Source organism: Ceratotherium simum, chromosome X (genome assembly GCF_057802395.1).
Source record: "Ceratotherium simum simum isolate JZ-2026a chromosome X, ASM5780239v1, whole genome shotgun sequence".
Classification (NCBI taxonomy): Eukaryota; Metazoa; Chordata; class Mammalia; order Perissodactyla; family Rhinocerotidae; genus Ceratotherium; species Ceratotherium simum.
The window spans coordinates 28371938-28444026 of NC_141940.1; positions in this window are offsets into that span (position 1 = coordinate 28371938).

Genomic DNA, 72089 nt, shown 5'->3' on the forward strand with positions numbered 1-72089 from the left:
CCGTGCTTCCTGTACCTGGACGTTTGTTTCCTTCCATAGGTTAGGAAAGTTTTCAGCTATTATTTCTTCAAATAGATTCTCTGCCCCTTTGTCTCTCTCTTCTCCTTCTGGGACAGCAGAAGTTAGTGTGCTTGATGTTGTCCCAGGGGTCCCTTCGACTATCCTCATTCTTTTTAATTCTTCTTTCTTTTATCTTTTCAGCTATGTTGATTTCCTCTAGTCTTTTCCAGCTTGCTGATCCATTCTTCTGTATCATCTACTCTGCTATTGATTCTTTCTAGTGAATTGTTCATTTCCAGTATTGTATTCTTTATTTCTGATTGGCTCTTTTTTGCATTTTCCAATTCCTTGTTGATGTTCTCACTGAGTTCATCCACTCTTCTCCTAAGATCAGTGAACATCCTTATGACTCTTTTTTTGAACTCTTTGTCAGGTAGACTGTTTATTTCTGTGTTGTTTGGTTCTTTTTATGGGGTTCTGCCCTGTTCCCTTTCTTGGAACATATTCTTTTATCATCTCATTTTGCCTTTTCCTCTGTGCTTGTATCTATGTATTAGGAAGGTCAGCTATGTCTTCTGATCTTGGAGAGGTGGCCTTATGTAAGAGATGCCTTATAGGGCCTAGCAGTGTGCTTCCCTCTTGTTACAAGTTCCAAATGTTCCAGGAGTGTCCCCTGTGTGGGATTTTTGTGTCCTTCTCTTATGCCACTGTTGCTCTTGATGAAGGTGCATGGGAAGCCTAGGCTGTCCCTCTGGCCAGCTGGTTGTAATGGTCAGCTGCGTGTGGCTGCCATGGTCCTTTCAGTCACTTTATTGGGCATGGGAATCCCCAGCACAGTAGGCTACAAGGTCTAATATCACATCCTCCTGCAGTTTTTCTGTTAAGTGAGTATGCCCCATGATGGCTGGTTGCTAAGCTTAGGGGCTTACAATTGCTGTATGCCTCCAGCCTGCCATGCTGTTGTCAGCTCTCTCAGGGTTGAAGCTGAGTGGGGCTGGCCCAGGCATGGGAGCACCCAATTGTTTCAGGCTTTTGAAGGTGGGTATTATCCTTTATGTGGCTGTCTGAGAAGCACAAGTCTGCTGCAGCTGACAAGCCCCACTGCCCAGAGGGCCACACACTCTGTCAACACAATCCTGCCCCATGCACATGCCCTGACTCCTTGAAGTGGACCCAGTCACCCACTTCAGAGGCCCCACACACTCCACCAATGCACGCCTGCCCCTTGTGCATGCCCTGCCCTCCAGAGGTGGACCCACTTGCCCAGTTGCAGAGGTTCCAGGCACCCTGCTCATATGAGCACACAAGTTGCCTGAGGGCTTGCTATTTGGTGGGACCAGTCCCTAGGGTGGGCTTCCTGACCTGGCTGAGCTGGATTAAATTCGTGCTCTAGTGGGTAGGGCAGACCCCTGCACCAACAGGCCAGAGGAAGAACTCCAATGGTGTAGGCCAGTGTCTGTGTCAGCACGCCTGCATTAGATCACAACAGTGGCTGCCACCAATGTCTCAATCCCTGGAGAGGTCTCACATCTCACCAAGATGCACTCAGAGCCTATCAGGTGAGTCTGTTTTCACCAAAGGACTCTGTACCTTTCTTTCTAGTGATTTTAGATTGTTTTTCAAAATGTATGATTTTGTGTGTGGGCCCTTTAAGAGCAGGCTTGTTTTCCCCTTATGCCTGAAAGCTTTTCTGGGGATATTCCCTGTTGTAGTTAATAGCTGGCAAAGCTAGGTATTATGAAACTTGTCTTAGTTGTGCTGAGTCCAAAAGCTGCTTCTTGTAGTAATGCTCCCCTGCTCGGAATCCCCACTCCTCCAGGGAAGGCTTTGTACCTTAAGGTTGCTCTAGGCCGGTCATGAAGTCTCATGGCTAGAAAGTAGCTTTTTTCTCTCCAGAAAGGAATTTCTGCTTCTTCCACCTCAGTCAGCAGTGTCCCTTGTTTTTGTGGTTGTTTTGATCTGGTTTTTAATTCTCTCTTAGGGGTAATTGTTCCACGAGTAGTTGTAAATTTGTTGTGTCCATGGGAGGAGCTGAGTTCAGTGCCCACCTAAGCTGCCATCTTGACACCATCTCAGGACCTTTATTTTCTTAAGCTAAACTGAAGCCCTGTTTAGAATAATGTTATCCATAAATCTTCCTTCCTTCCTTCCTTCCTTCCTTCCTTCCTTCCTTCCTTCCTTCCTTCCTTCCTTCCTTCTTTCTTTCCTTCCTTCCTCTCTCTCCCCCTCCCTCCATCCTTTTCTTTCCTTCCTTCCATTCTCTTTTTTTCCTTAAAAAATATTTAGCATGCTGCTTAGTATTTGTAACTTAAAATGACAAACAAAATAAACATGGCCCATGTTTTCATGTAAACTGCACTCTAGGTTCCTTGGTTCTTGTTCATCTTAGAGGGATCACTTTCAGGTTTTAAAGCCTGTCATTTAGTTCTCATTAGCCTCTCGATATCAACTGTAATTACTCTCCACTTATAGTCCGGTATATTCAGCTTAAAAGTCCTGTTGCCAGGTGAGTCTAACATATTCCTCTAATATTTCTGCATATCCTAGGAATTTAAGTTTTTGCTAATCTTCTCTGGCTCTGATTTATGATTTTTGCTGAATTTTTTTTCCACTATGCATTCTGCTGCTGCTGCTTTATCACTGCCCTGTCTCCAACCAATTACCAGATATCAGTCCTTCTCCTTCATCCTAATCCAGCTTCCCCTTTCCCCACCTCACCCAGTAGCATTCATGTAAGGCAAGTGAGTAGAATAGACTTTAACTGGAGATCTAGAGGCAGTGGTATTTGAACTTCTGATAATCAAACAAACAAATAAGCAAAATATAGCTCCTATCCTCATGGATCACATAGTCTTTTTGAGCTTTTTTTTTGAGGAAATTAAATATGTTTCAATTCATCTGAAATAGCTTATTTTGGAGATTACCAAAACAATTATTCAAACAACAGAACCAGATTTTGAAATGGGGAGATAAAGAATCTTGCTTATGTGCATCTGGAAGGGTTTTTTCATGAGCAAAATAGGAGGTTAATTTGCAGATTTATAGTGAAGATTTATCCTTACAGGACACAGATTTATACTGAAGAATCCTCTGTAAAATTACAAAATGGTAAAAATAAATTTCCATCATTTAAGAATTGGTTTAAAAATTATGCTACACCCATAAAACAAAATAATAAAGCAGTCATTTAAAAAATTAGGTATGTGTTGGTCGGGTGGGTGAATGTGTGTATATCATGAAAAGATGGCCCATGACAGATTATTTCTGTATACTTATAACAATATTCTAAAAGTTATACACCAAACTGTTGTCAGAGATTATTTCAGGAGAGTGGGATTGGACAGAGGAGTAGAGAAAAATAAGAGCCTTTCACTTTTTATATTTACACATTTCTGTATTTAATATGTATAACGAACAAAATTTTGTAATTAAAATATAAATAAAACTGGACCAAAGGGCCATCTAGTTGATATATACTGATTGTAAAAGTGCATTTCATTTATTAAATTTTCACGTAGTGGTTATATTTGTGCACAACAGGGCATTTTTGCAGTTTAGGGATGGTTTTAGCATATTAGAGAAAATTTCAGATATTTTGGTAAAGTTTTTATAAGGAATTTCAGAAAAGTCCCATCCTCCATGGTACATGATTATTACCAATAGGTGAAAAAACAGTGAATGAAAAGAAACATCCATTTTCAAGCAGTACTTCCTTTGGACCAATTGGTCATTTCTACTCATTTGTCTTCAACCAGTTTGGTTTTGACCAGTTCACTTGAGGGTATTTGGTAGGAGTGATTTCAGGATTTGCTAAAAAGTAACACAGATATATATCTTTATTTTATCAAGGGCTATCTTCTGATGTGTCAAGATGTTGAATGGAATGGATATAAATAAGAGCATAAGTTTGAAAAGAATGGTGATTGCAGTGCTGTTATAACAGAAAAGAACTGGAATCAATCTAGGCATCCATAAGTATGAATTCACTATGGTACGTTCATGTTATGTAGCTATAAAAAATGAGGTAAGTCTATATGTACTACCAGAGAAAAATGTCCAAGATATATTAGAGCTAGAAATGCAAAAGAGGACATATATTATGATGGTATTCACATAAAAATAGATTGATAGATAGACTTCTATGCATATAGTAGATATCAAATTTGGTCTTAATAAAGTTCTTCAAAATACTACATATAAGAGACAAAATATTGTGAAGAAGAAAAGATAAACAAAAGTCGAAGAAAAGATAACCAAACTCTAAGAAAAGAGATTGGGTGGGCCAGGTTGAGAGAGTGTGAGGAGAAAGAACAAAAACTTTACTTTTTACCTTATACTCCTTTGTACTGTTTGAATTCTTTACACAATGTATGGATTGCTTTGATGGCAGTGAAAGGAAGAAAGGTAGTCCAGGAAGAGAAAACAACACATGACAATGTTTATTATTAATATCACAGGTCTGTCACCTTTACTTTCTTTTCCAATCCTCTCACCGACAGCTTGTCAAAACTTCCTCTGAGTTTTAGCCACATGCAAATTGTCTATCAGTGTAGTCCCTTTAAAAATATTTCAGGCAAGTGTGAGCGTACAGAAAAGTTTGGGGCAGAGATCTTCCCGGTTGTCCTACAATGATATCAAATGAGGGCAGCGATGATTAATAACATCTACTAAGCTGAAGTGAGAAATATTTGGAATGGATATGATAAGCTGAACAGTGATGAAGACTAAATTTTGGTCACCCAGGCAACAATGTCAGTAAGAAAATCCTTAATCTTTTTTTAATTGGCAACCAAAATATCTACAGAGAAAGAACAGCCTATCCTCTGCCCTTTTAGTCCCTTTCCCCTAAGTCTGGAGTTGTCATGGTAGGAAATAGTGGTATTGAGAAAATAAATAGGCTTTGGTTTGGAGTTAGATGGATCTAGAATTTAATCTATGTATGTGACCAGCTGTGTGGTGTTGGGCAAGCTACTAAACCTCTATGAACCTCATTTTCTTCATCTATACAATGGAGTGAGTAATACCTAACTAATAGGGTTGCCATGTGGATGAGAAATAATGTGAATTGGAATAAAAGTATTAGGTGTTGGATCAGTGGTGGCCATTATTATTTACCATAATTTCATATGAATCCTATTCAGGCATCTGGGGCTGTTTAACTCAATTGAATAAGTAGAAGGGCACTGTGTGCCAATGAGAGCCAAGTCCTGTTGCAGCATGTGCATAGTGCTTTACATACATCATTTTAACAGTCACAATAACCCTATATGAGGTAGGTATTATTACCATTCGCTGTTTTGTGAGATCAGGGAAGAGATATTTGGAGACGTTAATTTACTTGTTAGTAACAAAGTAGCAAAGAAAGATTGGAACCAAAATCTGGTTTATACCAAAGCTAAGCATATACTATTAAGCACTACACTATGTTTCAATTTTATCTCTACTGCTGCTGAGACAAGTCACAGTGATGCCATTCCCACTACTTTGTAACTTCAACTCATCCTCCAAATTTCACATTACCTATTAAAAATTACAGATTTGGAAACTTTTATTAGATATTTCAAGATGGCAAATTAATCCAGAAATCAAATACTTAAGTTTCAGGACAAATTTGGTCTTAATAAAGTTCTTCAAAATCCTCCATATAAGAGACAAAGTATTGTGAAAAGTAATAGCATTGAGTTGAAAAAGAAGTCTCGACTGTTCTGTCAACAAAGGATAAGGGACTAATAATAGCCTACTTGTTATGAAATAAGAATGCTAGAATGTTGCTTAGCTAATGTTTAGGACAAATAGAACAAAAGGTTATAAATAGTTTAGGCCAATAAATCCTCATGTCAGTAAAAATGTTTTTGAGTTAGGAAAGGTAATGCTGTTTTGCAATATTAGGGATGGTCCCCTGCCGTCCATGAGAAGTTATTAAAATGAGTAATTGCAGAAATCAATGGAAGAGGACAGTTTGGGATAATTGCTTGAATTCTAAAAACCTAGCTTACAAACAAATATGGAAAACACGTCACGTAATATTTTCAGCTCCCTTGGATGAAATGGTTGAAAAGTTACAGAAAAGAAACCTCCAAGAACTGGAGAGATTCAAGAAAAAATTACATTAGGTTAGTAGTGTCACTGGAGGCAGCTGTCTTATTTTCCATTTTTATTCTCTGTAAGAGCAAACAGAAATAAATTCTAACAAAACTCAGAAAATCAACACACACACACAGAAACACACTCACATGCACAGAGGTTATATTGGACAGCTAAGCTGGGGCACCAAGTAAACAGAAAACCCCATCAAAAATATATTTGAATAGCAATTACCTTTGTATCTATTTAGAACTTTTTCTAGACCATCTGAAAATACCGAAAAGTCAGAAACTCCTCCAAGGATTTGAAGGTAGTCCCTGAATACCTATCCTGACCTAAGGAGCATATGGATTTCATCATCACATTATTGTCTGACTACTATGACCACAGGAAAGTGTAAGCAATAGTTTTAATTTTTATAGGAGGGAAAGAAGGGATGGTACAACTTTGGAAATATGAGGTGGAGAGGACAACAATAACATAGTATTGTAAGCCTATTTACATCTGGGAAATATAGCCTCAGTGCAGTATTTATTGTAACGCTCAACTATTTTCTTTCCATCAGTCCCTTCAATCAGTGGTTCTTAACTAGCTGATTTTGCCCCTCTTCCCAAAGAGACATTTAGCAATGTCTGGAGACATTTTTGATTCATAGGAACTCACAATAGGGAGGGTGCTATTGGCATCTAGTGGGTAGAGGCCAGGGATGCTGCTAAACATCCCACAGTGCACAGGACAGCCCACTACAAGAAAGAATTATTCAGTCCAAAATGACAATAGTGCTGAGGTTGAGAAACTCTGCTTTCAATTATCCTCAGCGTGACTATGTCAGTAGTCTTTAGAACAAAATTAACAATTGCCATATCTATCTAGGCCTCATGTCATAAATTACTCCTCCATATTTTAACTGCTTTGTACCTCCTTACTTTTCCACTCCAGTTAGTCCCTGTCTTATTTGACTTTGCATCTCAGCTCTCAATTTCTATAACTCCATTCTGATTTGAGACCTGATTTCAAACTGCTTCTTCTGGTAGAGCAAATACTTAGAATGCTTCTGCTGATACCTATCCTTGTGTTCTATATTTCAATCTCAGGCAGGAGATATTCTGCTTCCATATTCCAGGCCTCCAGACCAGTCTATCCCAGCCAGAGCTGCAATCAACAATAGAATCTGGAATATTGTCTGTTAACTAGAAGGACATTATAAACAATCAACATTTCATTGCAACTCAAAAGGTTGCATTTCATTGCAGTGGAAAGGAAAGAGGGCAAGAATTAATGTACATATCCTTAATCAGCATAACAAATCAATTAAACCAAAATTCCTTTATAATGCTAGTGTTGGGATATAGGAGTAATACACACCTCCTGCCAAGTTAGCCATTATATCAGGCTTTTCAAAGTCATCTTATTTTGGGAATAGGTCTTGACACATGATATAGCTAATAGTCTGTAATGATAACTGTTAAAATAGGTTTTCATTATATTACTAGACTACAGGGTATACTACTGCTGAAGCCCAAACAAAGATAGTCATGATTCATGTGGGTGTCAGCAAAATACCACACCAGAGAAGAAACAAGCTGAGTCTTTTGGAAAGAAGGAGAAAAAGACACTAAGTTTACTCTGTATTGATGAATCTTGCTATGTTTTCAGAAATGTTTTAAGTTCTATGGGAAAGTTATTGGCAAAGTTGTACTAAGAAAGATAATAGGTGTTTTAGGGGGAAAATTTGTCTCCTACAGTTACGATTTTTCTTAACTCCTAGTTGGTAATCAAAGCTTAATTGAGGGTTGCTATGGGGAATCTTTATATGTAGATGTCAATTCACATTAGACTGGACAAAGATATTGATCATGCCTCTATTATAGAACATATCACATTGTATTATGTAACTTTGATGTCAGCTTCTCAACACCTTCCAGCCTTCTAAGATTACTTCCCCAGTGTATTTCTAGTACAAGGCAAGAGTTTGTCAAATGGCCACTTTTTAGTCTAAACAGGTTAAAACTGCTTTTTGTCTGCATTACTCAGATTAGCATCTTTGGCCTCTGCTCCCTTCGTTGTTGGTCACCTCTTGGAACTCCTAGACCACTCTCCCTCCCGATTCAATGTTCCAATCTCCACAAAGCATCAGCAGAGTTAGTATAGGGCAAAGCAACACTTCCCTTTAGACCTACATCAATTCATTGCTAGCAACCTGAATTCACAAGATTACATGGGTATATCAGACTTTACTGGACGTTTGAGAAGAGGTAAGAATTTTATATTATAGCTATATAAATAACTAAACATTGGATATTATTGACTTTTGCTTTTAAAAGTCCTTCAACCTTCCTATCACTATTGTGTCACCGGACACATCCTACCACAGGCTCCGGCCTTCTCCCATATCGCCTAACTTCTTCCTCTCTCCTTCCTGTCCTATCATTTCTGTTCCCCTCACCTCCAGCCCTATATTCCTGCTACAGTTTCTTATACAAAGCAGTTTAGCAATCTTTTGATGGCAAGTTTGCTCCCAACTCGCATTCTCAGAGATTCAACCCTCAACTCCCAAAGATACCTATCAAGGAATTTCCCCCAAAAAACATATTTTCCCCTAAGTGGAATCTGGAGTCAGCTGTTTAATTATAGACTATGTCTAATTCCTTCCCTAGAATTCATTTTACACAAAACGCTTATGCATTAAAGCATAATACCTTGCACATAGCAGTTACATAATAGAGAGATTTCTATACAATGGAATCTTATACAACAATTAAAACTTATACAGAAGAATAATTATTGATATGAATAGATATTCATAATAAATTATTGAGGGAAAAAGCAAATTGCAGAATTAAAGATTATAGAATTATACCACTATTACTCCACTTCAAAAACTAAAGTAATATATCAAAAAGTTGGGTAGTTATTTCTGGGTATGTATTATCATGAGTGATTCTTATTTCCTTCCTTATATATTCTGTAGCTTTAAAATTTACAAGAATTAACTTAAAATATTTTCTATACATAAAAATATTCTTGATAAAATGAAAAGAGAGCACTCTTTAGAGGAAGTTTTCCTAAAGATGAGGCAAATAGTTAGGTGAAGAGAACCCTTATTAGAAAGAAATAAAACACAGGGAAAAGTTAAGCTAATGTCTCAGATATGCAAATCTTTATGCAACTGAATGCAGCAAAGTAAGTAACGTATATAGAATAAAAGGCAAACTTACTGTAAGAAGGAATTCTTAACTTACCAGGCTTTACTAACTGTATTTCCTCTCCTAGGATTAGAACAGGAGCAAGGAAAAACTTTTTAGCATTAGGGAATCAGCAGGTACCAGGATCCTGAGTGAGGTAGGGTTGATCCCCATAGACTCAACAAAGCATTTTTTTTTAAAAGAAAAGAGCACTAAACGGTGCATGACCAGGTCTACCCTAGGCCTCATGATTTTAAACAAGTGAACTTATCTCTTTGAGTTTCAGTTTTCTCATTCTATAATTCCCCTCAAACACAATTACTGTCTTATCTGTCTTTGGGTCTTCTATGGATAGAGTATCTGGTACAGATTAGTCACATTATAAATGTCTGTTGAATTAATTAACTATAAAATGTACAAGTTGAATCAAATGATTCCTAGGGTCACTTCCAGTGCCTAATTTCTGTTATTCGAGGAAATATTTGTTGAGGACTTAACTATTTATAATGTACTGCAATGCGTATAATAAAAGTACAAGTTATGACCATTACTTTCAAGGAACTGATCATTTTCTTGAAGAGTCAAGATACCTTGATGGTTCTCTAGCATTTACTGATAGTGCACCTGTCTTACTGTCTTTGGTAAAATTACATCTAGAAAGAGCAGCCTACAGAGCTTCTGCTGTACCTGCTGTCTCCTCCCCTACTTGGAGAATCTAGGCTAAACACTTAGAGGGAAACTGGCAAATTCCCAACTTTACTCACCTCTCTCTAAAGCCTAAGATGGACTCTGAAACAAAACCTCTGCTTCTAAGGTATCTGCTAAACAAAAGTCACCTCAGTCCTAAACTGCTCATCTCTAACTCTAACAGCTCAAACTGCTGCTCTTAGGAAAGAAAGAGAAAGAAGAGAAATAAAGAGAGTTTTTTTTTTTTTCCTTTGGTATGGAAGATTAGCCTTGAGCTAACATCTGTTGCAAATCCTCCTCTTTTTCTGAGGAAGATTGGCCCTGGGCTAACATCTGTGCCCAATTTGCTCTACTTTATATGTGGGACGCCTGCCACAGCATGGTTTGACAAGCAGTGCATAGGTCGGAACCCGGGATCCGAACCCATGAATCCCGGGCTGCTGAAGCGGAGTGCATGAACTTAACCACTACACCACTGGGCTGGCCCAAAGAGAGTTTTTACAGTGACCATGTATGTCACCAAAAGATTCCACTATATATTATTCATTGTCTTGACATTGTGTGGGTAGAAGAAGAGAGGGGCTATATATGATATCTCCTCTGCCCCGCGGCCAGGGCACTTTTTTAACCTCCTTTTAGTTATGTAATGCTTATAGTGGCTTGTTATTTTCCCCTTTAAAGTATTTCTCAACTTTTAAAATGAATTTTTACTTTTCCTAAACTTAAAAATCCCATAAACTCTCTGTACTTTGCATAACGATACAAGTATATTTTGAGTTTGTATACATAAATTTATTGATATGGTTTTTTCAAAGCATACTTCTCCCCATGTCCCCACTCTCCCAAATCACTGATAGTGAGGGATAAGACTGGGCAAGGTATGAAGACAACAACAGATTCTCACATGATCAAATTACTGTCAAACTAGGTAGTAGCCAAGTGATAAGAGTATTTTATGGGATACACAGTAAGTGTTCTAGGAGTTTAAAGGAGAAAGATTACCTTGAATGGTCATGAAAGGATTCAGGAAGAGGGAGGGGTATGAATTGCGCTTTGAAAGACGGATGGGATATCAATAAATAGAAGACAGGAGCATGAGCAAGGATGCAGATAGAAAGAAGTCCAACATGTATGTGGAGAACAGCAAGCAGACTGGTTCAGCTTGTGTAAAAGTTTCATCTAAAAGCATAGTGGGCCATAATGTTGGCTGTGAAGTAGGAGTCAGAAGTTAGAGTAGTTGTGTTCAATCTTTTTGTTTATTTGTTTTGATGCAAAATTTATGAGGGAGATGATAGACATCCATCAATAATGGAAACATAGAACAGTAATGCTGACTTGGGAAGGTATAAGGGGTGGGAGAGTGTATACTACCCTAGGGTACATAAGAGAATCTATTGTGAACAAGCTGCATTACTTGTACAAAAAAGTCCCCCTCGCTGATGATAAAGCATACCTGCCCCTCCACACATAGTATTATTGTTCTAGTCTAGAGTATCTTGAATACTTGTTTCGAGAGTTTATATATGATCCTTGAAATTGGTATTCAGGTGATATTCATTTATTCAACAAATGTTTATGGGGCAACTGCTAAATGACAGACATTTTGCTAGATACTAGGGACACAGAGGTAAAGAAATAAGTTGGATTTTGACTTCACTGAGCTTATGGTTTAGTGAGGGAGATAAAAATTAATTAGATAACTCCACACATAAGTATTTTAGGTTAGACCATATGAAACTACCAATACTTGACCATTTTTGACCTACATAATCAGTCATTTCATATGGATCAACTTAGTATAATGACATAATGTGATAACCACTATGAAGGAAAAGTAGAGGGAACAATCAGAGCTTATACTAAGGGAACCTCATCTATTCTGGGTATCAGAGAAAGTTTCCTTGAGAAAATGATGCTTAAACTGAGATCTGAATGATGAGTGGCTCTTAACTAGTCAAAATGCAGTGGGGTATGAGTGTTCCAGACCAAGTGAAGAAATCAGCATGGTAGGAGGGACATTCATTCCTCAGCTCTCTTCCTTTTCCTTTAGACATGATGACTGATAAGTCAACAGTCCTCTCGGTAGAGTCAAGAAAGCAAGCCAGGTTGATAGGCTCAAAGACTCTGAGGATAAACATCTGATGGCAAAAGATAGTTAGCAATGGTCCTGAAGATCAAGAGCAATGAGGACTTTGATTCAAAACAACGTGTAATTCCAGTTTTAAGCAGCAAAAAATGTTGAAACCATGGAGTGTCAGGAAAAGATATGCTCCAGGATAAACAGTTAGGTCATTCTAATGGCTTTGAAAGTGGGAGGTTCCTTCTTTGCAGCGACTATACAAAAAATCTGGGGGGCCTGCCCCATGGCTTAGCGGTTAAGTGCGCGTGCTCCGCTACTGGTGGCCCGGTTTCAGATCCCGGGCACGCACCAAGGCACTGCTTGTCTGGCCATGCTGAGGCGGCATCACATATACAGCACCTAGAAGGATGTGCAACTATGACATACAACTATCTACTGGGGCTTTGGAGAGAAAAGAGGGGGAAAAAAAAAGGAAGAGGATTGGCAATAGATGTTAGCTCAGGGCCAGTCTTCCTCAGCAAAAACAGGAGGATTGGCATGGATGTTAGCTCAGGGCTGATCTTCCTCACACACACAAAAAAAATCTGGGGGCCGGCCCGGTGGTGTAGTGGTTAAGTTCACGTGCTCCACTTTGGTGGGCCGGGGTTTGCAGATTCAGATCCCAGCACAGACCTACGCACCGCTCATCAAGTCACACTGTGGTGGCATCCCACATACAAAAAAATAGAGGAATATTGGCACAGATGTTAGCTCAACAACAATCTTCCTCAAGCAAAAAGAGGAAGATTGGCAACAGAGGTTAGCTCAGGGCCACTCTACCCCACCAAAGAGAAAAAAAAAAAATCTCATTAAATTCCAGCTAATCCCACATACAACATGCTGTTCACATGAGAAGAGTCTAAAGCTAGTTTGTTTTTCGGGGTTTTTTGTTTTGTTTTGTTTTTAGCTCACATTAGATTCATTTGTCATCTTGACAGACTGTTTTGTATTAAAGATCCACCACTGAAAAAAGGTGTCAACATTTAATTGTCAAGCATTCTCTGGAAGATGCTTGATTGGGAAAGTATGCAGGGGCTGCATTTTCATGAGAAAGAAACTATTATTTTGGCGTGACCCTTTTTTCTCCTCCATCTCCTTCTCAAGCTATTTGATTTTATTTTCTCTGGTAAAGAGAACCACTTTACTTGTTACAAAGAAGAATTCGGCATTAGACCTATCCAATGCCAACTTAGGTATCACAGACAAGATTTAGAAGTTGAAATACCAAAAAATCTTGCTACAAAGCAGTCTACACCACGATGTAGTTCCACAACAGAGCTACAGTGTGGTCCCAGCGCCAATGATTCCACAAAGACAGACCGGTCAAGCGAGCATTTCTTAACATATCCATGTTGAGTTAATTCCTCAATAGGTATTAGAGCAGTCATGTCTAAGCTCTTGATGGTTTATAACTTCTAGTGGCACATATACTCAAATGTGGATTGTATATTACTTTGGACCATGTTTCCACATATTTCCTTCAACCAAGAATTTTTAAAACATACACATACACATATAAACAATTATAGAAACACTTATTATGTATATTGTATACCAGGGACTTTAGTTTTGTATTACATTTAATCCTCAAAATAACCTTATGAGGTAGATGCTTTTATCCCCATTTCACAGATGATAATAATGAGGTTCAGAGATGTTAAGACACTTGCCCAAGATCACACAGCCAGTAAGTGTCTGAGCCAGGACATGAATCCAGGTCTGGTTTTTTCTAATATGCCATACTGGTGTTTAAACAACACCAGTCCAATATAGAGAGGTATATTTTAAATCCAAGCAACTCTTGTAAAGCTTCAGGGCACAGAAATTTAAATGGTCAAAAGTCACCATAGAAGGCCATAAACTAAACTTCTGTCAGCACATTCCTCCAAAACTAAAAGGCCTTCTCCTAGTGTCTGATCAGAGATCTTAAAGGCACCATCAAACAATGCAATTACTTAGAATAATATATGCTAAAGCTTCATCCTCTGCCTGTTGAGGATAATAATAATTGCACCACTGGAGAAGTCCTATTGCTCTTAGTAACAGAATCCCTTCTCTAGCAAGAGACCTGCTTATTAGATGGAAGGAGGGGAGAATAGAAGTTGGGAGGTGGGGATGGAAGGTCCAGATAAGCAGCACAAGGTGAAAGGTCAAAACTCTACAAGGGTCACACTCGAAGTATTATTGAATGTTTACTAACCTGATTTATAAGAAGGTCAGAGTAGGCAACTACGGGGCCTTTATTTTGCTAACTGGGAAAGCACATTTGGAGAGAATTGCATTACTCAGCAAGAGGAAAGATTTAAGATTCTGTCTGAGGGAAGAAGGCAAAAAAGGGAAGTGAGGCAGGGGACTGTCAGAACGTTTAAAAAGAGAACAGAAAGCTCACATGGGTAATTTTGGATTAAATTTGCTGAGTGGCATAAAATATAATTTTCTTCATCAATCCATGGAACAATAGCAGTAATATTTAATGATAATAATAACAACAGCTGCTAACATTTACTGATAGCTTACTGTGTGTCCAGCTCTCAACATGCATTATATCATTTGATCTTTATTACAATCCTACAAGATGAGCACTTTGATTATCCTCACTTGCCTGTGAGAAAACTGAGGCTTAAAGAGATTAAATAACTTTGCCCAAAGTCACAGCTAGGAAGTAGCTGAATCAGGATGCATATTCTAATCTGTTTGCTTCCAAAGCCCATGCTACTAGGGGAAAAAAGCCAAGAATAATGGAAAGCAGGAGGAGGCAGGAGGAAATCAATAACTTTCTGCTTTCTCCTCTTTCCCCATAGTCTCTAATTCTGTTCAAGAAAACCTTGCATTGCACTGTACTAGAGATCAATCTGTCGTGCATTCAACAACAAAAAAAAAGGGATTGAAAGTAATCCCATTTCTGAAAAATTTGCTGTGGGGCCCCTTCTCAATCCTCACATCTTGTGAAAATTCTCCACAAATGAAGCAAGTTCACTTGAAGGAAAACCATAAATAAAAGGAAACTAAACCAAAATTCAAAATATACTCTAACCTGCCATATATAGAATTCATTAGCACATTTGTTTTTCTTCTGTACAAAAACAACTAGTTATTGAGGTCCTGTTGCTTCTACAATAGTGATTTGGAAAACACTGACTCTGAAAGAACAGGAAACTTACCCCAGCTCTTCAGAGTCAATTAATGTTTACATATGTCAAAGCTGCAAGACTTTCAAGTTAGCTAACAGAAAAGGATCACAGGAATGAACAGTTTAGCTGAAGATGGTATTGAAAACGATCATGGAAATTTGTTAACAAACCATCCAAACTTTGTGGCTTCTGAACTTTAAATTGAATTCTAATCTTTGATTTTAGGGTTTGCTGACTCTGTATATAGCTTAGTTTTTTTTTTTTTTTTTTTAAAGCTTATACGATTGGTGAGATCACACATAGTTCCGATATAAGAGCATTTAAATATAGTGTACAAAAGAGATTTATTCATTAAATTTCTCTTGAAATTCTTTATTAGTCTCAAAACACAAAAAAATTCTTAACACATTTTCCCCCTCCAAGGCCATAGCAAAAATTTATATTCAGGAGCACTTACTGTGGACACATACGAAGGATCCAGAAAACTAAATATATCACAATGGGGGAGTTGGTAAGCAAAGAATAAGGATCATAGATTTTATAAGGGCTGGGAAGGTACATAGAGCTATTCTAGTCTAATCTCATCCTTTTTACTCACATAAGAGAGTAAGATGATTCTCCAAAAATCTTATAGCTAGACAGTGCAGGTGATACGTGAAATATAAGTGGAAAAGTGGCAAGAGGTGTGTATGAAACATCAGGTAAAAGTGTGGGAGTGGCAAGAGTACCAGAAAAATTACAAAAAGGCCAGTTCATGTAGGGCTTTTTAGGCCATATTAAAGAGTTCAGATTTTAATTTAAAAACTTAGGGAAACTATTTAATGTTTTTAATCAGGGAAGCAAAATTATTAGATTTATATTTTAGAAAAATTGCCCTGGAGGAAGTTAGAAAAATGTCTCAAAGGACTAAACTCAAGGAAAGAAGATTATTTAAAATACTATAATAATTTGCCATGTGAAAAAAGAAAAAAAACAACTCATGAAGAAGGAACCACGGATGGAGGAATGGAATGACAACAGTGGATGGAGAGATGGAAAAGAGGGAATATAGCTGCAATTTATTAATGAGACAGAAGTTACACTCAACAGCATTTTGTGACCAAATTAGATGGAGCACGGGGAGGGTGTCAAAGAGTGAGCATAATGTATGGCATGAAATGGTTAAGCACATGGATACTGGGTCCAGACAGCCTAGGTTCAAATCTTGGGATTTTCTACTAATTGACTATGTGGCCATGTACAAGTTACTCAACCTCTCTATGCTTCAGTTTCCTCATCTGCAAAATATGCATAATTATAGTACCTACCTCATAGGTTGTTATAAGGATTAATTAATTAAAATTTGTCAAATACTGAAAACAGTGTCTGGAACATAGTAGCTACTACGTAAGTGTTCAATAAAATTTTGATAAGACTCTGATTTCTATCATGAGTACTGCCATTGACTAAGTTTTAAAAAAGTCTTTTTAAGGCAGAAATATGAAAAATATTATATAAAACATAGTATCATATGTATAGTAAATATGTTAATTTTGTCTGGCAGCATTCTTTCCTTGGAAGAGCTATTTCACCCACATTATAAATAGTTCTAGTGGTACTATTAATCATGGTGCCTGACCCTTCCCTAAACGTATTGTTGGGCACGTGACCCAGATCCTACCAATCATGACATCTTATTCCCTTATTCAAGAAATAGTCTCATAACTCAAGCATGAGTAATTAGAGATCATACATAAAATTTGCTATATGCACACTGGGAGTGAGAGAAACTATTTCTTTATGAGTTACAAGCTGTAAAGGTGTAGGCTTAGGGCTGGCTGTAGCCATCTTCCTTGCCACATGGAGAGCCTCTCAGAAAATGATATTGATGTGCAAAGAGAAATAGAGCCCCAGATACAGATGTAACTAATATCTACCTTTAGGCTTCCCAATTATGTGGCCCAATTAATTCTTTTTTTGCTTAAACTAGCTTGAATTGAGTTATTGTTTCTTTAACCACGGAGTAATGATAAGTACAATATGCTTAAAGTAAATGTTCAGGGGGATTTCTTACAGGAATCTTGACTTTAATTAGCATAATTTTACATATGATAGATATCCATGGAGTTCACAGAAGAGAGGGAAAAGATATCAAAACAGGATGATCATTCAAAATGTTTTGGTAGCAGAAAAATTAGAAAAATTTCATAATATACAAAAGCTATCCAAACTTAGATATAAAAGAAAGAGAACAAACAACAGAGGACTAAATGGAGAGAAAGGGACAGATATATCTCAAGCAGAAGAAAAGAAGTTAATGAACTATTCAATTTAGCAATAGTTTCTGGACACAATCTTGTCTTAGGGATTGTTGAAAAGAATAGAGTGAGGTAGAGATTTATGCATTATTACACAGTGTTAAGGAACCAGAGTTATCCAAGGCTTGATTGGTCCACTTAATGATTCACTGGAGCTTAAGTGAAAGAGAAGTGAGAATAGTTGGGGTATCATCACAGTATGGCACTAAACTAGACACTACAGAAAAGAGCTAAACATTATCTAAGATGGACACATAGATGTACTTTTGAGAACATCAGAAATGCCTCCTAGGATTATATAAAATGATTATCCACCTCGGATTCTCTTTCTAACAGCGGCACCAAGGGAAAGAGATATGCAGAAACAAGTAGTAGTTGATAAAATGTCACCTGCAAAAGGTGACAGAGCTGCCAATGCATTTAATGTCCATTCACAGGCCTGCTATGAATCTAGTACTTGAAAATGGTCCGTTAAGTACTTGCTCAGTTGAGGGCAAAAAAAAGAACCTTCAGAAAAGGTTTCAAAATGGTATCTGGCTAGCAGCTCCTGATGCAAACTCGCACAGCGTAGTCAGACAAAAAGAAAAAATCTGACAATGCCACGTAATGTTAAGACTAAAATACAACTATTTCTGTATTTTGGGAGGCAAATGTTTCTCTTCAACCACAGATTTAAGAAAACATGTATGGACCTTGAGGACGTTATGCTAAGTGAGATAAGTCAGACAGAGAAAAACAAATAGTGTATGATATCACTTATATGTCAAATCTAAAAAAACCAAACTTGTAAAAATGGAGTGGAATGGTGGTTACCAAGGGCTGGGGGTGGGGGCATAGGAGAGATGTTGCTTAAGGGTACAAACTTATAACTAGGAGATAAATAAGTCCTGGAGATCTAATGCACATTATAATGAATATAGACAATAATATTGCATTATAAACATCAAACCAAGAGACTAGACCTTAATTATTCTCACTACAAAAAAGAAATAATTATGCGATGTGATAGAGGTGTTATCACTACAATGGCAATCATATTACAATATACAAATGTATCAAATCAACATGTTGTACACCTTAAATTTACACAATGTTATATATCAAATATATTTCTGTTAAAAAAATAAAAATAAGACAATTCAAGACGTTATCAAGTTGAAAAAGAGTAGGGCCAAAGACAGGATTGTCCTAGGCTTCCACTTTCTCTCACTCTCCCTCTTTCTATTTCTATCTCTTATTACTGACCCAACTACACTACCATTCAGTCTCAGTAGGTTAACTTGCTTCCCATTTCACAGAATAGAGAAACCAATAGTAACAGGATAGGGACTGTTATTTTGCAATCACTGTGCAATTATTCTTGCATTCACACCCATCATTTTCTTCTACTTTTCTGTTATAACAAAAGAGGTATATCTTCTGCTGAAGGCTAATGTCTTCATTTATTCTTTGTATCCCATCTTCTCTCAGAAAATATATTAAGTTGATTGTCTCCTTTCTCTTTTTGGATCTTCAACCTCTATCTACTAGATCTTTTCCATCAGCATTTAAGAAAGTTCAATTTCTCTTATCTTAAAAATATAACTCCTAACCCTCTCCAGCTGCTTTCTTATTTCTCTCTTCCAGGTCACAATCAAACTTCTTGTAAGAACTATTTACAATCGCTATTTCCATTTCTAATCTACACTCAGTACCCATTTCAACATAATATTGTTTCTACCTCCAGTAATTCACCAAAGCATCTCTCACCAAGGACACAAAGGAGCCCCTTATATTAAATCTAATGGATATTTCTTAGTCATTATCATACTTGTCCCATCAAAAGCATTTGATATTGTTGAAAAATCCTCATTCCTAGAAATATTCTCTTCGTTTTGTTTTCCTGCTATCCTTCTCACCATGGATTCTCTTCCTCTTTCATTTCCTGGTGTTTCTCAGGATTCTGTGCTGGGTCCTCTTTTTTTTTTCACTACATTTTCAGCTGGTGGGAAATTTTGTCCACTTGCATGGTTTCAATTGCCATGCATATGCTGAAGACTCCAAAATCTATATCTCTATCCAAGTTCTTTCTCCTTAGTTTCAAACACATATATTCAACTTCTTACTAGACATCACCATTTGGATATAGAATAGGTATCTCATTCACCACATATCCAGAAATGCATGTACCTTATTTTTAATCTCCTGCCAAAATCTCATCCCTGAACTCATCTTATATTCTTAACTGCTCACTTAGAACTTCCACAGGTTAGAGTATACAACAGGCATCTCAAACTCAACATATCCAAAACAGAACTTTTGATTCTCTCTCTCAAGCTTGTTACTCTCTGAGTCTTATGTAGCTTCAAAAGTGGTTTTATCTACTCAGTTGCCCAAACCAAAAACATAGATTTCATCTTTAAGGCCTTGCTTTCCCACATCCCCTCATGGAAGTCTGTTTAACCTTACAATTATTCTTTTGGCAAATATTTTGTTTAAAATCACACTTCTATATTTTGTAATTAAAATATCTACCCTAAACTTGCCAATCAAACTGATTGCCAGTGATGGCTAATCATAAACAATTTCCTGACAACTTAGCCAAAAAAGTCCCCCAACTTCATTTAATCAAGGAAATGGTCTTTGCAGCAAAATATCTATAATATTCCACTAATTCATGGGATATATGACATTGAGAAAGCTGAAGTTTGAATAAAACAGTGCACTGCACAGATCAAAGACAAAAGACTTAGCATCAGGTTCAACCAATCATCTGTGCTACTATAGTAATGAAGATTTTATTTACAGACTCATTGTTAGCTAATCCTATCATTTCTATTTCCAACCTTTCCCAAACTTGCCCTATCCTCTTCATCCCCTCGGCCACTACTCTAACCCAAACCATCATAATTTTTTTTGCTTGGACCACTGTGAAAGTCTCTCAGTGGTCTGTTTCCTGCCTTTAATTTTTCCTCCTAAAGTTTATTCTCTACAAAATAGCCAGAGTCAATCTTTCCAAAGAGCAAATCCCTGCTTCAAACCTTTCAATAGTTTACCATTGTATTTGGAAAAATATTCAAATTCCTTGCTATGGCCTACATAATCTCTGCCTACCCTTAAACTTTATCTCTTGTCACTGCCCTCTACCTCCTACATATAAACTGTGAAGGCAGTCAAGATATATTTAGGAATTATAACCAAAGTACTCTCTATGATAAGGATACCAAACATCCTGATATCTGTCACAACGTTTTGGTACAGCTGTAATACATAATAAATGCACATTACTTTAGAGGTTATAAAGTATTTTCACATATATTAACTTATTTGAACCTCACAATGTATGAAATAGGTGGGACAAGTTTCATTATCCTCATTTTACACTTTATAAAACTGAGACAGTAGAGACAAAACCAGAACTAGCTTTCCTGACTCCCAGCCAAGTCCTATACTATACTGCATTACAGGTCCAGGGAGATGTGAAAAGTGGCACTATCACATATCACTCTCATTTAGAAGTGTCTTCTGTTAACAAATCATGTATTCTGTCTTTCTTCTTGAGATTTTCATTGCTATGGATACTTGCAAGAAAATAGAAGCATTATTGCTAAAAAAGAAAAAAAATGTATCAGCTCTTCTAAGGACAATGGGAAATTTGAAAACTTATTTAGCTAGAATCGCATACCAACAGTAGGAATTTCTCCCCCTTCCCCTCCTAAAAAAAGTTTTCTGTATTATTTCACTATCTTACTTTTGGAAACAGGAAAAAAATGCCCATGTCTAATATTCTGGAATTATCCACCACCATATATATTCACTATACTGTGACCTTCTCCAGGGCAGTAGCCATGTGTTACTCATCATAGCATCTCCAATACTTAGTACACTGCCTGATACAAAGAAAGGTCCTAATGCATTAGTGTTGAATAAATATAAACATGCACCAGCAGTTCATTCAAGTTAAGTGGCTAGCAATATAAATGAGAAAGATAAATCATGCTGTCTTGCCTATTCAGTAAAAATATTTGACTATATCTATAACATTGTGCTCATCAAATGACCAAATAGTTTCTTTTTTCTATAGACATTCACTGAATTTTAACTGAACTACTTACCTAGAATTTTTCTCTCCTACATTTTAATATGTTGTACTATGGCCATAAATGTTTCCTAGGTATGACAGAGGTTGTTAAGTGTCCCCTAGTACCCATTCTTTCCTTCTTCTCAGTTTTCGCTGGGAACATGGCTACTCACCTAGAGACTACATTTCCCAGCCTCCCTGCATGGAGGCATGCCCATATTACAAAGTTCTGGACAATGGGATGTGGGCAGAAGTACAGTGCGGGGCTCCTAGGCCATCTTTTTAAAGACAAAGCTACCTTCCCTGGACAGCCTTGGACTATTCTGTGAGAGAGAAAATTACTTCTCTTGTATTGGAACCACTGTTTTGGACTCTTTATTATAATAGCTTAGCCTGTTCCTTAACCAATGGACTAGATCACTTTAGCTGATGAGAAATATTACAAAGCCAAAAAGTGTCACCTTATATGAGGACTAATTTCAACTTGAAAGCCTCTATTATGAATTGGCTTTGAGATACATAAGGATTGACAGCCCAAAAGTTTAGTGTTTCAGAATATGGATTGTCAGAGATCAAGAGCCTATTATATAGCATCTAAGAGAACAGACTTTATTAAATTGTTGACAGTTGAACTTTTTGTGATTGTTTTAAGTAGGTTTCCTTAAGAATAGTATTTACTAAACTGCTTGCCATAGATCACTAAAATCCCACAAGAAACCAACAGGCATTGTGTGTTTGGCAAACAGCCACATTTGGATGCACACGTATAAGGGGGTGGGATAGTGATATTGAGAAAGAAGGGTCCTGTTCTCACATTTGAGAAACTGGGGTTAAGCAGCTTTATTGATTACAGCATTTCTCAGAGCCTTTAACATGCTTTAATATTCTACCAGCTTGGTTCTTTATTATCCTAGTGTAACAAGCTGCCATGCGAGGACAGATATGATTTAAAATCCATTAAAACGGTGTCACAAGCTCACTCAATTTATTTAAAAGTAGGATACATTCTCCAGTTCACTACAGATCCTCATATTACTTAAAATTCACTTCTAGACTCTTTACAAATTTATGTTACCTTCTTAGTTCAAAAAGGCATTTAAATTTTGAATATCTGGTTTAAACCAGAAATTCTAGACTTAAGTCTGGACTCCTTGACCTGGTTTGAGCCCCAGGCCAACTTACTTCCTAGGAAAGTTTCCATTAGAGCTTAGGAAACCAGTATGGGTGCTCCTCTTTGAATGCCACCTGATAAAATTTGGAGAACGCTAGCTTTGGACACTAAATATTCCCTTGTTTGGTCATTCCACTGACTAAAACAAAAAGAGTATACTCTGAATAAAGTTCCCTGTCATGGAAAAATAATAACTCTACTTTGTTTTGTTATCAAGGGATAAAGGGAAGAGCTTCTTGCTATAGTTTTCCATATCAACAAATGTGCTTCAGATTGCTATTGCTTCAAAATCATAAACTCCAATGAAACAAGCTAGCTAGAATTTGCTAATACAATGAAGCGGCCTTTGGGGAATTATGGAAGGAAGCTGAGGGGAAAAAAGTGCTCAGCCTAGTCATTGAAGCACCAAGGATCTTAGATATTTGTGATTTCCATCCCACTTAATAAACTTTAAACAAAGATATGATGGTATTGGTTATCATTTACATTAAGCATGCTAGAGAATTACATGTTCCAATTATATGCCTTGGAGCAGAGTGATTGCTATAAATCTGTGATCTTAGCCAATATTGATCAGCAACACTTTGCAAAAACACAAGACAATCAAAAACGCTCCATCAATGAGGCAGTTTCCGTGAGGCGAGAAAATGATACCACTTGTGTCACTCTCTTTATATCAATGAGGATGTTCCTACTTCTTCCCTGCCTTTCACCTCCACATTTTATAAAAATAAAAATGAAATGAGTTTTCAAACTAGTTGAGAGAAAAAAGCCTTCGGGGGTAGAGTCCTTAAGTGTATTTTGGAGCTCTTTATGGTTGATAATGAAATGAAAAGGCACTGTAATAAATCCATGATCCACTGCTGTGAACTTCCTAGCGTTCAGAGAACCACAGGGTGATTGCTCACCAAACCTACTGATTTGTTCTTTGAAACTAATCTCTGCATTTTGGAAACTTCATTTGGTGCAACTTAACAAATAGTGACCCACTTTTAGGAAATGTCTGGATTTCTCCCAAAACACTTAATTGTAAAAGCACAGTATTTGACCAATATGATGCATGAATAGTGTGCTTTCTCATGGCAATGCTGACAGTATTCCTCTTTATTTTCTTTTTAAATAATTTTCAAAATGACCATATAGACAGAGACTGAACACAATTTTCAATGTGCAAATAGAAGATAAACTATCCACTGTGGTCCACTCCTTTTAGTCAACAAGTTTAACTGAAATTATAGAAAGAATCTAGTTTCTTTTCAGGTTCTATTCTTAGACCCTCTGAAAAACCATTCCCAATACAGTATATGTATTTAAATTATCAAAGACAGAACTAGTCTAGATTTGTTTTACTTGTCTGATCGTATAAATGCAAAATAGCCCTCTTGCTGAAATTAATGCAATGAGAAAAATAAATATTGTGAGCTACCAAGGCTGCATATGTGTATATATGCTCTCAAATGAATAGAGCGAAAATTATAACTTTGACAACTAGCTATTTCACTTACCCTTGAGTTTTGAGATTTTGTTGTTCTAACAACTTGATTTTTTCTGTGCAATTTTGATGTTTAAAAATGATCGCATTTGTAATCATTGGCAGTACTATTTAAACAGCAGGCATTAATAGGTGGTCCAAGAAGGCAGAAAATTGAAGTCAGGGAGGTCTTGCAATAAAGACTAGGAAAATTTCCATGACATAGGTGGAGCAAGGTGTTATAAAAGGCAGATAGGGAGGGTAGTCGGTCAGCACATAATAGGTAAATACCTAGTTAGGGCCGCCTCGTTGCACAAATCCAGGGGCACCATTCACATTACAGTCTTCACAATGGTGTCCTCTAGAGTTGTGCTGTGTACAGCTTACATGGTGATATGCGACAGTCCTGAGGTCTAGGCAGATAAACAAGCAGTGTCAGAGAAATCAGGTAGCACTCATCAACTGTCAAGACATGGGAAATGAAACTCTGGGTCTGGATTCTAGTATTTGGGAATATAAAATGATAAAAAATATAAGAACAGGATTTTAAAGGAACTAGAATATTTGGCAAAGGGTAAAGCACAGGAGGAGATAGGGGCCTAGTTATGGGTATTGGAGAAGGCAAAGACCTAACTGATCATAGGAAATAAGGCTAGAAGAGGCTCAGTTAAAGGTACAAAGTCAGAATGGCATCCTCAGCAAGAGTACCCTGATGTTAAACTAGTGGCCAATGGCTACCTAAATTTCCTTTACTAAAGAATAGGACTATTATCATAATTTGTCATAATTTTAAAACTACTGATAGTAGGTAAACAACATTGGTTTTGGAGTTTGAGGTATTCAAGGGCAGAATGGAGTCAAACTTCTTGTAACATACTAACTCCTCTATTTGATGTCTTGCCTTGAAAACAATGCTAAAATATAAAAGTTGTCAAAATATAAAGGTTGTCTATTTGAATCAAACTATCTGCACAAAAATGAAAAGTGAAAAGTCATCCAACTACAGAGATTGCTGATCTGCCCTATGCCAAAGACCTCTGTGTTTCCAAATGTGACGAGAGAGAGAGAAATGGAAGATGATTAAAAGAACATTTCCCATATGAATTATTTTAAGTTTCTTAGCTGTACCAACCCTCCTGACCCACAGTTAACTGCTATCTAGTTCACCCTAGAGATACCTTAAGTTGAAGCACTATTCAATCATATAACTTTTTATGTGAAAAATAAGATGTTTGGGGCCTTTTTCTTCTACAAGTTACTAGAGTGTTTACATGTCTGATGAAGCTCTAGGGAGTCACTAAAAGAGAGCATAGGCAAAGACATTTTTGCCAAATATTACACACTCTGGCTAAGTATTTAAAACTCAAGTTTATTTTCAGGAAAGCATTAAAATAAATCTATAATGCTTAAGAACTACAAATTCATGTTCACAGACCTGTGTATACATTGTTATATCAAAGTAACCACATTCAGCATTAAAAATTATGAAGTTTTTGATGAACATTCTCATGCATTGGTAAATTAGAACCCTGAAAACTCCCTATTTTACATTATCCATGAGTAAAGAGGATGATGTTGAGATTCGGGAAAATTGTGATTTCATTAAAGAAGTGGAGAAAGTGAAGACCCTTGCTTAGGGTTAGGGATACAGATTTAGGAGTTTAATTTTAGATATGCTGAATTTGAAGTGGTGTTACCACACAAAATTGGGATTCTCTTGCCTGATGTACACAAAGAGCCAATTGTTACAGCATCAGCTTTTGAGAAAAGAAAAAAGCTTTATTGCAAGATCGATCTGCAAGAAGACAGGAGGCATAAGTTCTCAGATCTGTTTACCCAATCCAGGGCTTGGGGCAAAATTTATGGGATGAAGGGCAGGGTAGTCTGAAGTATGGAGACAGATAATTGGACGTAAGGAGAAGTGAGGTAATTGATGATCTGCACAAGCATAGTCAAGCTTCACGGCTCTTCATAGAACACATGTTCACAAAATGGTGGTGTTAGTATGATTTGAGGGTGGAGTTTTCAGCCCCCTGACATCAAAAGAGTCACTTATGGGGTGTTTGCACAGGCCCAGTTGATGGTTTGGTGGTCTTAACTGGCCTGAACTGGACAAGGAGTCATTTCTCAGTACCTGAAAAACCACTATTAATCACTCTGTTGATAAGATGGGGTCAGTTGAACTGGTCCTAGAGGGCCTGTGGTTACAGTGGCATGGCATACAGAAAGCTAGCTTGCAGCAAGTGGTCAAGCACTTAAAAGTCAGAGTACCTAAATTCAAATCCTTGCTCCACAACTTACTAGTTTATGTGAACTTGAAGTTATGAATCCTTTTCAAACTTGTTACTTCATCTTTACAATGAAGATAATGAAAGTACCTACTTCATAGAGTCACTGAGAGAAGCAAATGAGTTAGTACATGCAAAGCACTTGAAACAATGCCTGCAGTGCTCAATAAGTAATTTGGCTGTTACTGGTGTTGCCTTTGCTGTTTTTATTTTTATTGTTTCTGTTGTTGCTGCTATATTTAGGGAGAAATTCCAGAAGATATTTATAAAAGGAGAACCAGACTGGGAAAGAGATTTGGACCCAGAAATACAGGTTTAATATGGCACTGATGAGTTTTAGGAGTTTAGAGTTAGTAGAATGATGGTAAGAAATTTCAGATGAAATGTATTTAAGTTGGGGGTTAAGGAGGGACTGGGTGTGAGGATAGAAAGTCAACTTGTAAAGAGAAGTTTAGTTTTAAAAGGAAGAAAAGAAATAAGGAGGAATCTAGGAAAGGCAGCATGGTCAAGTAAAGATGATTTTCAGGAGAAGTGAAACACGTGGGAAAAGCCATGACCTGTTAGTCACTATTTCAGTGAGTTCCATCTGTTCTCTTAGCTCAGGTAACAGATCTTCTCTCTCTTTCCCTTTCCTCAGCTTATACAAATAGTCCTAATGACTCAGCAGTTTTCATACTCAAATTATTTTCCTAACTCCTCCTCCTGATTTTGTGCTCCAATATCTCCCTTACTTGTTTTGTTAATGGGGTTCTCTCCCCCTCAAACAGTGTAAGGAGGGGCTATGTAATTTTCACAGAGGGCACAATTGTCCTCAAACAAACAAAGGTTCTAATTTCCTCTGCATCTGGACCCAGCATGCTCTTTTTGATGACCTACTCTCAGAAGTAAATTTTCCACTGTGACCTCTAATTTTGTGCATAAGATTCTTCTCAAGGTTACAATCTGGTTGCAAGTGCAAAAAAAATTGCATGTGAGGGAAAATATTCTAAATGGAATCTACGGCTCATCAAGCTGTCTCTGACTTTTCTTATTTACTTAAACACTAATTTTCTTTTTCCTTTACAACATAAAATATATAATATGACAGCATGGCAGCTGTATTCATGACAAGGGCAAAGCTGGCTGATAGTTTCAGGGTGGCTTTCATGAGATCAATATACTTTAGTGGAATCTTTTTTGGTTCATGGTATGGCCCTTAACTATGTAGGTTATAAAACTATGATTCACCAAAATGTAAATAACAGGAGAATGATTTGTGAATAAAAATGTGGCTATATATTAAAACAGTGTATATACTTAGTTCCAGTAACATCCCTATCTCAGCATCAAAGCACCTTGAATATCAAATTTGTAAATTCTAGTAAACATGGATCAAGGAAAACATGTCTTTTCACTGGGAATGTGATAGAAACTAATGAACTTCCCTTTCCCAAAATAGAATCATGCTAGTACTTAATGGGATCATCTGTATATACTGATTCAGGGTCAACACTGCACAACTCTAGGGGGTGCCATTCACATTGTAATCTATGTGAATGATGCCACATGGAGTTGTGCAGTACCTAATTTGTGAGGCTGTACGCAGTAACTCTGAGGATGCTATACGTCTCCTTCTATGTGTGGGGTTGGCTAACTCCTGATAATCTGTGCCTTTATATTCTAAGTCATTACAACAAGCTTTCCATATTAAAATACAGTTTCTATTTTGTATATTACTTTCCATTCATCTCATTTTAGTGTGACATTCTGATAACATAAAATAGTGGTTCCCAAAAGTTATTACATAAAAGGAAAGAAAAACAGCCCTTGTTTAAAATGCAGATTCCATGTGCCCACATCCAGGAACTCTGTTTCAGTAGGTATGGGATAGTATTGGAAGTCCTAGCCAGAGCAATCAGGCAAGAGAAAGAAATAAAAGGGATCCAAATTGGAAAGGAAGAAGTGAAACTGTCACTATTTGCAGATGACATGATTCTATATATAGAAAACCCTAAAGAATCCACCAGAAAACTTTTAGAAGTAATAAACGAATATGGTAAAGTTGCAGGATACAAAATCAACATACAAAAATCAGTTGCATTTCTGTACACTAACAACGAAGTAGCAGAAAGAGAAATTAAGAATACCATCCCATTTACAATTGCAACAAAAAGAATAAAATACCTAGGAATAAACTTAACCAAAGAGGTGAAAGATCTGTACACCGAAAACTATAAAACATTGCTGAAAGAAATTGAAGAAGACACAAAGAAATGGAAAGATATTCCATGCTCTTGGATTGGAAGAATTAACATAGTTAAGATGTCCATACTTCCTAAAGCCATCTATAGATTCAATGCAATCCCTATCAAAGTTCCAACAACATTTTTCACAGAAATAGAACAAAGAATCCTAAAATTCATATGGAACAACAAAAGACCCGAATAGCTAAAGGAATCCTGAGAAAAAAGAACAAAGCTGGAGGTATCACACTCCCTGATTTCAAAATATACTACAAAGCTATAATAACCAAAACAGCATGGTACTGGCACAAAAACAGACACACAGATCAATGGAATAGAATCGAAAGCCCAGAAATAAACCCACACATCTATGGACAGCTAATCTTTGACAAAGGAGCCAAGAACATACAATGGGGAAAAGAAAGTCTCTTCAACAAATGGTGTTGGGAAAACTGGATAGCCATATGCAAAAAAATGAAAGTAGATCCTTACCTTACACCATACACAAAAATTAACTCCAAATGGATTAAAGACTTGAATGTAAGACCTGAAACTGTGAAAGTTCTAGAAGAAAACATAGGCAGTACACTCTTCCACATCGGTCTTAGCAACATCTTTTCAAACACCACATCTGACTGGGCAAGAGAAACAATAGAAAAAATAAACAAATGGGACTACATCAAACTAAAAAGCTTCTGCACAGCAAAGGAAACCATCAACAAAACGAAAAGACAACCTAACAATTGGGAGAAGATATTCGCAAACCATACATCTGATAAGGGCTTAATCTCCAAAATATATAAAGAACTCATGCATCTCAACAACAAAAAAACTACCAACCCAATTAAAAAATGGGCAAAAGACCTGAACAGACATTTCTCCAAAGAAGATATACAGATGGCAAACAGACACATGAAAAGATGTTCAAAATCACTAACTATCAGGGAAATGCAAATCAAAACTACAATGAGATATCACCTCACGCCCGTCAGAATGGCTATAATTAACAAGACAGGAAACAACATGTGTTGGAGAGGTTGTGGAGAGAAGGGAACTCTCATACACTGCTGGTGGGAGTGCAAACTGGTGCAGCCACTATGGAAAACAGTATGGAGATTCCTCAAAAAATCAACCATAGAACTACCATATGATCCAGCTATTCCACTGTTGGGTATTTATCCAAAGAACTTGAAAACACCAATTTGCAAAGGTACATGCACCCCTGTGTTCATTGCAGCCTTATTCACGATAGCTAAGACTTGGAAGCAACCTAAGTGCCCATCAAGGGACGAATGGATAAAGAAGCTGTGGTATATATACACAATGGAATACTACTCAGCCATAAGAAACGACGAAATCCAGCCATTTGTGACAACATGGATGGACATTGAGGGTATAATGCAAAGTGAAATAAGTCAGAGGGAGAAGGCCAAATACCGTATGATTTCCTTCATTAAGTAGTAGATAATAACAACAATAAACAAACACATAGGGACAGAGATTGGATTGGTGGTTACCAGAGGGGAAGGGGGGAGGGAGGAGGGTGAAAGGGATAATTTGGTACATGTGTGTGGTGATGGGTTGTAATTAGTATTTTGGTGGTGAACATGATGTAGTCCATGCGGAAATAGAAGTACAATGATGTACACCTGAAATTTTTGCAATGTTATAAACCAATGTTTCTGCAATAAACAAGGAAAGAATTATAAAAAAAAAATAAAATAAAATAAAATAAAATGCAGATTCCATGTGCCCACATCCAGGAACTCTGTTTCAGTAGGTATGGGATAGAGCCCAGAAATCCGCATTTTAAAAAGCAGTCCTGGTGGTTCTGAAGCAAGTGATCTTTGAGAAAAACCCACTAAAATGCAGATTAATCTCATTTACCCTTTTCCAAAGCACTCTCTAAGATGTGGAACTGCTGGTCAGGTTTTCTTTACATAACTAATTTCATCCATGTCCACTTCAGTAACAGATATGGAACTCTGATCACTAGATCTTTCTCTAGAGTCTGTGACCCATTGTCCATAGGCTACACCAATACTTGTACAACACTTCAAAGTAAAATGTGGGTTTTTTTTTTAGAGAGAAGTTAGAAATTCAGTGTGAAACTTTTCATTCCTTGCTTGAGAATTTTATTTAGCCTAATTCTATTCTGGTGACTGCCAAATGCTCACAGCATGGCTGATTTCCAGTTGGTACTCTCCTTAGACTAAAATATCTTATTTTTGATCATTTTCCCTGCATGATTGCTTCTACTTGATAGGTTAAATCTGGCTTTCTTGTCTGCTTACATCCTTAACCTCTCCCAGAGAGGTTATTGTTTGGATTCTTAATAATGTTCACAACACTTTCTCCTTTACTATCACTTCAAATTTAATTAACATGCCATTTAAATACTTTTCAAAGTCATTAATGGAGACATTAGCCAAACACAGACATAACACCATTCCTCTGCAACTGGAAATAATGTTACCTAGCAAACAAGGCCCATGTTTCAATTGCTTCAGCTCTATTTCAAGGCTTCTACAAATTATTGGTAACAAATATTTACAGAAAAATATTTAATCAAACCAAGACTCCATACGTATGGAGAACACTCAACCAATAATCAAAAAAGCAAAAATTCAATCAAACGCCTAACACAAAACCAAATAATTAAGTTTTGTGGTAGTTTTGGAGAGATATGGCACTGTCGGGGGAAGAGGGAGAATCTCCCTCTGCCCTTTTCCTTAAGGTTCTTATGGCTGGCCAAATAATTAACAAGATAGGTTAGCAGGAGAAAATAATACCAAGTTTAATAACATGTATACATGGGAGAAACTCAGAAACGAGCAACTCGTCCCTCTGTCTAAGCTGCTTGCTTAAGTATTGCAGCTAAAGGCGAGGAGCGTGTTGGGGGTGGGTAGTGGCCTGGGACTTCAGAGGGCAGGAAGACAATTCTTTTCAAGGTCATCTATAGCTAATGTGGTTAGGGAGAGACAGAGTTTTTGATAAAAGAGGCTTGGTGCCTTTCCTATTGTAACCTCTATCCTACATTATCTTTACAGTCATCATGATAACAACTCTTTCTTGAAACAGATCTTTTGTTTTAAATTCTTTAGGCAGTTTGGGAGGGGAAACTCAAATATTCTTCCTGAGTTCTCTGAGTCCTTATTGTCTTCAGCTCGAAATAATCCGCATACCAGAGTGGTGCCTCCTGGGGTAGCTTGCCCTGAGCACCATCAGCACAATGATTCAACTTGCTCCTTTCCACTGGGTTGTACAATTCCCATAATTAGTGATGTTTGAATATAGAGGTTAAGTCTTCTGCAGGCTCTAAGAAAAATGTTGTTCTGTCTTATGAATTTAAGGAGCCCTATTTTAGTCAGTGGACTCAATATCAAGTAATCTTTGTTAGGCATTCTCAGATTTTATGCTCCAGTTTAACTAGTCACCTTTTTTCCCCCGTGATCAAGATTTATAATAATTGGAATCTGCATTATTTTCACATCTCTCAATCTTCGGAGTAACCCAATTTCACCAAGACTGGGACTCTGACTTCCTCTTTCTTAACAGTCCTCCAAGGGCTACAGTCCAACACTTGAAATTAAGCCTCAGTAACTGCTAGAAGATCTCCCCAATACTTACCACCTTCTCATGTCCTTGATCTCAGACTTCTGTTGTGCATTTCACACAGTACTCGCAAGGAGAACTAGTAAATTACAGAAGAGTGTAATGAGATATATAACAGAACCAGCTTAGGCTGGCACGGTCAGGGAAGGTTTCCGTGAAAAAGTGAAAGTTAAGCTAATTTCTAAAGTTAGCTGAAAGAAACAGGGAGGGGGAAGAGCATTTCAGGAAGAATCCCAGCATTAATTAAAATCTACTCAACATCTTCCTTGCATGTCTAATAGGTGCATCACATTTTAAATTAGCCCAAACCAGAACTTTTTGTTCTTCACCTTCTACCACTACCATTACCAAAACTGTGCCTCCTCCAAGTCTATAATCTTTAATATCCTTTGGTTCAGAAGTTCATCTTTTTAATTTTTTTTTATAGTTGTTTTTAAACTTTAATTTTTGGAGATCTTTACATTGTCATATATGTTGCATATACTTTCCCCAATATTGTGGCTCTCACTCAACTTTGATTATGGTAATTTTTACTACACAGAACTTTTTTATACATCAAATGTACCATCTTTTCTTTTATAATTTCCAATTTCCTCATCATATTTGTAAATATCTTCCTTAAAACATGATCATAGTTGTATTCGCCTATATTTTTATTCCTATTCTCTTTACTTTTACACATGTAAATCTTTGATCTATCTGCAATTTATTTTGATGCAAGGATTGAGAAGGGGATCAAGACTACCATTTATTGAGAATTTACTATGTGCCAGGCACATACATTATTTCATTATGATTTAAGTATTACTGTCCCATTACACAGGTGATGAAACTAATATTCAGAGAGGTTGAGTAACTTGCTGAAGGTCACCACAGCTAGTAAACAGCAAAGCTGGGGTTTTAACTCAAGACTATCTGACTCGAAAACCCATGCTTAATCATTCTTCCAAACTGTTGAATTGTGATGGTAAATTTCACTGGATACTGAATTTTGTATGTACTTAATAACATGTCTGAAGTCTCTAAACTGTTCCATTTCTAGGCCAGCACCACACTGTTTTAATTTCTGGTAGCTTTATAAAATGTTTTAAAATCTGGTAAGGCAATGCCCTTCATTGCTTCCCCTTTTCAGAAGTTGTCTCGCTATTGTAATATATTTACTCTTTCAGGTAAATATTAAATCATTTTCCTAGTTACATAAACACCCCATCAGAATTTTGATTGAGATTGCATTTATGTATTAATTAATTTAGGGGGAATTGATATATTTACAATCTGAAAATAGGACACATATCCCCATTTATTCAAGTCTTTTATGTGTCCCTCAGCTAAATTTTATAGTTCACTCTTATAGCTTCTATTTACTTGTATATTCCACATTTTGTTAATGTTTTTGATGTTGTGACTTCTGGAATCTGGTTGTGTGTGTGTGTGTACATATAGAACTCTTTCCTTTTAGATTTACTTCTACATAATCTCTATATAATTGTAATTAAAAATTATAATAATTTATAATCTGATTTTATTCAATAGTTTCATAAGTATTTGTCCAATCGACATTGTCTATTTAAAAAATGTTTAATAAATTACTTTAGAGATACAAAATCATATATACTATACATATAAAGGATGAAGACAAATATAACATATGAGCAGGTACTTACAACATGAGAATCTTACCAATTTTGTCTACTGAAACTGGTAGCTATATCCGTCAGCTCAGTCTGCCATAACAGATACCATAGATTGGGTGGTTTAAACAACAGAAATTCATTTCTCACAGTTCTGGAGACTGAGAAGTCCAAGATCAAGGTTCTAACAAGGTAAGTTTCACTCTGAGACCTCTTCTCTTGGCTTGCAGGTGGCCATCATCTCACTGTGTGTTCATATGACCTCCTCTTTGTGCACAGGCACAAAGAGAGAGAGACACAGAGAGTGGACACAAGCTCTGTAGTGTCTCTTCTTTATAAGACTAATCTTGTCACATCAGGGCCCCACCCTTATGACCTCATTTAACCCTAATTACCTCTCTATGAGCCCTAAATCCAAATACAGTCACAGTAGTGGTTAGGGGGACACAATTCACTCTATAGCAGTAGCCAAGTATTTTAATGAATTCTCATATTGCTCATATTAAATTCCTTTTTTTATTTTTACCAGCTCCTTCTGGTTTTTCTAGACACACAATCATCAGAAAATAATGGTAATTTTGCCACTTTATTTTAAATATTTATACTTCAGTGGTTTAGACATAATTGGTGATTTCTGGGATTATTGTCTTGTCCTTGATTATAATAGAAATGATTATAGTGTCTGACCATTAAATATGATGCTGGCTGCTACTTTAATGAAGTATCTTTCTATCTCTATTTTATTTGTTATATTTTTTTTTACCAGTAATAGATGTTGAATTTTATGATTTGGGGCACCTGCCTACATGATCATGTGCTTTACTTTTCTTTTTGGAGCTGTTATTACTGTTGCAAATATCATCAGATTTCCTAATATTGAACTATCTTGCATCCCTGGAAGAAAACCTACTTGTTCATGTTCTATTATTCTTTTATTATACTCTTGGATTCTATTTATTATCATACTTCAGATGTTCACATCTGTATTCAGAATTGAAAATTGTTACTATTTTTTCATTTTTGAACTTTGTCAGGTTTTGTTATTAAGCTAATGCTGGCTCCATAAATGAACTTGCCTTCTTTCTCTATTGCCTGATACAATACAAATAACATCAGAACTATTTTCTGATTGAATTTATGAAAGAATTTTCCAGTGAAATTTGCTGGGCTCAATATTTTTAATGGCTTTCTCATTTTGCCCCATGGGTAAGGTTTTTCTCTCTTACTGAGTCAATTTTGGAAATTGATATTTGCGGTGTAGAATCAGTTCACCCAGGTTTTAAAATTTATTAGCAAAATGATAGATAATATACTATCTTAAAATTTTTATCTGTGGTTATTTCCTCTTTTTTATTCTTAACGTTGTATATTTGTTTTCTTTTGCCCTTCCTCATTTATTAACAAAACTATTGCTTTATCTCTTGTGTTGTTTATTAAATTACTTAACAACAACTTCTTCATATCTACTGTTTATTTTTCTGCTTTCAAATTCATTTATTCATTTTATTTTTATTAACATCTTCCTTCTCTGTAGATTAGATTTACTTTTATATTCTTTCCACTTTCTTGAGTTACGACGCTGAGTCATTTTTTGATCCCCTCATGAAGATGTTTAGGGATTGTAATTTGCCTTTCAATACGGCTTTTTCCTATCCCCAATGTTTTAGCATGTAACATTCTCATTGTTCGTGAGCCTCCCTCCTCCAATATTCTTAAGTAGGGTTTAGCTTTTCTCTTTGAACAACTTTATTTAAGGAGAGAGTTTTGAATATTATTATTAACATTTTCAAGTAATTGGGAGTTTTGTATCTTCATTTAAATTTATTTGTAGTTTTATTGCATTGTGTTACACAACCTGATTTATGACATTTATCCTCTGGGAAATTCATTGAAGTTTGCTTTGTGATCTATTCAATTTTGATAAAACTAACATGGTGCCATATTAATTTTCTTTTACTGTGTAACAAATTATCACAGATTTAGCAGTTTAAAACACCAATTTATTATCTGACAGTTTCCATGGGTCAGGATCTAAGCACAGTGTGGCTTAGCTAGTTCTCTGTTTAGGGTCGCACAGGGCCAAAATTAAGCTGTTAGGCTGGGCCCTTACTGGGAGGTCCCAGTAAGAATCTGCTTCCAGGCTCATTTAGATTTTTGGCAGAATTTCAGTTCCTTGCAGTGGTGGGATTGAGGTCTCTATTTGCTTGCTGACTGTCAGGCTTGTCACATGGCCCCCTCTATCTCTAAACTAGCAATGGCACTGTCAAGTCCTTCTCATACTTCAAATCTTTCTAACTTCTGCTGCATCTCTCTGGCTCTTCTACCACATCTCTCTGACTCAAGCCAGAGAGTGTTCTCTGCTTTTAAGGACTCATGTGATCGTATTGGGCCTGCCTGGATAATCCAGGGTAATTTTCCTATATCAAGATCCATACCTTAATTACAACCGCAGTCTCTTTCACCATATAACATACCATACTCACAGGTTACAAGAAGTAGAGTATGGACATCTTTGGGAGTCCACTTTGTCTGCGAAAGGTGCTTACATTAAAAAAAAAAAAAAAAAACTTACCAAAAATATGTTGTAGAATACAAAATTGAATATTTCTAATTATATCAAACTTATTGTGTTATTCAGAACATATATATTCTTATTTATTACCCACTTGCTCTCTCATGGGCTGAGATTTATTGGCAGAAGAGTTTCTGTTTCTATTTTGCTGCGTATTTCTAACAGTGTATAATTGTAGTCAGCTCTGAGTCCTTGCAATATTTCAGGCATCTTTCTTTTTTTTTTTTTTAAAGATTTTATTTATTTATTTTCCCCCCAAAGCCCCAGTGGATAGTTGTATGTCATAGCTGCACATCCTTCTAGTTGCTGTATGTGGGACGCGGCCTCAGCATGGCCGGAGAAGCAGTGTGTTGGTGCGCACCCAGGATCCGAACCCAGGCTGCCAGCAGTGGAGCACAAACACTTAACCGCTAAGCCACGGGGCCGGCCCTCAGGCATCTTTCTAACTGCGTTACATGATACAACTCTTTTAATCCTTACAATACCATGAGGTAGGTATTTTTACTTCCCCCATTTTACAGATGTGAAATTGGTGGACACAGAGGTTAAATAATTTGTCTAAGGTCATACAGCTAACTGCTAGTGGAACCAGGATTTAAACCCAGGATGTCTAGTTTCAGAGTCCATGCTCTTAACTACTACATTATTCTGCCTGTGTTTTATATATTTCATATTTCATTATTATATTATCTTTTGATTCAAGTTTCATGAAGATGTTTATCATCATTGTGGAATGTACCCTTTCTTCATTTCAAAGTGATGGTTCTTCCCATGCTTAATGTCTTTACTTTGAAATCAGCTTGGCTTGAAGCAAGAGCACAATCATTGCTTTTTTGCAATAGGATAAGACATATCAGGAGTTGCTGAGCTTAGAAACTAAGACATACCTCCTCTATAGAACAAGTATACAGGATAAGCATTTCTGGAATCAGTTTCTTCAACTATAAAAAGGGCTAATTATAGGTACTACTTTACAGTTATTTTTTAAAATGTTAAATGAGAACTCATGCAAACCTTTCAGTAGTAGCTGGCATGTAGTAAACATTCAATAAATATTAGCAATTATGATAATGATATGATCATGCTGTTGATAATAATAACACAAACAATATCCCAGAACACACTCAGACAGAAAGTATAGTACAGGAATATTAAATAAAGATAAAATAAAACTTTGTGCAAAGGACTGAAAATTTGTATATCCAGCATTAGATGTTCCTAATCAGCAATGAGAATACCAATACAGTAATGTGTTTGTCAAATAAAAAACTCTACATATTCTTAAGTAAGTTAAAATTCAGCTTACAAAACAGCACATATCTTGTGATATAATTTCTGTCTATGTACATACACAAAAAAACAGGAAAGTATACACACACACACATACACCTATAAAATAGCAATTTAACATGATTCAGCTTTCACTGGGTTAGAGGAATTATGTGGGTTTTCTTGGACAGGGCATTCTTTAGTTTGTTTTTTTCTGACTTTCATGTAATACTTTTACAAGGCTTTTATAATAAGAAAAATATATAAAAGGTGCTTTATTTTTTAAAGTTACACATGGGTTGCAAATCATATATCCGATAAGGGGTTAGTATCCAAAATATATAAAGAACTCATACAACTCAATAACAAAAAAAAATCTGATTAAAAATGGGCAGAGGATCTGAATAGACGTTTTTCCAAAGAAGACTTACAAATGGCCAACAGGTATGTGAAAAGGTGCTCAACATCACCAATCATCAGGGAACCGCAAATCAAAACCACATGAGATATCACCTCATACTGTTAGAATGGCTATTATCAAAAAGACAGATAACAAGTATTGGTGAGGAAGTGGAGAAAAGGAAACCCTTGTGCACTGTTGGAGGGAATGCAAAGTCATACAGCCACTACAGAAAACAGTATGAATGATCCTCAAAAAATTAAAAATAGAACTACCATATGATCCAGCAATTCCACTTCTGGCTATTCATCCAAAGGAAATGAAGTCACTATCTCAAAAAGATATCTATACCCCCAAGTTCAATGCAGCATCATTTACAATAGCCAAGACATGGAAACAAGTTAAGTGTCCATCAACAAGTGAATGGATAAAGAGAATGTGGTATATATATATAACGGAATATTACTCAGCCATAAAAAGAAGGAAATCCTGCCATTTACAACAACATGGATGGACCTTGAGGGCTAAGGGAAATAAGTGAGACAAAGAAAGACAAATACTGCATGGTATGACTTATATGTGGAATCTAAAAAACAAAAAACAAAACAAAACAACGAACTCATAGATACCGAGAACAGATTGGTGGTTGCCAGAAGGGTGGGCCTTATACCTGTTTAAGACACTGTAAGATCCAACATACCATTGATAAATAGTTTAAAACAATCTCTCCATACCATAGCACCAAGTTAAAAATCTCCCTCCCTCACCCCCCTCCCATTATGCATCCTGTTATGTCATCTTCATGAAAATTTTCTCTCTCAGTAGATTTCAGGAAAAGGATCACATCCCACTCCTCTTTGAACTGACCAGTAGCACCAAAACAAAGTTTAGTACTTAGCACTAGGTCAATATATTATAAAATTTTACAAATATAACTAATTTAGTCAACCATCCTGTTTAGTGATAAAACTGTATGGGAATATCAACTCTGTCATAGACAAGAAACTTGTCATTGGATAGAGAATTATACTTGATATCTACCTCCAGAGACAGTTTTACTCTAAGTCAGACGTTCTATAGAAGCCATACTTGGTATTTTTTCTATTCATAAAGAGGCCCAATTTTCAAAAGCAACCCATATATCGGTTCAACTGCATCTCTTCCATTATTTATAGCACATAACTCTAATTTCATCTGAGCACTTGTCCAATAGTTTATGTGAATTCAAAGTCTTTTTGAGTAAAATATTTTGCTCTGCCTAGAGGTACCACTGTGCTCTACCTCCATGCAAGGGTGGAATGACCCTATGGGCAAGAATATAAACAATGCTTTTTCTTTTCCATAAACACATGTCAATTTTATTACCACATGTATGTTACCTAAGGGATATGGATTTTTTTTTAATCAACAGCAAAGATACTGGATCTTCAGGCATTCATCTGGGAGTTTAATCAAGGACTATAGGCAAGTCTTTGACTTAAGCTTATTAGAGACATTTGAAAAACCATGTAAGGAAAGATATTAACTATATTCTATATTCTAATGATATTAGTTTCCATACTATAAATTAATGATTATTTAATATTATAACACCATAAATCAGAGTATATGGACATGCTTAATTAAGATACAATTTAATGTATTCATATTATTAACATGAATTTAGTTACTATTATGAGTTCAGTGTTGGGGGATTTTAAAAAATGAACTGACATAGATCCTAACCTTAAGGAACTGGAAAGACAAGTGAGATCATACACATACTTGTGTCCTTATAAGGTAGAAAATAATACGCAAAATAAGGAAATGGTCATGGCAATTAGAGAAAGGAAAGATTGCATCTTGCTGTGAAAATCAAAAACGGCTCCATGGAGGAGGTGGCATTTAAACTGGACCTTGATAAATAGGGAGAATTTAGATATACTATGATGGGAGATAAGAGCATTCCAAATAGAGAGAAGAGCAAATGCATAGAGGCAGAGAAGTACAGGGAATTTATGGAAAAATGTGAATAGTTCAGTTTTGCTGAAGTGTAGAACTTGTGAAGGAGGATACTCATAAGAATTAAAACCTATATTCGAGCCTCATTGAGGTGAACCATAGATATAAGGATCAGGAGTATGGACTTCGCTCTATAAGCCACTGGGAGACACTATTGCTTTCTAAGCAATGAAGTGGCACGATCAGATGATTAATCTGGCAGCAGAATATAGTATACACTGGAAATAAGGAGATCTCTATTTAGGGGTAAATTGCTATTTTTAAGGGAATGAGGAATGAGGGTCAGAACTGGTACAGTGGCTGTGGGACAGGAGAAAAAGAAAGATAAGTAATAGATATTCCAGAAATGCAACCAATAGGATTTGGCAACTGATATTATGTTGGAAATCAAATACAGGAAAGAATTAATTATTATGACAGAGGTTTTAAGCCTGGTTGACTGGAAAGGTACTGGTCATTAAACAACAGGGCATTCAAAAGACAGAAAAGTTCTGAGAAGAAAAAAGATGGGCTCCATCATTATCTGATCTTGTTCCTTGTTTTTTATTGTTATTTGAATGATATTCATATTAAGTGTTACCATGTATTGAGTGTCTATAATTGCCAAACTAAGCACTTTACAAATATCACACATTACCTCATTTGGGCCTCACAACAACCCAGTGAGGAAGGAAACCTTTGCTGCCAGCGTGGTGGTGCTAAAGTGAGCCTTCTCCCCTCAAAAACTAAGCAATGGGGGAAATAAAATTGACCTCTGCGAATTAAACAAAAGGATACACACCTAATGGAGCCAAGAGAATATACAGTCTCCTTAGGAGACAGAAGACTTCCAAGCCAGCAAGAGTTTATAAATTGTTGGAATGTATTAACATATGTAATGGATGACTGTCAAAAGAGTTTAGCAGGTGGGAAGCATAGAAAACATTTAGTGATAGAGGAAAATATTGGCTTTCTAGAGAAGAAACCTTTGTCATTGAAATTTGAAAACTCCTATTCAATTGGCAAGGGTATTTGTGTGATAAAATGAATATTTTAATCTATCCCATCTTGATACATTGAACATTTCAGTTCAATTAAATTTCCTCATCATTATTCCAGGCTGACCAAGCAAGTCTGTGAATATAACTTGATTGTAATTGATAGCTAACAGTTTTTTCTTCTGACCTGAATCTCTAGCTTTTGGTGAAGCACCTTCTCCACCACACCTCACCCCACCTCATCATTCTCAATCCAGGTAGTTCAGAAGAACTGATTCTAGCCCCTTCTTCCATGGATGGACACTTGATCCATGCCTGGCTAATGAAAGCATTTCCTTACCTTGGCTGCAGTGATTGGTTCAGGGATGGGCACATAATACAAGTTTGACGAACAAAAGCTATGTTCAGGAATTTGGCTAGACACTTAGGAAAGAGATTATCTTTTCTGGAATCATTGACTGTATGGTGAATGTGAGCCTAGAGTTGCCAGTGGCCACCTTTGCCTGAGAATGAAGCCAACACAGATGGAGGGAGAAAGATTGAGTGCTGAGAATATTATTTGAGGCCGTGGATACACCACTAAACTTTTAATGCATGTTAACCAATACATTCTCCATCTTAGACAAGAATTTTACTACATCTAGATCTATCTTTATATCTATTGATTCCTAGATAATTATTGTTAACTTGAAGATGAGTAAACTTATTTATATATTTTACAAAACTTTTTGAAGAGATTGTCCACTATCTAATGTTATTGATGGTCCTTTATGTAAGGATCCAGGCAGTGAATTCCTTGTACAATTTTAATTTTAGGGCTAAAAATGTTTCTTTCTCAAGACAACATTTTGTATTTCATTTTATGCAATAATGAGATAAATATAACCCAATTTATTTCACTTTTTCCCTTGGCTTCCAGGATGCTCAGAACTAAATTTCATATTCAAACTGTGGTATTAATTCATTCAAGAGTTCTGAAACATGTATCTCTATTTCTTCTGATGGTTTCTCTGCATTCCTTTTTAAAATTTTAATTGACCTATTTTAAAGATATTGTAATATTGAAAATTTCTGAATATTTTTTAAAGTCAATGATACATGATATATTTATTAAAGATGTACTCCAGGGTTCTTTTAAGCTCTGTGAGTCTCAATAATGTATTGCAAATGCATACAGAATCTCATTGTGACCCATAATTTCTTTGACTAATAGACAACCACAGAATGCTATATGTAAGAGAGAATTTAGAGGCCATTTGTTCTAGATAAATCCCTTTATTTTGCATATAAAGATTAAAGCATTTGCTCAAAGTTGTATAGCTAGCCATGAGCAGATTAGGGATTAGCACCCAGATTATCTGAATACCAATTTCTAATCTATTATTCTTTTTTTGTGTGTGTGAGGAAGATTAGCCCTGAGCTAACATCCAATGCCAATCCTCCTCTGTTTTGCTGAGGAAGATGGGCACTGGGCTAACATCCGTGCCCATCTTCCTCTACTTTATATGGGATGCTGCCACAGCATGGCTTAACAAACGGTTCATCAGCGCATGCCCGGGATCCGAACCAGCGAACCCCAGACTGCTGAGGCGGAGAGCGTGAACTTAACCTCTATGCCACTGGTCCGGCCCCATAATCTACTATTCTTTTTATCTACTCTATCATATCCCAAATCAAAAAGAATTTTTAATATTCCAGTCAGGAAACCTATTTCCTCTCCTGGGTTCCTATCAGTAAATACTGCTCTCCCTAGCAATGAACCTCTATTTCCTTTCCAAATTGCCTATGACTTGCTCCATGTCTTCTAGTATATAAATATATTCTAAACAAAAATTCAATAGTTTAGGCCATCGTATAGTACCAGTCTCCTCTTTAAATAATGGGGTTCCTTCTCTTTGTTTATGTAGAGCCTTTCACCCTCAACAGCTAAAATTAATTCCTGTTTTTTCTGCTGCCCTTATCTTTCTATTGCAAGCCCTCACTGAATCAGAGAATCTTGTCAAATGTATTAGTATGCTCTTACCCCAGAGAACTCGCATGACTGCTCGGCATAATGAGGAGTGGGGTGTTTGGTTCTTGAGAGTTAATTGGAGTTGGCTGACCTAAATTTTGAAGCTTTATTTCCTGACCTTTTCTTAAATGAACACACATCTCAAACCTACAGAGGAAAGACAGGGGGTGGGGGAAGGGGGTTCAACAACCTGCTGTTGAGCTGCTGTCTGTTTTCCTTGTGTATAATTCCACTGTGCCTTCAGCATGTACCGGACTTCCAAGGCTCAGCTGGTTATTTTATCCTTGCTACAGTCTATAAACTTAAGTCGAAAAAACAGCGTCCTCATTTTGATGACAAAGAAACTGAGGCACAGAGCCCAGGGAAAAAAAACGCGACAGGCAAAAAAAGGCAAAATTCTTTTGAGTCTACATCTTTTAAAACAACTATTCCTCTAGCCATGCTGGCCATTACCAACAGCTGAAAGGCAGGATCAGCCCTCAGTAAGACAGTAATCACTTATTTCTGGGCTCTTTACTCCCCCTTTCGGCAACCCTCACAATGCTCTCAGCTTTCCTGTCATAGAAGGAAGGAAAGAAAATACTAGCTTTTATTGAGCACTTACCGTAGAGGGACTCTGCTAGGCACTTTCACATATATCATTTTATTCATTCTCTTATTAACTTTGACTAATAGGCATGATCAACTTTCTTTTCAAAGATAGAAGAAGTGACTCTTCCTAGAGAGAATAAGTAAGTTGCCCGAGAATTACACAGTAAATGGCACTGCTAGTGTACAAAAACCCAGATAGTCTGAACTTAAGTCCCTTACTCGTTTTATTTTACAATGTTCCCTTTCTTAACTGTTTTGACAAATTAAGTTGTATTAAGGACTTAAGTGTTACTATCCCCCCCAAAAAAATGGTGGGAGAAGAAGGAATGGCTAAAGGTGAATTTTAAGGTACTGCAATCCTTTGGTGGAACAGATAACTTTGGAAGAGGGGTTATTCTCCAACATTCTTCAAATCACACAACCAATTAATCTGCGTATGCATAAAAACAAAGCATCTTGGTGAGACTTTGAAATAGCAAAAAATAGCCAAGAATACATTGCTGAGATTTCTGCCTCTATTGGACCTTGAATAATAAAATACACTGTGAATGACAGTTTGAGTATTTCAAGCACATCTGGCCCAGGTCTGTCTTTCATCCTTTAAAATGTAGACACACATGCACACACATGTGCACACACACATCTCATGATCATATATACTTTGAAGGTCTGTTAATTGTCAGGAAATAAGACACTGGGTCTTAAAGCTATGACACAGGCTATTTAGAAGCCTGGCTCTAATAGATGCATGAAGATGAGTTCAAGGTTGTAGAAGGTGAAGGCAAGTGTGTGCTACATATGCTACCAGGAAAATAGCAAGCTGCTAACATGCTTATAGGTTTTCCCTATTCCCAATCTTCTGCCTCCACTTGCAACTGCCTGCTTAGTTGATTATCAATATCTTCACATACATTCCAACACATTATAATTATGAGCCTAATCAGTTTCACATTTGCAACTTGAGAAAAAGAGACATTTACAGACTTGAATATATGACACATACAAACAATGCCTGAGTAACCATTTTTGTTTCATTGTCCTGTAATGGTGGTTATTTTACATTGAGTCGTGTCCACTTGCTTGTCAGGTAATCTCAGAAATGAACATTTCCTTGAGAGCAAGATTTTTGCTTTTATATCTCTAGGTCTTCAGAATATTGCAAGGTATCTGGAACATAATAGGATCTCAATTAATATTTGTATAAAGATAATTAATATATTGGAAAAGTATCAGAAAACACATAGAGTGAAATCTTTGCCTGTGGAATAGTCTGTCTCTAAATAGAATCATGTTTTAGAGCACAAGATTTAGAATTCTGTAACAGATGCCTCTGGTGCCCCATGTCATAACCTCATGGAACATCTCTGATTTCAGGTGCTGTTGTGGTGAACAGTTCCAGGGGAATTCAGACAACTTCCTGCTGGCAGATGTTCCACCTCAAGCCTGTATAGCTTGAGGTCTTTCTGCTTTCTACCTCAAGGCCCACTCTCATGCCTCTTGGTCCTTGAACAAATGCAACCCAGAAGTATAGTTGAATTAACACTCCCAGGGACAACCATCAACCATTGGAGCATGGGAGTCAGTGAATAAACCTTCCAGCTATCTTTTCCAGTAAATAATTCTGGGAGGTGTTTTGTACATTTCTCAAGAAGTCTCAGTAAAATTGATGCCTACAGTAGTACCTTAAAAATGTACTCTTGCATTGCCCTTTCCTTCTTTCCTGTCTTAGTCTCCCTACTCTCACACTTTGCTTTCTGGCATCACATCCCAAATAAACTATCTTGACCCAAGTCTTTGTCACAGGCTCTGCTTTCAGGGGAACCTAAATTAAGATAAGATCATACAGATCACAACTGAATTATGGTTCTGCCACTTATTAGCTGTGTGGCCTTGGACAATTTACTTTCTTTAACTGTCAATGGGCATAATAATAGCATCTAACTCATATTGTTGAAAAATATTAGCTACAAGAAGGTATGTAAAATGCTTAGCATAGTGCTTAGCCTATGGTAAGTGATCAATGATGATTATAAATACCGCTATGTATTTGACTAAGTTGTTCATATATAGATTGAATCTGTGATAGTCTCATAACACTCACATAACCAGCTGCTAACTAGTCTAGACTGGATGATACCGCCATTGCCACACATTCCTCCAACCCTCCCTCCCAAAGGATGCCTAGCACAAAGGATGATTTGGTACATATTTAAGTGCATCTTATAAAACTGAAAAGGATGCCTGAATAACACATAGTCAACAGCATAGCATGAGATATTGAAATCTTACTGTCAGTCAGCCGCCAGCCACACTGATTATGGTAGCATCCATGAGGGGAATCGGGTTGGATGGGAAGATTGGACTGTAGCATTCCCTACATTGCACTAATCAGGAAGGCTCCTCAAGTGGTGAGTTTGGTATTTCTAGCCTAATGAACAGTAATGAGCATAATAACATAATGAACATAACATAATGAGCAAGTCTTTCATTCAGATGCATTGTCACTGAACATACAAGTGCCAGGCATCAGAGTCTCAAGACTAAACCCTTACCACACTTTCTTATCATAGGAGATATTTTTGTCATTCTGCAATGTGATTTAAAAAAATGGTTCTGTGTTTTCCCCACAAGCTACTTATTCAGATTTTGATCCAGGACATTAGCAATAAAAGAAAAATAAAAAGTTATCCATTCATTGAACAAACTGTATTCTATATGGAAATATAAAACTTAAAAATCAGAAAGAATTAGCAAAGCAGATGAGACAGCATTTGAACCAATTTCCAGAATACCACAAGTATTTACAGAGGGAACAGTGGTTTTTCCATCTATGGCACATGGAACCACAGGTGGGACCAGATGTAGATTAACGCAGTGTATCCCAACCACCTTCACATGATGGCACACAGAAAAATGCTAATATTTGTATGGCATGCTGGGGTAATGAATGAGATTGATCTTTCCTTCCTCTCATGCAGGAAGCCCCCCTTAAAAAAATCAAACTAAAGCAAAACAACAAAACAAAATTCCACTAAATCTTCAAATATGCTCCACTCTTCTAAATATACTTGCTTAAAGTTTACAAAAGCAATCCTTCCAGCTTCCTATTTATCAATGCTTGACCAGAACACAAGCGTACTTACAAACACACTCATAGAAATCCTTTCCTATTGGAGTAGAGCTTCTTACCCCGTTTTCAAATAGGCATATGCAGGGGCAAAAAGGAGGTTTTCCTCCAATCTCAGTAAGAAGAGGTCAGGTTCAACGTATGTAGTAGGCAGAACAATGGCCTTCTGAAAATGTCCATGCCCTAATCCCCAGAACCTATGAATATGTTAAATTACATGACAAAGGAGAATTAAGGTATTAGATGGAATTAAGGTCACTAATCAATTGCGAACCTTAAAATAAAGAAATTAGCCTGGATTATCTGAGTAGGCTCAAGGTAATTACAGAGCCCTTAAATGTGAAAGAGGAAGGCAGAAGAATCAGTTTCAGAGTAATGCAAGGTGAGAAAGACTTGAACAGCCATTGCTGGCTTTGAAAAAGAAAGCGGGCCATGGAGCTAAGGAATGTGGGAAGCTTTTAGAAGCTGGAAAAGACAAAGAACAGATGCTTCCCTAGAACCTCCAAAAAGGATCACAGACCTGTTGACACCTTGCTTTTAGCCCAGTGAGAACCATTTCAGGCTTCTGACCTTCAGAACTCTAAGATAATACATTTGTGTTGTGTTAAGCCACTAAGTTTGTAGTAATTTGTTATAGCAGCAATAGGAAACTAATATAATACACTTTACCAAAAGAGGTACAGGCACGAAATAATTCACTCTTTAAGATTAAACGAAGGAGACATTTCTTATGGTTACTTTCTAGTGATTCCCAACCAATGATAAACATATTTCCAAGTAGAGGTCCTCCCAGGGCTTCATAATAACACATATATAGTTGCTATCAGAGAGTCATGAAAGACCTTCTTGCACAAAAATATTTGTAACAGCTTGTCACATTTCTTAATAGTACCTATACAAAGTCTTTTGAGAAGAAGAAGGCCTGTACTCTAATACAAACAGGACATCTGAGGAAATACAAATTAACTCCATGCTTTACAAAATGGAATATGCATAGCGCCATAATTCTAGGTGTTAGGAAAACCACAAAAAACCACAGTACAAACATATTGCATCTTCCTAAAGTGTCAAGTCTACTTTAAGATTGGAGATCGAGTGAGAGCATCATTTACATACTAAAACACACTTAAACACGTTTAGAAATAAATTAGATTTTTTCATAAGTTTTAAGACAAAAGAAGAAATATCTCACATGTAAAATTACTTTTTAAATATAAGCTCCCACAGACTCCCGGGTATGTGAGTTGACTTTTCTTTTCCTTTAGACAACTTTGAGAAATACTGCAATAAATCATTATCTGCTATTTTCAGTTTTTCTCATGTGTGTATACTTGATGTTGCCAAATAGATTACAAGCTCCTCAAGGGCAAGGAGCTTTTCTTTTTTTGGCATTCCCACTAGAGTTCCTTATGCAAAAGCTCCAGGTCAAAGTTGCTTTTTGCACTTTGAATTCTTCTACATAGGTCTAGCTTTTTAAAGGGAGACATAGTCCTACTGGATAAATGACAAGCCACAAACAGACTTGACCATGTTTATTTCATTATAAATAGTGAAAGGGACATATTGCCAGAATGCAATGAGATTTATGCCCTGTCACCACATTATGCAAAATCTCCTTCTAGCAGATCTTAGCTAGCCCACTGGGCTGATACAAAGCGGGATAGGAAAGCATACATGATGACAGGATGATCCACAAGGCTGTATGACAAGAAGAACAGGAAATGCTGTTCTTTGCTTCTCCTTTTGCCTCTTGTCTCTCCTCATTCTGGACTAGTCTTAGAATTCAAAGGGAAAAGTAAAAAATAATCAGTAAGTGTTTAGAAGAACACTGTAGCACTCTGTTGACAGTGGAAGATTTTCCATTTGTTAGCATATTGTAATTTTCATATCCTGTACCTTACCCTGCATTTTTATTGCTACTGACACGGCCTCTCAGCAGAATGAAACTTTATTATTTTCCCTGCTACCTAGTCAGAAGAGCTTCTCTTTTCTGAGGTTTACAACATGAAGCCAAAACAAAACACCTAGTGGAAAAGTAACATATCAGTCAATCAACTGGCTGTTCAGCCAACATGGCACGCAAACACATATGTATGTGTATATGTATGTATATATCTGTGTATGGATACAGATACACACACACACACGAAACTGTACATACTGAATGTTTGATCGAATTGGCATCATGTAAGTATAGCCTTAAACCCTAATTTGGTGGGTCAGGGTGGTTAGCTCACAAAAATGTTGTAAAATATGCAACTTGTCCTCCTATTCCCCATCAATCTTTCAGTACCTCATTAACTCGTTGTGCCCTGTGTATCCAGCTCCTCATCTTCCCTACTGTCTTTCTTCTTATCCACCATGTCTTTTCATGCCTTTTCATGTCCCAGCTTATGCTTTCAGAGCAAATCAGGTTCTCTGACAAGCAACCTCTGAAATTAGCATGAAAAAATATATAAGGAAACGCCCTTTGGATCAATACCTGTGAAAGGGAAGGGAATGGATGGAAGCAGGACCAGACAAAGGGAGAAATTGAGCTGCCATACAGGACCAACAAAGATCTCAGTGAATCCCACCCAGATGGGCTTTCAGAGTCGGCCCACAGAAGTGTGGCAAGAGCCTGTATACCCCTTTGTCAATCAGTCCTTGATATGAGCTGTCCCTTGGATGAAACATTTTAGTTCCCTCCTCCTAGCAGCTAATAGAATAAGTTCTTCATTCCTGAGGGCTTCTGAGTAGCACAGCACAGTTTCTAACATACTCTCCAACAGGGACCATACTATTGAAAAAATTAATTAAAATAGATTCCTGCTAAATATTTCCATCACCAGACAAAAGTTAAAAACACAAGTTTCCTTGAGATGACCCTTAAGCAATACTGGGACATTTTTGACCCCATGACAAACTAGCAGAAGAGATGATTTTTCAAGTCCTTTCAAATTGTTCCACAAAAGCAAATAGTCACTTTATTAACACCAATAGGCAAAGCACTAAAAGTGAGTGAGTTGCTGAGTGGAAGGAGCATGAACTTTGGAATCAGATAAACTTGATTGAGAATTTTGACTCTTAAGTAATATCTTGAACTTAGTTAAGCAAGTTAATTTCTCTGAGCTTCAGTTTTCTCAGCTGTAAAATCTAATAATAACACTTACTTCATAACATTTTTATGATTATTAAATGAGATGATCCAGGTAGAATACTTAGTACAGTGCTTGGCTGATAAGAAGTATGATGATGTAGTGAAGAGGTTAAGAGATCCAGTTTTGGTGTTATAAAAACTAGGAGTTACCTTCTAGCTTTGTTTCTTACTATCTGTGTAACCTTGGGCAAGTTACTTAACCTATGTAAACTTCAGCTTAGATATATAAAATGGGGATAATAATAGTACCTACTTCGTGGAGTAATTGTGAAGACTGAATGAGATGATATATGTAAAGCATTTGGCACAGTGCCTGGCACATAATAAGTACTCGATAATTGTTAGCTATTATTAAATTAATCTTCTAGGAAGGCTTTGAGTAAGTCATAGACTCAGGCTTTCCAGTTTTCATTGCAACATAGTCCAACAGATGCATTTATTCATTCAGTATTCAGATTTGCTGTAATTTAGTATCAATTCATAATATAAGAGTTTGAAGAATCCAGCAGTTCATTTCAATTGTAGACTTTACTGAGAAGTTTTAGAAATAGACACCTTTTGAAGTTCTAGAAGTAGACACCTGCTTAAAAAAATAGATTTGCCTATCTAGTTTAAGACCTGGGGAAAAAAGCAACTAAAATCAGGATCTTGAAGAGATATTTGAACCCCCATGTTCACTGCATCACTATTCACAATAGCCAGATGTGAAAACAACCTCTGTCCACATAAATAAAATGTGGTATATATACACAATAGAATATTATTCAGCCTTAAAAAATAAGGAAATTCTACCATATGGGACAATATGGATGAACCTTGAGGACATTATGCTAAGTGAAATAAGCTGGTAAAAGAAAGACAGATATTGCATGATTCTACTTATATGAGGTATATAACACAGTCAAACATATAGAAGCAGAGAGTAGAATGGTGATAGCCAGGGGCTTGGGTCAGAGGGAAATTAGGATGCTGCTATTCAATGGATATAAAGTTTCAGTTATGCGTGCTGATTAAGTTCTAGAGATCTTCCATACAACATTTTACCTATACTCAACAATATTGTTTTATACACTTAAAAAATTTAAGAGAGTACATCTTGTGTTAAGTATTCTTAACACAATAATGAAAAAAAAAAGGACCTGGGGATGGCTTTTCTGCTTTCCTAATGGCAAGAAGATGGTGTGAGATTAACAAGACCCAAGAGATAATGTACCCTTTGTATTTCAAGGGCTAAAATAGGAATTTAAGTGAGACACAAGATAGACTCTAACAAAGTCCATGGCTCTTTCCTTTCACCTTTGACTACAGGTGGTAGCAAAGGAAGAAAGATGAGATTACTTAATGTGGGTGACTGCTTTAAGAAAACAAAAGTGGAAAATTAAGAAACATAAATTAGGGCATAAAACTTTTCTTTGCTAATTTATCCTTCAATTTACCTAAATATCAAATTCCCTAAATGCATTGAATTTCTTTGAATGTGTTGTTTGACAAAAAAACTTATGAAAGCAGAGAATATTATAATCATAAAATCATTTTTGGGAAGGGTGTTACTAGCTAACCATACGATACTTAAGTCCTCTTTACAAAATCCTTACTTGAAACTGTTTAGTGACAGGGAGCTCACAACATTCAGCTGGCCCTGGCTGTTACAAGTTATTTCTACCCTTTATACTGTTGGCAGGAATGTAAATTGGTATAGCCATTATGGAAAACAGTATGAAGGGTCCTCAAAACATTAAAAATAGAGCTACCATATGATCCAGGAATCCCACATGTGAGTACATATTTGAAGGAAAAGAATGAGTATCCTGAAGAGATATCTGCCCTCCCATGTTCATTGCAGCATTATTCACAATAGACAAGATATGGAAACAACCTACTTGTCTGTCAATGGATGAATGGATAAAGAAAATTATATATACACACACACACATATCTATATACACACACACACATGCAGACACTATGGAATATTACTCTGCCATAAAAAGAAGGAAATCCTGGCACTTAACGACAACATGCATAAACCTGGAAGGCATTATGCTAAGTGAAATAAGTCAGACGAAGACAAGTACTACATGGTATCACTTATATGTAGGCTCTAACAATAATAATGATAACAAAAAAGTCAAACTTATAGAAATAGAGGATAGAACGCTGGTTGCCAGGGAGTGGAGGAGGGGGGAAATGAGGAGATGTTGGTACAAGTATATGTAGTTTCAGTTACAAGATGAATAAGTTCTGAAGATCTAATGTACAGCATGGTGACTATAGTTAATAATACCATATTGCATACTTGAAATTTGCTAAGAGAGTAAATCCTAAACATTCTCACCACACACAAATGCATATATAAAGTAACCACGTGAGGGGATGGATGTGTTAATTAACTTGATTGTGGTAATAATTTACCAATCTATATGTATATCAAATCATCACATTTTACACGTTAAATAAATACAATTTTATTTTTCAATTTTACCTCAATAAAGCTGGAAAAATAAATTAAAAAAGGAAAAAAGTCATTTCCAAAGTTAATTTGTTGTTGAGTTAAATATCTCTTTGTACCTCATCTATTGGTCCTAGTTTTAGCACTTGAAATTAGGAGCAATTTAATCCCTCCATTCTACGACAGCCCTCTTATTAGTACATTGGCAGCCATATCACACTACTGTCTCTTATTGAACTTACTGTCGATTAAAACCCTTTAATCATTCATTCACCCAGCTATTTATCCATTCTTTTCCCTTCTTCCTTCCTTCTTTCCATTCATCCATTAATTCATTTATTCACCAAACTGCTTACTATATACCAGCCACTGAGCTAGGTGTTCTGAATAGTGCAGGAAAAAAAAGTAGTCTCTGTGATTATGCAGTTAATATTCTAATCAGGGAAAGAAAGATAATAAACAAAAACTGGTCAATAAAATTATAATTGTAAAAAGTAACTGTGATAGAGAACAATGGGAGGAGGCTCATTAGGTAAACTTTTCAGGAAAGACCTTTCTGAAGAGTTGACATAAAGCTGAATCTTTTTATTTCACATATGCTCGAATTAAAGTAATTATTTGAAAGCCCTACAAATCATAAATTAACCACTATTTTCATGAAAATAATAATGTAAATAATAGAAGAATTTGATTTATATAAAAAGAAAAACTTACAGAAGGAAGATATTATTCAAAAAAATATTTCCCACTGGAAAGTCAAGTATTTCTCCTGCTGTTCTGAGGAAATTAGAATCACTAAGAACAGCTAAGCTCCTGAGGAGAAGAAATAGAAAGGTAATCAAGTTCTGGAGACATTGGCCACAGAAAAAGTGATGTACATTGAACAATGATGGAATTTACTTTCGATTTACATAAGCTACAAATGTTTTGTATGATCCTTTCTCAACATGACATTAACCATAAGTGGTCTTGTGAAGTTCATCAGACTGTCACAATTCCTGGGTCTGTAGCACATCAATCAACCAAAAGGGGCTTTATTTCTCCTAAATCAATGATTTTTTAACCTCAGCAAATGTAGAACTGGCCTTGTGGGACATTTATTGATTAAAAGATTCTCATCTCAAGAACAAATATGTCCCAATACTCCCGTACATTATCCTCAATAGACATCAATTGATCAAAAAGCTATGAAGCAAATAGACAGAGCTAATCAAAAGTCATGTACCTGAATAAAAGAGTCTTAAGAATAAAACTTGTTAGAGGCATTCTACCACCAAAGTTGAAACTCTTTCCCATTTCACTAAAATCAGAAACCCAGCCATTCTGATTGATGTATGGTAACTACAATCTATCTGTGCAGGAAGATGTATACCTGTGTGAAAAATAATAAAATTTTTAATTGATACTTTTTAGAAAATCATGATTCTGTTTTCATTTGGATTTTGTCCTAAGCTTTCCTCATTAAGCTTCTACATTCATGAAAATAATATTCTGTCTGGAGTGAAGAAAATGTATAAATTAACTGACACGCTATGTACCCCATAAGGATTCAGTAGATATCTGCAGTACATAGCACAAAGTCTGGAACACAGTAGGTATTCAATAAATTTCATTAACTAATGATGATGATTATGATGATGTTGGCTTAAGAGTCACCTCATGAAAGGCTAGAAAAGTGGAAAAGAGGGATGGCATACACAATCCAAAATAACATAAACATTCAAAAATTAATAATGAAACACATCTTTGCACTTGATGTTACAATTATCATAATTAAATTAAGCTAAATCAAATTTAAATTCCATAGCATTTTGTAGTTTATAAAATAATTTAACATGTAATATTTCATTTAATCTTCCTAACAATGTTGCTAAAATTACTTAGGGGAACTTTTATTATCTCTATTTTACAGATAAGAAAATGAGTTCATAAAAATTGGAATTGCATTGAATCTGTGGATAAAAAAAGAAAGGAAGGAAGGGAAGGAGGGAAGAAGGAAGATAGAATCATTCCCCAAGACCACATAGTTGTAAGCGGAAGAACCAGAACTCAGCCCTAAAATTATAAATGTCAAACCCATATCACTTTCTAGTACAGAAAAGTTTTATTAATATTATTACTATTGCCATTATATTATTGTCAACATTAGTATTACTAACTACAGCAAAATTTCTAACATCTGTAGAATGCTTGTATTTTTCAAATTACAATTTATATCTTATTATAGCCACTAAAAACTTATTAGAGTTAATAAATGAGTTTGACAGAGCTGCAGGATATAAGATCATTATACAAAAATTAACAATGGCTACACTATATGTCAACTTAGGAGTGGCTCTAAAAGACATTGGTGAGGAGAAACCCTCTCAATGCACAGAGCTTCATGTGGTGTACCTGGTCATTCACTTTCTGTGGAATGAGAAGTAGACTGAAGTAAGATATATATGGATTTACAGGCAGTTGCAGATAGCTTCCCTGGTTGGTCTAGGGCCTTTAAGAAGGAAGATTGGAATATCAAGGACAAAGATATCTGGGGAAGGGGAGAGCATATTGACCTGTGGGTGTAGACACAAGTTGTGAAGATCTTTGTATTGTGTGCCAGTGCCCGCTGGAGACCATCTACCACAGAAGAGGTACTAAACAACAAAATAGAATGACTTGACCACTCTAAGTCAGTTTCTGTCATTGGCTATCACAGGGCTAACAGAAAGAAACATAGAGTAGCCATAGTGAAAGGAATTAAGGCTATGCTTTGGCCCAAAGGCTAGGCTGTCACTCTCTAAGGCTGATCTAGCAACTGCAGCTGCCAAATATCCAACCTGCTGGCAACAGAGAACAACACTGAGCTCCTAATTGGATATCATCTCGGGAATAGATCAACCAGACACTTGTTGGCAGGTTGACTATATTAGACTACCTCCAGCAATGCTTCATTCTGAATGTAATTAACACAGGAATTTCTATGACTATATTTATTAAATCTGTTATCTTCTACAGCCATGGGGTGATACAGACAAAGATTACAACACAGCTTGATCTCATGGCTCACTCATTACAATGTCAATTAAATTCAAAACCATGTCATATCTCTCATGTGAAAATTAGGACATTTGATGGGAAACAAATGGAACTCCAAGGATTAGAATGGAGAATGTGGCAGAGACGACGTGGTATTCACCACACCGTTTCCTTTGCCTTCTATACATACAGAAAGATTATATTTCTTTGCTCCCTTGCATCTAGGTGGGGCCATTAGATAGTTCTGGCCAATGGAATGTGGGTAGAATGATGCACTTCACTTCCACTTCCAGGCCTGACCTCTAAAACTTTTTGTGCAATCTTTCATTCATTCATTCATTCATATTTTCATTATTTCTACTTTCTCTCTCTCTCAATCTCTCTCATGTCCACACAGTAAGAAATAAATCTGGAGCCACTTGATGAATGGATCCCAAATCCCTGAATTGTCACATGGAGAGAGCAACTCAAGAAAGCCTCCCAGGAGGAATTGGACTATAACAGGAATAAAAAAAAGATAAAACTTTTGATTTGGTTAAGCCATTGAAATTTTGGGGTTTTTTTTTTAGAGCAGTTTAGGATTAATAATCCTAAATAATACAATGCGAGCCTTCAAATGTCTCCTAATAAGATTTGAGAATTCTTATGTACCATGACTACTATGTATCTCCATTCTTCCCCTTTTCTAATGGGAGAGTTTCCTGAAGTTATTACATCTTTGCTCCATCAATGGATATGGGGTATAGAGGGGTGGGCAGAGAACCTGCATTTTAGGGGGTCAGGGGTTACTAAAGAAGTGACATCAGTACCTACTAGAGAATAGTGTTTATCATCCAGACATCCTGGATTTTGATTTCAATATGTTATTTGGAACTACAGTTTATCCCTCTTTCTGAGGGTTGAGTATGTTCTTGGTGTGGGGGAAGAGTGAAATGGATATTTGGTGACTAGAAAAGCAGACTATGGCAGAGACTGGCTTAGATGTTCAACAATCTCATTTTATCTCCACAGTGGCTTAGCCTCCCTTGTATCTTGGTGGAGCCACATGAGTATTCCTGGCCAATGGAATGTGGAATGAATTGGTGTACACAATTTCCAGGACTAATCCCTAAAATCTCCTCTGATATCCTCAGCTCACTCTCGCTCCCATGTCCATGTGAATAGATGTGAAAAACTTTTCAGATGGCAGAATTCCATGATGCAATGAGTTCTCCTTGTGTCATTACTTGGAGAAGAGTTATCCATGACTTTGATGTTAGAAAAAAATCAGTATTTTATTAAGCCACTGAGATTGAATAATTTCCCTGTTCTAGTGCCTAACATTAATTATCATGACTAATACAAGAACAAATGAGAGGATTGAGATGATTCAGAAAACCCTAGGCCTCAAAACATCACCAAGAGAGCATATAGAAGGATTGAAATTACCTTTGACCTCCAAATACCACCAAGATTCCCTTGCCAGCAGAAGAAACCCTTCTCCCAATCAACCTTGCTTGAGGACCCCTATAACAACCTCTCCTGAGGCAGTGACATTGCACGTGGAAGCCAAGTTCCTTATGCTCCACTATTTACAGCCCTCATGGACACTAAAACTGTAACTAGAATTAGCTACCAAAATGCCCAAGGTGACAAATTTCAAGGTCAAATCTTGAATTAAAAGGATAACATACCAAAATAATCTCAAGATTCTTAATTATCTCAACAAATTCCTGGGGCATAGGTGTGGAAATGTATTCTGAAGGTGAGAGATCATAGAGGAACACAATTTTATTCAATAACATATTTATTGATAAATGCACATTTACCAGAAATTCTGGATTACAGGTGCTAATCTAAACATCTGGGAGTATTTCTTTGTGCTTGGTTGGTTGACTGAACTCAGTTTTGGCCTACACTAAATACAGTTAAGATGCAAGAAATCCCTAGCTACAATAAGGAGGAAATAAATATAACTTATTATGGAAATAAGAACATTGACATGGAATTATCATATGTAATATACTAACCTACCCTTTAACTCTGTCCTATAAAAGAGTCCAGAAGACTCTTCATTATGACATTGAGAAATCTACTGATGAAGGTACCATCAGCATCTGTGAAAAGTACTATGATGGGTGTCCTCTCTAGGTTGAGCATGAAGGGAGCAGATGCTGCTACTTAATAGGGCTTCTAATTTCAATGGGGATGATGGTATCTCAAGGTGGCAGATGCCAAATAGCAGCACTTGACAGCCAGAGGCAATGTAGGCAGGGTTAATGTAATGGACAAGGCCAATTTTTTACTCATATTGACTTGACCCTCAAGGATCTTTGGTAGAAGAAAACTGATTATTGAGTACCTAATGGGAAGCCCACTAATGTCTTATTTGACTTGTAAAACTGAAAACAATTCTAAATCTGATTAAAAGATTATAACTTGAACTATCAAAATAATGAGTCACTGCTCTTCAGTCAAGTCACAAACCTAAAGCTAGTTAATAAACTCACCACCTTTGAAAGAAAAGGAGGCAGGGAATCCTTGAGGAAAGACTCTATGGTAAAGTCACAAGGACTTATGGCATTATCAATGAGCCTGTGTCTCAGAGAAAAGAAATTATTCATATCTTTCAGATATTACTGGACACTAGCTTTAAGATAAAGTTAACATCCAAGAAGTCAGAACACCACTGTAGTCCTCTGGTCAAAGAGGGGATTTATAATCTCAGTAGACTGATGGAGTTCTGGAGCTCAGTAGAGCTCCAAATTATCTATTAGTTACTACTTCAGTTCCTGATATGTATTTGGAACAGACATATTCAAGAGGGAGCAAAATACCCACATTGGCTCCCTGACTCATGGAGAAATGGGTCATGGGAAAATTCCTGGGATCCCTGCTCCTATCAAAATAAAAAAACAACTGACTAGGTGAATCAAAGTGATTAATGGCACCACTGCATGTCTGAAATATGTATATCCTGTCCCATCTTCATTTAAATCACTTGTTTGGCCTGTATACAAGACAAAGTCATCTTGGAGCAGAGCAACGAATTATTTTAATCTTAATCAGGTGGTGACTCCAACTACAGCTGCAGTTTAGAAAAGTCAATTTTCTGGAACAAATCAATATAATCCCCAGCACCTGGTATACAACTATGGTGCTGACAAATACTTTTTCTCTCAACTCACAAAAAAGAGAACAAAAAAATAAATTAGCTTTCACGTGGTAGGTATAGCACTAAACATTCACCATATCGCCTCAGTGGTATATTAACTCTCCATATTTGTGCTATAATTTAGCACAATTTAAAATTTATAATTTTATAATGTCCACGGGGACATTGATCATTTCATCATGCCACAGGATATCACACTGGTTGATACCAGTGATGACAGTATGATAAGAGGACCAGGTGAGCAGGAAGTGGAACAAGGTTATCTTAGATACCTTTGTCAGACATATGCTTATCAAAATGTAGGATAAATCCCATGGAAATCTGGCAACCTAAACATTGATAAAGTTTACTGGAGGTCCAATGGTCTGGGGAATGATATGATACTCTTTCCAAAGTGAAAGACAAGTTCCTCCACCCTACTCCCCTAAACTTTAAGAAAGAGGTACAATACTTGATGGGACTCTAAACTACATTTGGGTATGCTTCTCCAACCCAAATACCAACTAACTTATAAGACTTTGATTAGAGATCAAAAAAATATTCAAGGATCTCCAGGTAAGCCAGAATCCAGTGTTGTGCAAGCAACTTTATAACTTGGCTACTATGTCCCAGCCTATCCAATTTTTGAAGTGTATTGGATTGTATGAAATTCTGCACAAAATCCATGCCAATCCCTGATAAGAGACTCACAGCCCAGACTCCTATAGTTTTAAAGCAAAACTATGCCTCCTCTAGTAAATATCTATTCTCCTTCATGGAAACCACTTTGACTTATTGGTAGGCCCTGCTAGAGACTGAATGCCAGAAAATGAAAAACCTTCTGAACCTTGCAATCACCACAAATTATATATGCCAAGGAGTAATCCATTATCAAGTGGAACTGGTATTGAGGGATTGTGCTTGGAGGCACATGTAAGTTGCAAGAACAGCAGTAGGTGGCTTACAATACCAGTGTGCCTACTTCTATCACACTGCCATCACTTCTACCTACACCTATGGACTTAATGGGGAATTCCCTAAGAGAAGGAAAAAAATCAAGCCTCACTTTAAGGTGACTCTGCACCTTCCTAAAGCGTATTGCCTCAACAATTCAGCCCCATTCAATGGTGGCCCTGAAGAACAGTGAGGAAAGAAACTCCTCTCCATGGTCATAACTTTAGCAGTAATATGGTTGCCCATTCTGCTTGTAAGGGGAGATGATCAGAGAGATGGACCTACACTAATTAATGAACAGCAGATAATGTTTTGGTCATATTGTCTATGACTTAGCCATATTGTCAGGGATTGGAGGATTAGTGACAAAGAAGTTTAGAGAATAAGTATGTAAACTGGCAGTTTATAATTGGACAAGATTGTAAATACATCTGTGTCTTTTTTGAATAATCACCAAAAGACCCATGTTTACAGAAAAAGTCAATAATCCAGTGGACAAGATGACAAGTCATACAGATGGAAGTCTCTTTTCCTAGTCTCCACAATGTTTTCTCAATGAGCTTATGGATAAAGTGGTCATAGTAGCAGGGATGATGATTCTCTATAGTCTCACTTTGCCAAGCTGAGTTAACTACTGTTCTTACTCAGTTGCTACTCAAGTTATGTATCACTGCATAAAAATCCACACCAAAACCTACTTGCTTAGAATAAAAATACTCTAGTTAGCTCACATATTTGCAATTTGGGCATGGATTTGGGTAGAAGCCTCCTCCTTGTTTCAAGCAGTATCAGCTGAGGCAGCTCAAATGGGGACTGGCAGCTCTGCTTCCAATATGCCACATTCATGGCTAGCAATTGCAGCTGACTATTGGCTGGGAGCTCAGCTATGTCTGTAGTTTGGGGGCTTCAGTTCCTATCCATGTGGGCCTCTCATGGACTGCTTGGCTTCCTCATAGCACGGTTACTGGGTTTCAAAGTCGAACATTCCAAGAAAAAAGCCCTCTTTGTGACCTAGCCTTGGGATGCACATAGTGTCACTTCTGCCATACTCTATTGGTCAAGTCAGTCACAAAGGTCTACCCAGGATCAAGGGGAGGGGACATAAACTCCATTTCTTGAGGAAAAGTGGCAAGTCATTTTTAATAAAGAGCGTATAGGATAGAAGATATTATTATGGAGATCTTTGGAAAAAGTCTGTTCCAGTGACCAAACTGCAATGGTAGAAACCAACTCTGAGTACCAAACACAGTGTATTACCTAGAGTAACCATAGAGGCCTGTACTGGCAGGTGGAGAAGACTGTATCTCTTCTATCAAAAGAATGACAGCAGTCTGTCCTCACTGGAATATATAATCTGGATATGGATTTGCCTTCCTTTCACACCATGCTTCTATCAAACACCATCCATGAATTTAGTGAATGCCTTACGTAACATGAAGATATGTTAAGAATTTTCATCAAAATCTTTGTTCATCAAAAGAAATAAGACCATGAAGCTAAAACTCTGGGAAATTACTGTTTGTAGCATGAGACCCATTTCACTGAGGTAGCTATCTAAGTGAAATTTTGGAGTGACCTAACGGAAAACTCAATATGGAACCAAGTTAGTATGTTATCTTGAAAGGCAATAACCGATACATGGCTCTATTTCTCCCATAGCCACACTTGCAATATCCTCTGCCTGGCTTGTTGAATTACCTCCTTCAAATCTTTGTGTCAACTCCTTTAACTCCTTGTCTGATGAAAAGATGACCTCAGTTGAAGACATACCCTGATTCATGGCAGTAGATAATTGTTTGACCTGATGGTCAGACATTTGGAAGGAACATGATTTATGTTTTGGTAAAATCTGGAGAAGTCTAAAATATCATCTTCCTAGCACTGTCTTCTCTGAAAATGTTATTGGATACTGCAGACTCCCCACCTTTACCCCCAGCACCTCTATCTTTCTATCCCTCTTCCTTTCTTTACTTCTGTTCATAGTATTTTACCACCATGCAAAATATTATGTCATTGTTTATTCTATTCATTGCCTGTCTCATCACACTAGAATGTTTTTTCCTGTCTTGTTCACTGATATATTCCCAGCACCCAGCAAGGTGTCTGGCATGTAGAAAACATTCAATAAATATTTGTTTTTTGAATTGTCAAGGAGAAATGTGATTTCTGCCACAAAATGCTGCAAGGGAGAAGTATGTTTGGAACACAGTTAATGGAAGATCACAGAAACTCTACGTAGATAAAGCCACTAATGACAGATATCTCAGGAATGAAAATTTGATCTCCCCTAGTGCTATTGTCTGAATATGTCTCCTTAAACTTCATACATTAAATCCTTACCCTCAAAGGTAGTAGTATGAGGAAGTGGGGCCTTTGGGGTGTGATTAGATCTTAGGGGCCAAGCCCCCTAAATAGAGATTAGTGTTCCTATAAAAGAGGCTCCAGAGATATTCCTTGCCCCTTCTACCATGCAAGGATACAAGAAGAAGTCTGCGACCCAAAAGAGGGCCCTCACCTAACCATGCCAGCACCCTGATGTCAGACTTCCAGCCTCCAGAACTGTGAGAAGTAAATTTCTAAGCTACTTAGTGTGTGGTATTTTGTTATAGCAGCCTGAATGGACTAAGATACTTAGTAAAGAACATGAAACAGGTGATTTTGCAGGCAAAGACAAAGAGCACATGGCTGGGAGGAAAGGGAACTATAATAAATGGTCTCTTAATCAGTTGTAGAAATGAGGAGTATAGTAGCCATATGGTATATTGGTGTTTTTTAAATTTACATTTTAGTCTATGGGTTTCAGAATTTTTTTTTAAATGTGACTGACCTAGAGCACAAATGACCAACATTCAGAGATCCTGGACTTAAAATGGTGAGACTTTTAAGTCTCTCTCTTTAAGAAAAGGGTGAATGCGCATTCGTTTCTTTGTGTGATGCTTGCATTATATTAAGTAGGACCTTATTGTCGTTGCTTGAAACAAGAAGAATGGTAGAAGGATGTATGATGTTACCAGAAACAGCTCAGGTAGGTGGCCTATACTAGGCTATAGTGAACATGTGCTATTCTTAGCTGCCTAACAACCTCTTACATCTGATAGTTTTCCACATTGCAAGTCCCACCTTCCCAAGGTAGGATACAGGAAATTCTCTTCCTCAGTCTCCTGTGCAGCTAGTGTACAGGCATGGGAACTAAGTTCAACCAAACAGACACACCTATACAAGATTTGTAAATGAACAATGTGTGGAAACAGGCTCTGGTTGGGCATCCATTTTTCTGGCTTAGATTGTAGCACAAGTGGTCACACTAGCAGTTTGTTTATCAGGCCAGTTTTGCAATGTGATTCTGCACATTGTTTAAAAAAGCTTAGTTTCCAGGATGGTTTCTCCAGTTCTCCCAAAGACTGCGTAAAACACAACTGCCAAAACTAGCCAAAATAGATTCTGTTTTTTTGAAACTTAAATCTCTAATTGATATGTTCCGTGGCAATAATTATGGGATTATTTTCCTTTTGTGTTTATATCAATTTTTCCTGTAAATATTTCAAATATATTATGTTAGTACCTAAGGTTCATAGCTATATCATCCTGGTGGATTATGTCTTTTATCAATTTAAATTATCCTTTCTTTGAATTCAGTACATTTCCCCTTAAAGTTTATTAAAAATTAACATTGCTACACCTGATTTTTGCCAGGTATATATATATTTTTTTAATTGTGGTAACACTGGTTTAAAACGTTATATAAAATTCAGGTGTACATCATTATATTTCGATTTCTGTGTAGATTACATCATGTTCACCACCCAAAGTCCATCACCACACACATGTGCCTAATCATCCCTGTTGCCCCCCTCCCTCCCCTCTTCCCCTCTGGTAACCACCAATCCAATCTCTGTTTCTATGTGATTGCTTGTTGTTGTATTTATCTTCTACTTATGAGTGAGATCATACAGTATTTGACTTTCTCCCTCTGACTTATTTCGCTTAGCATAATACCCTCAAGGTCCGTCCATGTTGTCACAAATGGCCAGATTTCATCATTTCTTATGGCTGAGTAGCATTCCATTGTGTATAAACCACAACTTCTTTATCCATTCGTCATTGATGGGCACCTAGGTTGCTTCCAAGTCTTGGCTATTGTGAATAATGCTGCAATGAACATAGGGGTGCATGTATATTTACGCATTCATGTTTTCATGTTCTTTGGATAAATACCCAGCAGTGGAATAGCTGGATTGTATGGTAGTTCTATCCTTAATTTTTTGAGGAATCTCCATACTGTTTTCCATAGTGGCTGCACCAGTTTGCACTCCCACCAGCAATGTAGGAGAGTTCCTTTCTCTCTATATCCTCTCCAACACTTGTTGTTTCCTGTCTTGTTATTATAGCCATTCTGACAGGAGTGAGGTGATATCTCATTGTAATTTTGATTCCCATTTCCCTGATAGTTAATGAAGTTGAACATCTTTTCATGCGCCTGATGGCCATCTGTATATATTCTTTGGAGAATTGTCTGTTCAAATCTTTTGCCCATTTTTCAATTGGGTTGTTAGTTTTTTGTTGTTGTTGAGATGTATGAGTTCTTTTTATATTTTGGATATTAACCCCTTCTCAGATATATGGTTTGCAAATATCTTCTCCCAATTGTTAGGTTGCCTTTTCATTTTGTTGATGGTTTCCTTTGCTGTGCAGAGATTTTTAGTTTGATGTAGTCCCATTTGTTGATTTTTTCTATTGTTTCCCTTCACTGGTCAGACATGGTACTTGAAAATATGCTGCTAAGACCGATGTTGAAGAGCCTATGTTTTCTTCTAGAAGTTTCATGGTTTCAGGTCTTACATTCAACTCTTTAATCCATTTGGAGTTAATTTTTGTGTATGGTGTAAGGTAAGGGTCTACTTTCATTTTTTTGCATGTGGCTGTCCAGTTTTCCCAAGACCATTTGTTGAAGAGACTTTCTTTTCTCCATTGTATGTTCTTTTGTTGCTCCATATAAATTTTAGGATTCTTTGTTCTGTGAAAAATGTTGTTGGGAGTTTAATAGGGATTGCAATGAACCAAAGATTGCTTTAGGGAGTATGGACATTTTAACTATGTTAATTCTTCCAATCCAAGAGCATGGAATATCTTTCCGTTTATTTTTCTTCTTCAATTTCTTTCAACAATGTTTTATAGTTTTCAGTGTACAGGTCTTTCACCTGTTTGGTTAAGTTTATTCCTAGGTATTTTATTCTTTTTGTTGCAACTGTAAATGGGATGGTATTCTTAATTGCTCTTTCTGCTACTTCGTGTTAGTGTATAGAAACGCAACTGATTTTGTATGTTGATTTTGGATCCTGCAACTTTGCCGTATTCATTTATTATTTCTAAAAGTTTTTTGGTGGATTCTTTAGAGTTTTCTATATATAAAATCATGTCATCTGCAAATAGTGACAGTTTCACTTCTTCCTTTCCAATTTGGATCCCTTTTATTTATTTTTCTTGCCTGATTGCTCTGGTTAGGACTTCCAATACTTTGTTAAATAGGAGTGGTGAAAGTAGGCATCCTTATCTGGTTCCTGCTCTTAGAGGGATAGTTTTTCACCATTGAGAATGATATTAGCTGTGGGTTTGTCATTTATGGCCTTTGTTATATTGAGGTACTTCCTTGTATACTCATTCTGTTCAGGGTTTTTATCATAAATGTATTCTGTATCTTGTCAAATGTTTTCTCTGCATCTATTGAGATGATCATGTGATTTTTTTTTCCTTCATTTTGTTAATGTGGTGTATCACATCGATTGATTTGTGGATATTGAACCATCCCTGCATCCCTGGAATAAATGCAACTTGGTCATGATGTATGATCTTTTCACTGTATTGTTGTATTCGATTTCCTAGTAATTTGCTGAGGATTTTTGCATGGATGTTCATCTGTGATACTGGCCTGTAATTTTCTTTTATTGTGTTGTCCTTGTCTGGTTTTTGTGTCAGGGTAAATAAATATAACTATCATTTTCTAGAGCAGGGTTCAGCAAACTAAGGCCCATGGGTCAAATTAAAATCCAGATCACCATAATTTTTTTTTTACCACCCATACACTAAGAATGCTTTTTACATTTTTAAATGGTATTAGGTATGTATTTTATATAGATGCCTACATAATCCTTAATTGACTCTTGGCCTCCCAAGCCCAAAATATTTAGTATCTGTTTCTTTAAGAAAAAGTTTGCTTACACTTGGTCTAGAGTTAATAACTATCCATATCCTCCACTAAATAAAACAAGAACTTTGGCTCACTTTACCTTTCTTCTTCCTTTTTCCTAATTCATTCAACAAATATGGAGCAGCAACCATAGGCCATGAAACATACTGGATAGTGGGAGGAGGATACTTTGAAATCTGGGATTTTAATACCTAATGGCTATTAATTTTAGTTTACTTTCTAAATTAACCAATATTTAGAGTAAATGACTTCTTTCCTGGGGTCATTGATGATAATTTCTACTTCATATAACCTATGGCATCTTTTATGGATTTATTTTTCATTTTGCTGGCATTCATTCTTAGAAAATTTTTCAGGAGTGTGTAGGAGGAAAATTTTCTGATTCCTTACCTATTTCAAACATATTTGTTTCCCTGTATCCTCAAATGTTTGTGCTTCTGTAATAATTTTATTTCTTGGAAGATTTTAGGATTTTCTTTTCATCCTTGGAGTTCCAAAAATTTTCCAATATATCTTTAAATCAGTATGTTTAAACAATGTTCCCTTGCAGTAGACCTCTTCAATCTGAATGTGTCTTTTTTAGTGACAAAATTTTATTCTATTATTAATTGGATTATTTCTTTTATTCCATTTTCTCTGTTGTCATTTCCTGAAACTATTAGATATACACTGCGTGACTTCTGCATGAACTTCTATGTGCCTCTAAAGTTTTTCTCTTTTATTTTCTCTTTGCTTTGGAATGAAATAAAAAATCAGACAGACATAGTCCCTGTCTTCATGGAGCTTATATGTGGTCGCTATAAAGAGAAAAAAAATAGAATACAGTGATCTTTACACCATAATATATCACCTCCTTTGTTTATACTGTGTGTACTTAGAGAAGTTATAGTAAAAATAAACACCTCCAATTTCCCCTGGGGGGGAAGAATGTAGATAAAGAGAATAAATAAAACAAATTTCAAGTGGCGTTATAGAAAGTCTGAGGATTTGATAGTTAAGGGGAGACCAGAAGAATGAAAGGAGCCAACCATGCAAGAGGGATGGAGCATGTGCAAAAAGTACTTGGTGTGTTCAAGGCACTGTGTGAAACACAGTCTGGTTGGATTGTAGAGAACCAAGAGGATAGTGGGCCAAGCTGAGGTTGGAATTTTAGGCAGGAGCTACAGTATTCTGGGCCTTGAACACTGTGGTAAACAGTTTGGATTTTATTCTAAGTGTAACTGGTGGCCATTAAAGGGCTTCTCTTTTTCAAAAATCACTAAGGTTTGGGCACAGAATAGTTTGGAATAGGAAGAGTTCAGAGAAAAAAATAAAGGTGGTTTGCATTATAAAATATGAAAAAAAACGAGAACTTATCAAACTTTTGGGAGGTGCCTGTAGATGTACTGAAAGAAAAAGAACATTAACATTTTTAAATTTACTATTATGTAAGAAAGGATGGAGATAAAAGAAGCAAGCATTAAACTTAAGAAATGGAAAAAAAAATAGAACAAAACTAAGAAAAGTAGAAGAGAAGAAATAGTAAAATAAAGTCTATAAGGTAATCAGAAAAAAAAGCCTGATAAGAAATATAAGAATTTGTCTTTCTGGAAAACAACAAACAACGAATGAGAATAAGCAAAATTTTAATTTTCATATCAATTGCTTGACTGGCCACCAGAATGGTTTTGTCAATTTATACTCTTATTTAAGTCCATCAGGTTTGTTTTATCCATAGTTTATCAGTATTATTAGTACCCAAATAAATTTTTTGCTACAATAATTGATAAAACATTACATCTTTTTCTTTTAATATGCACTTATATAATAGAGAAAATAAACATATTTTTCCATTTTTATTGGCCCTTTGAATTTCTTCTTTGGTTAGGTGACTATTTGTACCCCTTGTTTTTGGGTATGTTTGACTTTTATTTATTAGTTTACAGCACTTTTTAATGTTAAGGATACTACTCCTTTATCTGCTATATATTTAACAAATATTTTCCAACTTTTTTTTAAACTTCCTTAATGTGGCTTTTGAAATCAGAAGGACTTTTATTGTTGTTGTCATTGTTTCTTCTTGTATTCTTTTTGAATGTGGATAATTCTTTCAAATTTTTCTTTATAGTTTCCAGTTTGGGGATAATACTCACAAACTTTCTCCTCACCATAAAATTATCAAAATAGTCACATAAGTGTTCACCTAGATCATTTCTGGTTTTGTTTACATTTAATTTATCTAGCATTTATTTTGTACTAAAGAGTGATGCAGAGGTACACTTTATTGCTCTCAAAATGGCTAGCCAGTTATTTCCAACATTATTTATTGTATACTTTCTGTACTGTCTTGATAATAGAAATACTTCTAGAGCAGCATTTTCCAGTATGTTCTGAGAAATATGCTAGGGCTAGACATCAATATGTATTTCTAGAAATATTTTCATATATAAATGCATTTGAAAAACTTAGAATAACTAAATTGAATAAATTTATTTAAATGTTGCACTTCTCAGAGATTTTGTTACATTACTGTTCTTTGCTTGTTGCCAAAAGAGAGTATATAGTAGTATATTATATAACATTATTTTCACTGAGCCTCTAAGGGCAAGTAACTCAAAGAAAATACTATGAGGAACGTTGCTTTACATTGATTTACATTTTACATTTTCATTGTTGTTTTTGGAAATATAGGGTTATAATTTTACAGAAAAATATTTTTATTTATATTTCATTGACAACAATTGATGTTTTATTTTTACCATTCATTAAAACAATCATATAGTTATTTTCTTTTAATCTATTAATATTATGCAACAGGTTAACATATTTTCTAACAATGCACTATTCTTGCTTTTCTAGAGTGAATCTCACTGGATCATTTTGCAATATTTTTTCAGAATAGGTCAGATAAATTAAGCGAAATTTAATTGTGTGTGTGTGTGTGTCTGTGTGAGAGAGAGAGAGAGAGAAAAGAGCGAGTTTCCTAGTTAGGTTTTGGTGTGAGGAATAGGATAAAAACACTGAGAAGTTTTCCTTCTTCATTAGGCTTTAGAACTGTTTGAATAATGTAGAAATTGCCTATTTGTTGATACTTTGAAATATATATTAGTGTTTATATTTATATATGTTATTTTTTTAATTAACTGAATCCTGCATTTGTTTTTTCTCTTATATTTTAATTAGAAATTAGGAAAGGATGAAAGATAAGGTAAAATCATTGACAATTCAGACACTTTTCTGAGGTCTATGAAGAAGTAAAAGCCTCCTCCTACTTCAGCCTTCTGATTTTCTATTCCCCCATCCCAAGAAGTAAACACAGCTAAAAGATAGGATAAATACTTCCAGATTTTTTCTATATCCACGTGTGGTAGCTAGTCTCCAAAGATGCCCCCTCCAATAAAGCATACCTCCCAGTACTCACACCCCTGTGTCATCCCCATTCCTTGAAACTGGGCTGGTCCTATGACTTGCATTTGACCTATAGAATATAACTATATAAGTCATACAGCTTTTAAGTCATACAGCTTTTTTATAGACTTATAACTATATAAGTCTATAAAAGTCATACAGCTTTTAAGGCCAGGTGAGAAGACTTACAGCTTCCACTCGGATTTCTTAGGATGTTTGCCTTTGTGAAACTCCATCTCAGAACCCAGCCACCATGCTACAAAGAAGCACAGGACACATAGAATGGTCAGATGTAAGTGCTATATTTAACACTCCCAACTAAGTCAGCATCAACTGCCAGACATGTAATTGAGCCATATTAGATTTCCAAGACCAAGTCATGCCTTCAAATGACTCCAACGGCAAACACGTGAGAAGCTCAAGTGAGTACCGCACTACTAAACACAGTTCATTCACAGAAAAGTGAAATAATAGTTTTAAGTCACTAAATATAAACTGGCTCGTTATATAGCAAGAGATAACCAGATTAGCACATAAACTGTGCATGGAGATATATTTACATGTAGGTACACACTTTTTGTGCACGTGTGGAGGGTACACAAATGGGTTGCGCTATACATCTAGCTCTGCAACTTACTTTTTACATTGATCATATGTTATAGATATATTGCAAGTCTGTTAGTCTTTCTATATATTTTACTTTTTAATAGATTCATATAATGGTAGTAGTCAAATAGAAACAGTATTACCATATATTTTTAAAACATTTACTATTAGCCAGTCACTGTTCTAAAACCTTTATATGTATGGACTACTTTATTACTCAGAGCAACACTATGAAGTGTTAACTATCATTATCCTCATGTTGTAGATGAAGAAACTGAGGAAAGGGCCGGCCCTGTGGCTTGGTGGTTAAGTGCGCGCGCTGCGATGCTGGTGGCCCGGGTTCGGATCCTGGGTGCGCATCGAGGCACCACTTCTCCGTTCATCCTGAGGCCGAGTCCCGCATACAGCAACTAGAAGGATGTGCAGCTACGACATACAGCTATCCACTGGAGCTTTGGGGGGAAAAAATAAAATAAATAAAATCTTTAAAAAAAAAAAAAAAGAAACTGAGGAAAAAAGGCTAAGTAACTTGCTCAAGATCACACAGCCGGTAAGCTAACATCCAGGACTTGAACCTGCAGTCTGTCTCCTACAGTCTGTGCTCTTAACCACTACACTCTTCCTTTGGACAACAGTGTTATTTAACTATTCCATTATTGAAGGACATGTAGGATTTTTTCAACGTTTTCCTAGTATGATGCTACAACATTCTTATGGATATATTTTTATGCATTTATGCTATTATTTGTGGAAATAGATGCCTAGAAGTGGAGTTTTGGGGTTGTAAGTTATAAACATTTTAAATATTAATAACTGCTGTCAAATTGTCTACTAACAAAAGTTTACTAAGTCATATGCCCACTAAATGTGTATGAGAGAAACTACCTCATCAACATTGTATTACAAGTCGTTTAATATTTGCCAATTTGAAAAGAAAATATATCTAATTATTGTTTTAATTACTTCAAATATTAGTGACTTTGAACATATTTTATACGATTATTAGCCACTTACATATTTTCTATGACTTGCCTGTTCATTGATTTTCACATTGTTCTATTGAGTTGGTTGATAATCTTATTCTTTTTAATTTGTAGGAACTCTTTATGTAATACTGTATTAGTTTCCTAGGGCTATGGTAACAAATTACCATAAACTCAGGGGCTTAAAACAATAAAATTTTATTCTCTCACAGTTCTAGAGGCCAGAAGTCTCAAATTAAGGTGTCAGCAGAGCTATGCTCCTTCTGAAGGTTTGAGGAGAGAACCCTTCCTTGCCTCTTTCACCTTCTGGTGGTTCTAGGTCACCCTTGGTTTGTGGCAACATAACTCCAATCTCTTTCTCTGTCTTCACATGGCTTTTTCCTGTGTCTCTGTGTATTCTTTTCAATATCATATAAAGATGCTCATCATTGAACTCAGGGCTCACTCTCATTCAAGATGATCTCATCTCGAGATGCTCACCTTAATTACATTTGGAAGAACCCTTATTCCACATGAAGTCAAACCTTTCTGAGGTTCCAGGTAAACATATCATTTGGAGGAGGGGGGTACTATTCTACCTGCTACAAATAGTGATTTTTTTATAATATGTGTTTTCATACTGTCAGTAATATTTTAGCATTTGTAAAAGAGACATTTGCTTCATAGATTTTTTAAAAATTTGATTTAGCTGTGAGTGGGAAAACAAATCCCACATCTCTGACACTTTCAAACTGATCCTCCACCTACTCTGCTTTAGAGAGGCTGGGAAGGCATATGGCCCAGCAGAATCTCTCTGAGGTCATAAAGGCAACGATATTTACTTTCTAAAAGGAAATATCCTTACTTTTATTAGCCCAAGATGTTTCTGTCTACATCTACATGGCTCTGGCTAAGGACAAAGCAGCTATGTCCTTGTATTCTTTCAGAAATACTGGAGATAAATATCATTCTGCGTATCAGCAGTGAGTCTTGATACCCTCTGAATGCTGTGGTTATATCTATTGGTGGATAAGACAGACTACAATTATGGTCTCTATTTTGCATTTATCATAAAGACCTATTGTCCTTTAGTTTACCCTTGCCCAAGCCTCTTGAAATTAATGACACTAAAAGGGCACTCGAAAGCATAGGTAATTTCTCTGCTTTATAGTCCCACACTTAATCTCACTCAGGCTGGTAGTAGCAGGTGAAATTTAAAAAAACACAAAAACAAAAACCAAAAACAGTCAACTTATCACACCAAACTCATAGTTCTAACACCAATATTTTCTGAAAAGCCAGCATTTATCATTGGTTTTTGTTTGCT